Raw genomic sequence first — 72,089 nt, forward strand, 5'->3', positions numbered from 1 at the left:
GGAGGAGGGACCTCAGCACTAGCTCGACTGTTGCTATAACAGTAGGAACAGTGAGGTGTGCGTATATGCACATCTCTTGGGGTAGTACGTCTTGCTCGGAATTGCTCTCCCTTGTTGTCCTTTCTGTGTGAGGCAGTGAGAAAGACAAAGGCCTCTCTCTATATTTAACTTTCTTCCCTCTTCTCCTTTTCACTGCAGTGAGTAGGTACGTTGTGTACGCCTGCTGCTGGTAGCAATGGGGGCATGGCCACGTACTGAGTCCTCAATAGGTATCCATAACTAGCAAAGTGTAGGAGGGGGATCCTTTTGCACTGGCATGGCCGGAATAGATATATAGATGCTGTGCCTGAAAACGAAAGTACCTTTGGTCCAGTGTAAGCTCAAAAAGGAATGGGAGTTAATGGGGAAATAAATAATGGGCAGGAGATCGACTGGGATTGTCTATATATCACTATAAGCGTGTTTTCTTGTTCTTCCTCTTTTTTTGCTTGCTTGGTGTTTACTTTGGTTTTTATTTTGTCATTTGACGTACTGCACTCACTCGATACAGTTCCTTTGAGATTAACTGATTGATAGTTCATACTTTTAACTTACCTCGGGCTCAAGGTTAATGCATGTCTTCTGTGTCGTCCCTCTTACACTAAGCATAAGTATCTAGGCCAGTCTACAAATCAATAGTTGATGTCTCTTGTATATCCTGGTATCTTCTGGAGCAGCAGAAATATACGTATTAACTTTGGAGAAAAGTTTAGCTACTTTGGAGAAAAGCTTTAGCTAAGGAATACGAGTTACAAAAAAATATTGTTGCATCAAAGATCATTAGCACCTCCTTGTCATTGTCAATACCTGTTGATATTGTGTGCTGTATTATGGTTAACTACACCGCAAACATCTACAAATACTCCCTCCGTCCCATAATATATAAGATTACTACAACTGATATACTCACATCTTGGTTGTAATAAGATCTTATATTATGGGACAGAGGCGGTATTACTTTTGGTTTAATCACTGTATATTTCACTTCAATTAGTCATACATTCTTCCATTTATTTGTTTACACATTTAATCTGTCTTGTTTTTTAAGATTGCAATATTTTTATTATTACACTGCCATGGTTCCTTGGTAGTACCAAATACAAGAATTTTGACACCATTTTTTATTACGAATCTCATATGTATTCTCACTGCATAAACATGGATGATCTATTCTAGCAAAAACCATTAAAGGGATTCAAAAATCTTCAATTTCTTATAGAACAATTTCAATCATTGTCACATTATGCAACAAATTTTTCTCATAATTAAGTACTATGGTTTCTGGCTCTTTTTATAACCTACACATCATCTTGTTTTTAGCAGATAGTATGATGATTGTTCATCCAACAACCTTCCAGCCCAAATGTCATTGTGCATTTTTTTCTTTTCTTTTTTACATTTCTGTTCTTACAGTAAAACTGTAGAAGCATCTATGAAGTATATGCATGTATGGTTTGCTAAACCAACTAGTAGGATAGGAAAATTGTTAACTGAAATATACTTAGTATTTATCACACACAACAGAAAATGCTTATCAGGATCTTATGGAGTTGTAATGGCACAATCCAAAATAAGTCATATATGATCCAGTAGCTTTTTTTTGCAGAATAATTAGATCCAGTAGCTAGATATACTTCAGCTTCGAGTGGTATGGATATATTATTTTAGACATCAAGGTTATGTAGAAGACGGTTATTTATACTACCTTCGTCGGTGTTTGTGTTAGTCTTCTGTGTATCAATTAGTTACATATGTGAACCTTATTTAGTTGCTGCTTGACATGTAATTTTTGTAATTTTCTACCATGTCTCAAATATATAATATGATAACATACATATGCAGGCTGTGTTGTCTACTACGTACTACCTCCGTTCATAATACTTGTCGTGGTTTTAGTTCAAAATTTTGAACTAAAAACACAACAAGTATTTTGGAACAGAGGGAGTAACTTTTAAGAAAGCGACGTTAGCTTCTTTCTCTTTCTGCATGCACTTGTATATTTAGCAAATCTAGCAGAAGCTATAGGGAAAATATTTACACCCCACTAGCAAAATTTGAGCTGAATGCGATTTATTTAAATATCTACTCCCTCCGTCTGAAAATACTTGTCCGAGGAATGGATGTATCTAGATGTATTTTAGTTCGAGATACATCCATTTGTATCCATTTCTACGACAAGTATTTCCGGACGGAGGGAGTATGTGATTTTTTGTGTTGAAAGATAGTATATGCTAAGCAGGTTATTGAAGTCTTGACTAATTAGCCACAAAATATTGATATCAGCGTGCAGCTTTTTGTTTAAAAATATGCATCGATTTTAGCACACAAATTAAATCTAGACAAATGAAATTGTGTTGATCTTCAAACTTAATTAGAAACAGTTGACTACACCTAGCAATCCACAGTAATAGCTAGCTAGATATGGTTCGTCATGTTTGGTTATATTTGTGTCTTACTGTTATGCATATGCTCAAAGTAATTAGATTACAGTTAGCACTAAATAGAGCTAAAATGATGGTCATTCGATTATGCCCTTATAATGAATAAAGTGGACTTGTACTGGTGAGTACAAGTATGAGGCTATGTACGGAATTCACGAATCAACTTGTGTTTTGCTTTGAAGGAAAAATGTTACTGTTGGCAGAAGGTTCATATGCATGATAGATATACTAGGATTGGACATCACGTTTTTGTTTTATATGTGTTATCCTGCAGTTACTCTTGTAAATATTGAGGGGATGCATGGACTTATGCGTGCTGTGCGGAACGACTAGTCTTCATTTTCTGAAGCTGCATGTGCCATGTGGATATGTATATGCATCCACGCATCGGATCAATTTATGATATTGTTTCCGTGAAACATGAGTAAGACATTACTTAGAAAAGTTCTACAGTTAAGTCTCCTGCTCTTCTTTGGCGTTTGGCTGACATTTTAAGGCAGAAAACTGTGATGCGTGATGGCCGCAATCATATAGAGTACTGGCATACTACTCCCTGTGAAGTACACATATATAATATCGAGTTGCATTTGTCAGCATAAGTAGACATGAGAGAGAGAGAGAGATGTTTCCATGGTTTACGCATGTGTGGAGAAAAAAAGATAAGGAGACTGTATGTATTAATTTCTTCTGTAGAATCTGGTGCAGTGTAATATTACAGCGCAGTTATTTTCAACTATGCACAGGTTTTAATATCATTTAGTATCCCTGACCTGATTTCTGACCCCTTTTAACTATGCGTGCCAGGTCCTGCATGCATGGCTTTTGGTTGAAATTGTCTCTTGTGCCGTCAGTGGATTTTGTTCGTACAATGGTGGTCTCCACGCCCCTAGCAGCTAAGTTCATATTCTTATTTATGTTGTTTCACATAGCGAGCTCAGGCGCGTGTATGAATCTCTCCAGCTAGTGATGAATCTCATAGAGATAGAAATCCTGAAGAATTAGATACCAATATAACAAGAAATTTCAGAGGGCTTCTCGGGAGAGAACTGAACTTACGTTGTGAAACCCTAACGAGCATGTGTTAGAAACATCACGACCGGCCGGACTGGGCATAGATTGCTGCCGGTTTGCGATGTAGCACCGTTTGCCGAGAGGAAGGTCGAGACAGCGAGAGGTGGGGGAGATGATTTTGTGCGGTGAGTTTTTTGGATGACTCATAGGCTGATCTCTAGAGCCAATTAAGCCCCATGCCAGAGCAGCAGCATCCTTGTGGACGGCAGCACATATGCATCATGCACTGCGCTGCCTTCACCGAGAGCACTGGGTAAACCCAATGCTTATGATGCCATCATTAATTGAAACAGCCAGTGTACGTGATACTCTAGCCATCGTCTTGCCTGTTTGTTATAAGCGAGGACATCCATAGATACATCTCCTTTTATTCATTTTGATGACAAGTATTTACGGACGGAGGGAGTACATGGTACTCACTTTTGCTCGTGGCATCCTACAGTAAATTTTAACGTTAGAGGAGAGCATGCAATGAATTGACAAGAGGACCCTTTGTGTATACGTTTTTACTAGCAGCACAGTACTGTACGTGTCTGTACGACATAAATCCGTGGCACACCGTACGCCTAGATGTCGCAGCTGAGCCTGAGCTAGCTAGGAGGAACCAACATCTCTGCGACAAGTGCCCCAGCCTTTTGCGGCCGCATGCTCCAAGAAAACACACAAAAAGAGCTGCCACTGCCCTCCGTAACCTCACCGTGGCATGCATGAGCTGATTGACGCCAGCCAGAGGCTGAAACTGCAAAGGGAAGGCCGCAGTATGTACGTACAGTAGAGTAGCTACACCCAGCTAGCTAGCTAGCTAGTCCATGCTCAAGACAACTAGTCCAAGCGCAGGCGAGCCGCAGCTTCAATTTGCGTGCTCCAGCTCCTATATCCACAGCTTTTTCCTTCGCAGATGTATCATGTATGTATGTATAGGCTTCCAGCGGAGTGAAATGTCTGCGTAGGCTTGTAATTGTCGAGGGGTTTCGACCCCAGATGAAATATGCTAACCTAATCCCTGTATCCCCCTTACTCCCAGTTTCAGGCAAGTATATACTTAAATCTAATCGGCTAATCCCAGTATCTACGTGAGTGTCCTCTACTCATTTAGATCCGTTCAGGCATTATTTCTTGTGACTTTATCACATGTCGGCATGAACTCACTTAGTACTACTAATAATTCCCATCATATGATGTGACCCGAGCCAGTAAATTAGCGTCAGCTACTTACTAGCTTTGCCTCTGGAAAGCTAACTGGGCTCGTACGTGAAATAGTTTAACTCGATACGGCACGCACGATATCACATGGCAATCAAGATTCACTGGATGCAGAAGCTGGACCGGCCTATGTGTCGTAAACTTACTAGCTAAGGACGATATGATGGATGGGTTAAATTATCTCCCCTGAGGTTTCACCGCCTGGCAGTTTAATTGCAGCCATGGAGATGGAGGGGGCAGGAGGTGACCAGAGAGGCGGCAGCTGCTGAAGCGGCAAGAGACAAAGTCGCATGGCAGATGGAGAAAGCCCCATGCTGCTGCTGCCGCTGCTGCCATGGACACAAGTCTGAGATGAGATGTTTGTAGCGGCGAGACGACCGAGACGAGGAGATCAGATGCATGCATGGATAGATGGATGGGTAGAAGAAGCATCAGGCACAATGATATGATGGCGCTTCCTCGTCACGCCTTGTGGGGAGTAAAGATAGGGGGGTGGCTCAGAGCTTTGGCCGGAATGAATGGGCGGAAAACTAACCGGCGGGCGAGGCGAGATCTCCCAATTGTTTTTGACCCGCCGAAGCTAGTGAAAACGACGGCTCAGCGGAAAGAGCGAGTGGCCAACCAACTGTTCAAAGATGCCATCGATCCAGTCCAGGCGCATCCATCAATTAGTTTGGCCAACATAGCAGAGCGGGGCCACCTCCCAAAAGGCTAGCCTGGCGCTGACACGCGGGCCCGCTCTGCAACAGAAGGCAGTGTGGTCCTCTGTAAAAATTATTGTAGTAAGACGAAAGAAATATATCAAGGCCGACTGCAAGCACAGCAGTCTAAAACACCTTTTTGGTATTTGTTCGTGGATGAAAACGGAGTTCGAAAAAGACGGAACTATGGAGATGAATACAGAACCCCGAAAATGAATATGAAAACAGATACTACGAAACATGCATCGAGTCAATACGGAGCGGATACGACAACGGAAGCGGGTGTTAACCGACATTTAAAACCCTCTTGAACCATAGAGAAAAACACAAACTAACCAACAAATTTAATCAATTGCTAACATGACTACAAAATAATATGATTAGGTTAGGAATTTAGCAAAGAACTATAGTAGTATTGGACAATTCCATATATTGTACAGTTTGAATATGTGCCTGGTCCTCAAAGTTGGGCTTCACATGAGCCATTCTGCTCACTCTATCATTGTGTGTTGTTGATGTTTGAGCTACAAAGCAGTCGTAGGCCCATAGTAAAAACTAAAATTTGATATTCGCATAAACGGAAAGTTTCTTTCCATGTTCGTTTTGCTGGAAAATACTATTTCGTTTTGTTTCCATTTCCGCGTATAAAAAACCATTTTTGTTTACATTTTGTAAATCTTTGTTTTTGCTTCCTCTCTTCTTGTTTCTTCTTCGAAAAAGCGAAAAGTTTTCACTCAGTTTCATCCCGACGTGCAAATGCGCCAAATGTCGTCAAACCTTTTTAAAAAGTATTTTGCTTTTGTAAGATATTGCATCTTTGGTTACTAAATCCTACATGTCCTTTTAGGAAAAAAAATGGAAGGTTGTCCCGGGATGCTGCGTTCGCGTGCGGCGGGCATGCCCACGCGGTATGGTTCGTCGCTCCTGGTACCCACCCGGCTATCCCTCTTAGGGCCCGGTTGGTGATGGGCCCAGTTCGGGGCGGTGTCTTGCACGTAGGTCACACACGGTTGATTTCCAGGTGATCTTGGGGGCCCTCGGATTGCCCCTATCTTCAAGGATGGGACTACCATCTGGCTAACGTGGTTAATTTCCCGAAGAGCTCTCTTTTGCTGGTTTCATGAGGGGTGAGTCTCATAGATCATTAGGATCTCATCGTGGTCGGACAACTGCTCCACCCACCTTGGTGCTTTTCTGCGACTTTTCTGAGTTCCAGGTTATCTAGGAGGTTTATTGCTCCTTTTGCCACCTGTCTGACAACCCAACATGCTTTGTGTTCAATGAGATAGAATGGATTGCGCATGGTTCATCCAAGATCGCGTCCAATGCAGACTTGGGTCCCTTGCCTGGCTTCTTCTTATGTGCAGGCTGATCGGCTGGCTTGTCAACTCTAGAGCGCTTTTGGCATCGGCTAAGACGCGGGTACGTGTCATCGCCGCAATCTGATGGTTCCTGAATCAAATTCTTTTGTTGTTCCTCTATAGCCAAACCTCTTTCATGACGCAGTATCTTGTTACGATGTCCTATATCTCGAGGAACGTTCTAACGTGTCGTCGTGCCATGGTGTTTGCGATTCCTGCATCTTGGCAATTGAATCGGAATGCTGCTAAGGCCTCCGCATCGCCGCAATCTGGGATTTCGTTCTTTATGAACAAAATCTCATCTAGAACTGTCGTACTATTTTCTTGTTTTTTGTGTAATGTAACGTAAATCCCAGATGTTGGTCGGTCCTGAGTTATCGGGGCAATACACAATGTGGGGGTGGGTGGGATAGGAAATTTAATCCCGGACCAATCTAATGTCAGCCTTCAATAGAGATTGTCTCGAGGCGGGTTTTATGCTGGCCTTGGGACGGATTGCACGTCCACGTCGATCGGGTCACAATGATGAGTCTTTGGGTCTGAGCTCCAGGGTAGGCCTGACCAGGTGTGATTGTTATCTTGCGACCGGTGCAAAACGGTCTCCTGAGTGGAGACCACTTGAGGACCCTCAGCCAAATCCAAAGATACATATGGGGATTCGATCGCAAGATTTGATTCATTGGGATTCATGTCCTAATGATGAGTGGGAGTTTGGAAACGCTCCTGTGTCTGGGTTGTGCCGAGGTTTTGATGCTCCGACATAGAGATTACGCTGGTGTGGGTCTGATGTAAGCGATACCTTCATCGAGCCTCCATGACCACACAACGAGACCTATATGGGCCACTAATGTCGAAACTAATTCCGGCAAATCTCGAGTAGGAGGTCCCAAGCTAGTGATCTTGGCTTGATAGTAACAGGAAGGAGAGAGACATAGTATTTACCCAGGTTCAGGACCTATCGAGGAGGTAAACCCTACGTCATACTTGTATTATATTGATTGTCGATGGGGTGCAATTAAAGTACATGATGATATACCTCGAGATCGTATGAATGAATCAAACATGCCTCTACTGACCTAAAGCCCTCGACTTATGTAGGGGCCGAGCGATACCTAAGGTTACACATGGTCGGTTGCATCTAAAGATAAACATGCTGAATATTTGAATATGCTTTGAAATATACACCAAGTCTTTAGAAGATTCCATCTTAAATACGTCGAGGGCCAGAACTTACGTGGCCCATTCTACGGTTGTTGGTGGTCCTCCGCCCGATCCATAAAGACGTGGTGGGTACTCCTTAATTCAGGTCCTACGTGTGGTTCATTTTTCTAGTGGCATGGTGGTGTCCGACTTGTGTGTATCCCACTCGATTTGCCAGTATCCCGTTGAAGAAGCTACTCGCATCGCTGCATGGGGCATGCCACACGCTACATCTAAACCAAGGCATGTGGAGAATGCCCAAAGCCAAAAAACCAATCAAGGTAAATAAAAGCCATGTAAAAATTGTTGATAATCTTTTTCCAAAATTGTTCGTACCAATAAAAAAAATAGTCATGACATTTGAAAAAAAAAGCACGTTTAAAAAATTGTCCATGACATTGTTCACATAGTTTGTAAAAGTTTTTGTACTATTCATAAAATGTTTCATGCCATTTAAAAATTGTTCACGCATTTTAAAATATGTTCACGCAATCTTAAAAAAATCATACCAGTAAAAATAATCATGACATTTTCAAAATAATCATGAAAAAATCAAATTTTATTCATGATCCCTTTTACAAAAATCACTGTGTGTTTAAAATATTGTGTATTAATAAAAATTAATATACATTTTACATGTATTTAGAAAATATTCAACATGTATCTAATGACTCATATACCAAAAATGTCTAAAATGTATTTAAAAAATATTTCACATGTATCTACAACATGTTCAACATGTATTGGAAAAATGATCAATGTATATGCGGAAAATGTTCAACGTGTATTAAACATAGTCAACATGTATTTCAGAAAATGAAATAGGAAAGGAAAAACAGAAAAAAAAATCATACGGAAAACGAATAAAAAACACATAAAGAGTAAAAGAAGAAAAAAAGCGTGTGGAAACTTCCTAAAAACGGACAAAAAGTATTAAAAACATGTCCTCAGACCTTCCAAAACTTCTCGTATCAGTTTTATTAATCTTACTAGCAAATTGTCTATCCGTTGCAATGGAGGGCGTAAATATTCTAGTGTTTCAATATCAATCTGACATATACCTTACACAACATAGTCTGTTTTTGTGTAAATTTTAATTTGATTTGCGTATCGGTAGGGGAAAGCAGGAAGAGTTTTTACTCCTGCCACAGGGGAATGTATTCAGTGCACCCGCACTTGTGGTGGTACCTGTGCACCGGATGTCAAAGACTATTTTTTAAAATCTGAAAAAAAATCTAGCATGTTAACACAACATCAATGTATGATGTCACAAAATTTCGGATAAAAATTAGAAATGTTTTTAGAGATACAAAAATAACAAATTTGACCTCACTGTGATAATGGGCCTAATCTAAAGCCCAAGTTATGTTGTGTACTATTCAGGGTTGAATTTGTCATTTTTGTTCTTCAAGTTATGTTTAGAATTTTGACTTAAAATTTTGTGACAACCTACATTAATGTTGTATGAGTGTGCTAATTTTTTTTCAGATTTTTTTGAACATTTTAAAAGCACAATATGAGACCGGTGCACCGGTAGCATCACAAACTCCGGTGCAACAGATATTTCCCCCTTGCTACAGGCCAACAAGAGTAAGAACTCCACTCCTACTCCTACGGCAAAACTCAAATAACTCTTACACACTAAATCAAAAATCCTCTCCGTCCTGCCAAGGACTGAAGGACCATAACTTGAGCTCATAAAAATGCGTGGGGCGATGTCAGACAATCGATATATTTGCCAAATACTCGTTCTAACTTATAAGCGTGACCAAACCTTTGTGGCGAACATCCCATTGTTAGAGTCTGGAGATAAATGAAGCCTTCTCAGGCCATGTGCACTCTGGACCGTCCGATTGGGTGTCCAAACGCATCCGGACCGTCGGATCTTCAGGTGAGCCGATCCTGGCCATGACCGTCAGATCGCTATTAACACTGCTACAATGAATAGGTGCTCAAGCTCATGTCACCGCGTGTAATTTCCATGCCCCATCAAGGGCATTCTTGTCTTTTCGCACGCAGATGTATAAAACTCAGCACAAGAGCACTCAACCAGGCCCGCCGCTCCTTCCTCCTCCTCTCTCGATCCCCTCCAACCGTCGCCACCGCCGACCTCACCCTTCTCGGCCCCCACTCCACCGTCGGTGACCCCTCCCCTTCTCTCCCTGGCCGCAAATCCACTCGAGGAGCAGCTCACCCCGTGGTCAGATCTGCTCTCCCTCCCTCCTCGCATCGAAAACCCTAGCCACCCGCCATGGCGACTCATCGTAGCACTCCAAGACAACCACGACGGTGGTATGGTATGAATCCCTACTCCCCCTCCTCTTCTTCTCCATCAATCTCTCTATCTCTCTGTCACCCGGTCTCTTTCTCTATCTATGTAGGTAGGAGGAACGGCGACCAGCGGTAGGACCAATCCCCAGCCATGGCGACCCCCCAAGACCTCGACGAAGGTGCTATGGTACGAATCCCTCCTCCCCTTCCCTTATACTTCTCATCTCTCTCTCTCTCTCTCTCTCTCTCTCTCTCTCTCTCTCTCTCTCCGACCCCATCTCCTCTCGTCTCTTCTTTGTAGGGGATGTAGGATGAACAGCGGGAAGGAACGGAACGACGCCGATTCCAAAGAAGCTCCAGCGAGGTCTCCACCGGTAGAGGAGTGCAGCCTCCTTCTCCTGCCAGCGCCACACCATGGAAGGTCTCCTCCATATCTCTCTATCTGCTCCGGTCTAGTTCTAGGCTGATTCAAAGAAAAAAAAGATTTTTGCTTTCTCCCTTGCGTCCGTCGTTCGTCGTGCACCCATTGCTCGGTTGTCGCCATGAGAATGAAGTGTGGTTTCATTGAGTTGTGAATGAGCATGCAGTTTCATAAATATTGAGCATGCAATTTTAGTTTCAACTAAACACACATTTTATTTTTGGTTTACCTATAGAAGAGGGTAATCATATTGTGCGTTTAATATTTTGTATAGTTATTGAAAGGTCTATGTTTGACCTTAAATTCATCAAGACATTTTGGTGTAGTTTTTAGGTTTTGTTGTATAATTGGCAGCTTAGTAGTAGTAGTCAAGCAACTTTTTTGTGCTCTGGGCAATGTGAAATTAGTAAAGTTTATTCGTAAGTGGCTCTTTGGTGGTGTTAAGTCGGTTGACGCCGTTATGTTGTGGGTTTGAGGCATAGGCTGCCTCCGTATGCTCAAGAGCGAAAGGTGCGACAAGAACCAGTAACACTAGCATAAGAGAGTATCACCTACCCATGTGGGAGCTAGAGCCTCCTCTGTGTTTTCTATGGACTATTTCACAATGATGTGACACAAACCAGAATGCATTTTCTTTTATTACTACTACCTTCTAAATGTTGAACAAGCGTTCATATGAAACCCTTTGATAGTTGTAACCTGAGAGAGATATTGTTGTGCATATCCACACATTATAACTCATTATATTTAAAATGTTAGATTGCCATGAGAGATTTCAGAAATAGTTTGCTTTTCATAATAAGGATTGTATATCTTCCCTCCTATGGTTCTAACATGATCCCAGTATGGCAGTTGATATACTCCCATGTTGCCGTTGAGTACTTCTTTTGGAGGGTTGCACGTGTAAGTGGTTGAATTCTTGCTATAATCAGGTTGGTTTCCATGTTTGATTTCTGTGTTTCAACAACTTTTATTTCGATAGTTTGAGATTGTCATTTATATTTGGCTGCTTCATTCTTTTCTAAAACTGCAGGCATATTCCCACGTTTAACTAGATTATTGCTACGATTTTGTTGATTCAGACATATTGTATCTTGAATGGCTTTCACTACCGGGCAAATCAAGCAATGGAATGTATTTCTTTCAGCGATATTGAAGCACATCAATACTGGTATATGATGCCTCTTTTTTCTAATCTAGGTTTCTTTGTGTTTAGAAAAGTATATTTTTATTTTTATTTCTTGAGGCATATACCAGGAGAAAGCTCTGTTGAAAACCCGTTAGAGATAAAAGATAAGATTATTTGCAAGCAAATATGATATGCATACTAATGAATGCCACTATTTATGCTAGATCTTCGAATAGTTTAGCGTCCAATAGATGAACATGTGAAGTGACAACATGTAGTGATGGTAGGGTAGGTATGCATGCATTGTTTAATACTATAGTATAGGGCCAAAAATAAGGGCCTTTTGGTTTTGTACTATTTTTATGCCCAACAAGTGTTCTTTTAAGTGTTTTGAACTAACTATTTATGCCGCTTACAATCTGTTTGATAATGAATGTGCTCTATGTTTGTTCTCCCAATTATCTTGCTTTAGTATGCTATAGACTCCATATTTATTCAGGATGCCCGTGAGCTTTAATTTTAGGGAATAGTTGGTTTCCCGTCTTTTTGTTCATATCATAGAACTATAGAGGCTGGAGGTGTGTTGACATGCATGTTCATGCCGGAACCTTGCATTGCTAGACTAAAATTATCTCAGCCAAAGCTCACTGCTTGTGCTAAGATCTTTTTTGATGATTTCTTGATATTTTTCTGGTTTAGCAATGGATCGTACAATTTAAGTTGCATTGAATTGCGGACTTCTTTTAAAACCAGAACTCCCAGACATCTGTACCCTGAACTACGAATGTGTTTATGTTTCTACATTGATAAACATGCTTTTGGTCACACTGGACAAGAATAGTTCTAGTATTTGGTGCTTATAATTTGTCGTCAACTACTGTTACTGATGGCTCATATTACGGCAGGCCCCTCACTCGATTACTATGTTCTTGCTTGTAAATTGGACACATAGATGATCTGATTGGTCTGTAATATACACAACAACTTTTGGTACTTATATCTTTACTTTGTTAGTATCTGTTACTTTCGGACACATAGTTTGTAGTCAACTATTGTTAACTTTCAATTTTTTTAGCGCGTGGTTAGGAAAAACGACATTTGCTTTAGGATGTGGTTTGGTTATGCTCTTAATTAGGAGATAAATAGTTTTAGATTCAATTACTTCTGACTAATTACCATATGAAGGAGGTTTACTTATGGTGTGTTTTCTATTAGTTATTGTTTGGGCGAAACAATATATGATGGACTACTACGTTGTTTAATAACTGCTATAGCTTCAGAACTATTATACCTTTCTAATCTTCTCCTTTTCTTATGTCCGGTAACTGGTGAGGATATATAAAAAGGACACCGCCAATAGTATAGCACCCTACTGCTGCCATCACATGCTAACTTTAGGTTCTTCCCTTATGGCCTTTCCTTTAATCATAGGAGATACAAAGAGGTGAAGTTGATTTTAGTTATGTATAATTTGATGTATTTATCCAATGAAAGCACCCTACTTCTGCCATACTATGTAGGTATGAAATCTATGCTAACTCTAGGTTCTTCCCTTGTGGCCTTTCCTCTAATCATAAGAGGTACAAAGAGATGCAGTTGGTTTTAGTTCTATATAATTTGATGTATTTATCCAATAATGTTGTTGGTTTTTGTTCTATATAAATGTGATGTATGATATACTTACATATTGTTTAAATTAAGCACTAAGGTTTGTCTGAGATAGCAATTAGGTAGGGATGATTTACTTCTATACGGTCTGGATCATGTGTAAATATTTGTGAAGAAAACTACATCAATAGAAATGCCTTTCTTCTGCAAATGCACCCCCTTTTTCGGTTGCATATAGTTATTTTGGGTATTCACCATGGAGGCATAAATTTAAACTGCAAGTGGTCTTCTTCCAATTTTCTGTTAAATAAGTAGAACCATCTCTGGTAAATACCAATGGGGAAATTTCTTTAAGGCTATACAGGCAATGAGGGGAGGGTGGCTCTTAGTTTTGATTTTATGGATAACCACATCAATTCTTGCCTTTGGTTTGATTTTATCTTCCACATACTCATGTTATGTCACTTGCTTATGAATTTAAGCATATCACTACAAAAAAATACACTTCCGTAATGATACATGTTTGTCACAGTAGGTCACGTTTTCTATCATGCATGTACATCCATGACAATTTATGATAGAATCAAGATAGTCATACATGTGCTATCGTAGAAGTGTTCCATGGCATTAATAAAATTATCATCACGAAAGTGTCCACTCCCATGACGATAAATTGCGCATCATGGAAGTGCTTTCGTCAAGGGTGACCGACACATGGCATCCACCGTAACGGGCCGCCGTTAAGCTATCAGGTCCGGTTTTGGATCCGATAACCCGTTAACAGCCCGAACCAATGGGGATTTTCCACGTGTAAAATTCTCATTGGCCGGAGGAAACACGTGTTGGCTCATCGTTGGGACATATGTCATCCACTCACTGGACAGGAGGCGCCTATGATTCATCGACATGTGGCACGGCCCAACAGAGGCACATTTCGGTGAAAAGGCTGGCCTGTTTGACTTGGTCAAATAGGTAGTGGGCGGCCCACAGAAAGCCTGTTAACGGCCTGTTACCATATAGCCCATATACAACCCGCTAGGTCACGACCCGTTACAGCTTACCCGAATTAGGCCAGCGTCATCTGGGCCGTCTAGTATGATTCCAGCCCGTTGTAACTCCAGTCCCATGTCTGGCCGATGACGTCTTTCTGCCCATATGAGGCCCTTCGTAAATCTTGGCCCATTAACGGCCCATCATGAAACTGGCCCGTAATGAATAGTGTATCACTTTATACCCATTAATGGCCCATTAGCCCGTCGGCCGTTTCTAGCCCGTGTTAACTTTCGGCCTTCTAAGGGCCCATTTACTTTTAGGATCATTTCCATAATTCGATTACTTACAGTCCATTACTGGCTTGTTCAGCTTGTGGACCAAATTCAGCCCGTGGTTACAGTCGGCCTGCTTGTGGCCCGTTAACACGTGGGGCTGTTTTCGTAGTGTCATCAATTATGGCCTATTAACGGCCCATTATGGTCATGCCATAAAACAGACGATTTCCACTCTAGCCCATTTACGGCCGATTTTGCAGTCCGTCATTGGTCCATGAATAGTACGACCCATGTTTGGTGAAACGATTATACGGCCCGTAGAAGGCCCATAGATGAGACGACCCGTAGAAGGCCCATGGATCCTACGGCTCATGGAAGGCCCATGGATCATACAGCCAGTGGAGGGCCATGGTCACTACGTATGTAGCAGGACCATGGTCACAACGGTCCGTGTGTTGCCATGGTTATTGTGGCCTAATTTATTCTGGCCACTAGAATAAACGCGGAAAACTACGGTGACTGCAAGCAAACAACTAAACAAGACAATAAGGAAATAAATAAGAAAGGAACTAACGCTAAGCTATTATGGCTATCACACATATTACATCCACTGGGCATCAAAGTTTGCCACCAGTGCAAATATAGGGAACAAAGTAGCATATTACATACACAAGCCGTCTAAATTGGCCACCAGTGCAAATAAACTCGGCAGCAAAACAAGTCCATAACTGAAACAACTTCAGAAGAGCTCAAGAAACGTTATCCAGGGTATCCACCATGCTGGCAATAAGCTTAGCAATCTTATTAGCTTTGTCTTGTTTGGCGCTAAAATCCTCCTGTTGGGGAACGTAGTAATTTCAAAAGATTTCCTATCCACACTCAGGATCATGGTGATGCATAGCAACGAGAGGGGAGAGTGTGTCCACGTACCCTCGTAGATCGAAAGCGGAAGCGTTAGCACAACGCAGTTGATGTAGTCGTACGTCTTCACAATTCGACCGATCCAAGTACCGAACGTACGGCACCTCCGAGTTCAGCACACGTTCAGCTCGATGATGTCCGGTTAACTCCGATCCAGTAGAGCTTCACGGGAGAGTTTCTTCAGCACGACGGCGTGATGACAGTGATGATGTTGCTACCGACGCAGGGCTTTGCCTAAGCACCACTACAATATAACCGAGGTGGAATATGGTGGAGGGGGGCACCGCACACGGTTGGAATAGATCAACAGATCAACTTGTGTTTCCTAGGGTGTCCTCCTGCCCCCGTATATAAAGGAGCAAGGGGGCAGGCGGCCGACCAGGAGGAGGGCACGCCAGGCGGGAGTCCTACTCCCACCAGGAGTAGGACTCCTCCTTTTCCTTGTTGGAGTAGGAGAGGGAAGGAAGGGAGAGGGGAGGAGAAGGAAAAAGGGGGGCGCTGCCCCCCTCCTTGTCCAATTTGGACTAGAGGGCGAGGGGGCGCGCGGCTGCCCTGGACGCCCCTCCTCTTCTCCCACTAAGGCCTATGAGGCCCAATTAACTCCCCGGGGCGTTCCGGTAACCCCCCGGTACTCCGGTTTCTATCCGAAACCACTCGGAATACTTCCAGTGTCTGAATATAGTCGTCCAATATATCGATCTTTATGTCTCGACCATTTCGAGACTCCTCGTCATGTCCGTGATCATATCCAGGACTCCGGACTACCTTCGGTACATCAAAACACAAAAACTCATAATACCGATCGTCACCAAACTTTAAGCGTGCGGACCCTACGGGTCCGAGAACTATGTAGACATGACTGAGACACGTCTCTGTTCAATAACCAATAGCGGAACCTGGATGCTCATATTGGCTCCTACATATTCTACGAAGATCTTTATCGGTCAAACCGCATAACAACATACGTTCTTCCCTTTGTCATTGGTATGTTACTTGCCCGAGATTCGATCGTCGGTATCTCAATACCTAGTTCAATCTCGTTACCGGCAAGTCTCTTTACTTGTTCCGTAATGCATCACCCCGCAACTAACTCATTAGTCACATTGCTTGCAAGGCTTATAGTGATGTGCATTACCGAGAGGGCCCAGAGATACCTCTCCGACAATCGGAGTGACAAATCATAAACTCGAAATACGCCAACTCAACAAGTACCTTCGGAGACACCTGTAGAGCACCTTTATAATCACCCAGTTACATTGTGACGTTTGGTAGCACACAAAGTATCCCTCGGGTAAACGGGAGTTGCATAATCTCATAGTTGTAGGAACATGTATAAGTCATGAAGAAAGCAATAACAACATACTAAACGATCAAGTGCTAAGCTAACGGAATGGGTCAAGTCAATCACATCATTCTCCTAATGATGTGATCCTATTAATCAAATGATAACTCATGTCTATGGCTAGGAAACATAACCATCTTTGATCAATGAGCTAGTCAAATAGAGGCATACTAGTGACACTCTGTTTGTCTATGTATTCACACATGTATTATGTTTCCGGTTAATACAATTCTAGCATGAATAATAAACATTTATCATGATATAAGGAAATAAATAATAACTTTATTATTGCCTCTAGGGCATATTTCCTTCAGTCTCCAACTTGCACTAGAGTCAATAATCTAGATTACACAGTAATGATTCGAACACCCATGGAGCCTTGGTGCTGATCATGTTTTGCTCATGGAAGAGGCTTAGTCAATGGGTCTGCAACATTCAGATCCGTATGTATCTTGCAAATCTCTATGTCTCCCACCTGGACTTGATCCCGGATGGAGTTGAAGCGTCTCTTGATGTGCTTGGTTCTCTTGTGAAATCTGGATTCCTTTGCCAAGGCAATTGCACCAGTATTGTCACAAAAGATTTTCATTGGACCCGATGCACTAGGTATAACACCTAGATCGGATATGAACTCCTTCATCCAGACTCCTTCATTTGCTGCTTCCGAAGCAGCAATGTACTCCGCTTCACATGTTGATCCCGGCACGACGCTCTATTTAGAACTGCTCCAACTGACAGCTCCACCGTTTAATATAAACATGTATCCGGTTTGCGATTTAGAATTGTCCGGATCAGTGTCAAAGCTTGCATCAATGTAACCATTTACGATGAGCTCTTTGTCACCTCCATAAACAAGAAACATATCCTTAGTCCTTTTCAGGTACTTCACGATGTTCTTGACCGCTGTCCAGTGATCCACTCCTAGATTACTTTGGTACCTCCCTGCTAAACTAATAGCAAGGCACACATTAGGTCTGGTACACAACATTGCATACATGATAGAGCCTATGGCTGAAGCATAGGGAACATCTTTCATTTTCTCTCTATCTTCTGAAGTGGTCGGGCATTGAGTCTTACTCAATTTCACACCTTGTAATATAGGCAAGAACCCTTTCTTTGCCTGATCCATTTTGAATTTCTTCAAAACTTTGTCAAGGTATGTGCTTTGTGAAAGTCCAATTAAGCGTCTTGATCTAACTCTATAGATCTTGATGCCCAATATGTAAGCTGCTTCACCGAGGGCCTTCATTGAAAAACTCTTATTCAAGTATCCTTTTATGCTATCCAGAAATTCTATATCATTTGCAATCAACAATATGTCATCCACATGTAATATTAGAAATGCTACACAACTCCCACTCACTTTCTTGTAAATGCAGGCTTCTCCAAAAGTCTGTATAAAACCATATGCTTTGATTACACTATCAAAGCGTTTATTCCAACTCCGAGAAGCTTGCACCAGTCCATAAATGGATCGCTGGAGCTTGCACACTTTGTTAGTACCTTTTGGATCGATAAAACCTTCAGGTTGCATCATATACAACTCTTCTTCTAGAAATCCATTCAGGAATGCAGTCTTTACATCCATTTGCCGAATTTCATAATCATAAAATGCGGTAATAGCTAACATGATTCGGACGGACTTAAGCATCGCTACGGGTGAGAAGGTCTCATCATAGTCAACTCCTTGAACTTGTCAAAACCTTTCGCAAAAATTCGAGCTTTGTAGACAGTAACATTACCATCAGCGTTTGTCTTCTTCTTGAAGATACATTTATTCTCGATGGCTTGCTGATCATCGGGCAAGTCAACCAAAGTCCACACTTTGTTCTCATACATGGATCCCATCTCAGATTTCATGGCCTCAAGACATTTTGCAGAATCTGGGCTCATCATCGCTTCCTCATAGTTCATAGGTTCATCATGGTCTAGCAGCATGACCTCCAGAACATGATTACCGTACCACTCTGGTGCAGATCTTACTCTAGTTGACCTACGAGGTTCGGTAGTAACTTGATCTGAAGTTTCATGATCATCATCGTTAGCTTCCTCACTAATTGGTGTAGGTGTCACATGAATCAGTTTCTGTGATGAACTACTTTCCAATAAGGGAGCAGGTACAGTTACCTCATCAAGTTCTACTTTTCTCCCACTCACTTCTTTCGAGAGAAACTCCTTCTCTAGAAAGGATCCATTCTTAGCAATGAATGTCTTGCCTTCGGATCTATGATAGAAGGTGTACCCAACAGTTTCCTTTGGGTATCCTATGAAGACACATTTCTCCAATTTGGGTTCGAGCTTATCAGGTTGAAGCTTTTCACATAAGCATCGCAGCCCCAAACTTTAAGAGACGAAAACTTTGGTTTCTTGCCAAACCATATTTCATAAGGCGTTGTCTCAACAAATTTTGATGGTGCCCTATTTAATGTGAATGCAGCCGTCTCTAAAGCATAACCCCAAAACGATAGCAGTAAATCAGTAAGAGACATCATAGATCGCACCATATCTAGTAAAGTACGATTACGATGTTCGGACACACCATTACGTTGTGGTGTTCCAGGTGGCGTGAGTTGCGAAACTATTCCATATTGTTTCAAATGTAGACCAAACTCATAACTCAAATACTCTCCTCCACGATCGGATCGTAGAAACTTTATTTGCTTGTTACGATGATTTTCCACTTCACTCTAAAATTCTTTGAACTTTTCAAATGGTTCAGACTTATGTTTCATTAAGTAGATATACCCATATCTGCTCAAATCATATGTGAAGGTGAGAAAATAATGATACCCGCCGTGAGCCTCAATATTCATTGGACCACATACATCAGTATGTATGATCTCCAACAAATCTATTGTTCGCTCCATTGTTCCGGAGAACGGCGTCTTAGTCATCTTGCCCATAAGGCATGGTTCGCGAGCACCAAGTGATTCATAATCAAGTGATTCCAAAAGTCCATCAGTATGGAGTTTCTTCATGCGCCTTACACCAATATGACCCAAACGGCAGTGCCACAAATAAGTTGCACTATCATTATCAACTTTGCATCTTTTGGCTTCAATATTATGAATATGTGTATCACTACTATCGAGATTCAACAAAAATAGACCACTCTTCAAGGGTGCATGACCATAAAAGATATTACTCATATAAATAGAACAACCATTATTCTCAGATTTAAATGAATAACCGTCTCGCATCAAACAAGATCCAGATATAATGTTCATGCTTGACGCTGGCACCAAATAACAATTATTTAGGTCTAAAACTAATCCCAAAGGTAGATGTAGAGGTAGCGTGCCGACAACGATCACATCGACTTTGGAACCATTTCCCACACGCATCGTCACCTTGTCCTTAGCCAGTCTTCGCTTAATCCGTAGTCCCTGTTTCGAGTTGCAAATATTAGCAACAGAACCAGTATCAAATACCCAGGTGCTACTGCGAGCTCTGGTAAGGTACACATCAATAACATGTATATCACATATACCTTTGTTCACCTTACCATCCTTCTTATCTGCCAAATACTTGGGGCAGTTCCGCTTCCAGTGACCAGTCTGTTTGCAGTAGAAGCACTCAGTCTCAGGCTTAGGTCCAGACTTGGGTTTCTTCTCCTGAGCAGAAACTTGTTTGCTGTTCTTCTTGAAGTTCCCCTTCTTCCCTTTACCCTTTTTCTTGAAACTGGTGGTCTTGTTGACTATCAACACTTAATGCTCCTTCTTGATTTCTACCTCCGCTACCTTTAGCATTGCGAAGAGCTCGGGAATTGTCTTATTCATCCTTTGCATATTATAGTTCATCATGAAGCTCTTGTAGCTTGGTGGCAGTGATTGAAGAACTCTGTCAGTGACACTATCAACAGGAAGATTAACTCCCAGTTGAGTCAAGTGATTATGATACCCAGACATTTTGAGTATATGTTCACTGACAGAATTATTCTCCTCCATCTTGCAGCAATAGAACTTATTGGAGACTTCATATCTCTCAATCCGGGCATTTGCTTGAAATATTAACTTCAACTCCTGGAACATCACATATGCTCCATGACGTTCAAAACGTCGTTGAAGTCCCGGTTCTAAGCCATAAAGAATGGCACACTGAACTATCGAGTAGTCATCAGGTTTACTCTACCAGACGTTCTTAACATCATTAGCAGCATCTGCAGCAGGCCTGGCACCCAGCGGTGCTTCCAGGACGTAATTCTTTTGTGCAGCGATGAGGATAATCCTCAAGTTACGGATCCAGCCCGTGTAATTGCTACCATCATTTTTCAACTTTGCTTTCTCAAGGAACACATTAAAATTCAACGGAACAACATCACGGGCCATCTATCTACAATCAACAGAGATAAGCAAAATACTATCAGGTACTAAGTTCATGATAAATTTAAGTTCAATCAATCATATTACTTAAGAACTCCCACTTAGATAGACATCCCTCTAAACATCTAAGTGATCACGTGATCCAAATCAACTAAACCATGCCTGATCATCACATGAGATGGAGTAGTTTTCAATGGTGAACATCACTATGTTGATCATATCTACTATATGATTCACGCTCGACCTTTCGGTCTCCAGTGTTCCGAGGCCATATCTGCATATGCTAGGCTCATCAAGTTTAACCTGAGTATTCCGCGTGTGCAAAACTGGCTTGCACCCGTTGTAGATGAACGTAGAGCTTATCACACCCGATAATCACGTGGTGTCTCTGCACGATGAACTTTGGCAACGGTGCATACTCAGGGAGAACACTTTTATCTTGAAATTTAGTGAGAGATCATCCTATAATGCTACCGTCAATCAAAGCAAAATAAGATGCATAAAGGATAAACATCACATGCGATCAATATAAGTGATATGATATGGCCATCCTCATCTTGTGCTTGTGATCTCCATCTCTGTAGCACCGTCATGATCACCATTGTCACCGGCGCGACACCTTGATCTCCATCGTAGCATCGTTGTCGTCTCGCCAACTATTGCTTCTACGACTATCGCTACCGCTTAGTGATAAAGTAAAGCAATTACAGGGCGATTGCATTGCACACAATAAAGCGACAACCATATGGCTCCTGCCAGTTGCCGATAACTCGGTTAGAAGACATGATCATCTCATACAATATAGCATCATGCCTTGACCATATCACATCACAACATGCCCTGCAAATACAAGTTAGACGTCCTCTAATTTGTTGTTGCAAGTTTTACGTGGCTGCTACGGGCTTAGCAAGAACCGTTCTTACCTACGCATCAAAACCACAATGATAGTTCGTCAAGTTAGTGCTGTTTTAACCTTCTCAAGGACCGGGCATAGCCACACTCGGTTCTACTAAAGTTGGAGAATCTGACACCCGCCAGCCACCTATGTGCAAAGCACGTCGGTAGAACCAGTCTCGCGTAAGCGTACGCGTAATGTCGGTCCGGGCCGCTTCATCTAACAATACCGCCGAACCAAAGTAGTATGACTTGTATCGCCCACAACTCACTTGTGTTCTACTCGTGCATATAACATCTACACAATAACCTGGCTCGGATGCCACTGTTGGGGAACATAGTAATTTCAAAAAATTCCTACGCACACTCAGGATCATGGTGATGCATAGCAACAAGAGGGGAGAGTGTGTCCACGTACCCTCGTAGACCGAAAGCATAAGCGTTAGCACAATGCGGTTGATATAGTCGTACGTCTTCATGATCCGACCGATCCAAGTACCGAACATACGACACCTCCGAGTTCAGCACACATTCAGCTCGATGACGTCCCATTAACTCGGATCCAGTAGAGCTTCACGAGAGAGTTCCGCCAGCACGATGGCGTGATGATGGTGATGATGTGTCTACCGACGCAGGGCTTCGCCTAAGCACCTCTACGATATAACCGAGGTGGAATATGGTGGAGGGGGGCACCGCACACGGCTGGAATAGATAAACAGATCAACTTGTATGTCCTAGGGTGCCCCTGCCCCCGTATATAAAGGAGCAAGGGGGGGGGGGAGGCGGCCGGCCAGGAGGAGGGCGCGCCAGGGGGGAATCCTACTCCCACCGGGAGCAGGACTCCTCATTTCCTTGTTGGAGTAGGAGAGGGAAGGAAGGGAGATAGGAGGAGAAGGAAAAAGGGGGGTGCCGCCCCCTCCTTGTCCAATTCAGACTAGAGGGGGAGGGGGCGCACGGCTGCCCTGGCCGCCCCTCCTCTTCTCCCACTAAGGCCCATGAGGCCCAATTAACTCCCCGGGGGTTCCGGTAACCCCCCGGTACTCCAGTTGCTATCCGAAACCACTCGGAATACTTCCGGTGTCCGAATATAGTCGTCCAATATATCGATCTTTACGTCTCGACCATTTCGAGACTCCTCGTCTTGTCCGTGATCATATCCGGTACTCTGAACTACCTTCGGTACATCAAAACACAAAAACTCATAATACCGATCGTCACCAAACTTTAAGCGTGCGGACCCTACGGGTTTGAGAACTATGTAGACATGACCAAGACACGTCTCCAGTCAAGAACAAATAGCGGAACCTGGATGCTCATATTGGCTCCTACATATTCTACGAAGATCTTTATCGGTCAAACCGCATAACAACATACATTCTTCCCTTGGTCATCGGTATGTTACTTGCCCGAGATTCGATCGTCGGTATCTCAATACCTAGTTCAATCTCGTTACCAGCAAGTCTCTTTACTCGTTCCGTAATGTATCATCCCGCAACTAACTCATTAGTCACATTGCTTGCAAGGCTTATAGTGATGTGCATTACCGAGAGGGCCCAGAGATACCTCTCCGACAATTGGAGTGACAAATCCTAATCTCAAAATACGCCAACTCAACAAGTACCTTTGGAGACAACTGTAGAGCACCTTTATAATCACCTAGTTACATTGTGATGTTTGGTAGCACACAAAGTGTTCCTCCGGTAAACGGGAGTTGCATAATCTCATAGTCATAGGAACATGTATAAGTCATGAAAAAAGCAATAGCAACATACTAAACGATCAAGTGCTAAGCTAACGGAATGGGTCAAGTCAATCACATCATTCTCCTAATGATGTGATCCCGTTAATCAAATGACAACTCATGTCTATGTCTAGGAAACATAACTATCTTTGATCAACGAGCTAGTCAAGTAGAGGCATACTAGTGACAGTTTGTTTGTCTATGTATTAACACATGTATTATGTTTTTGGTTAATATAATTATAGCATGAATAATAAACATTTATCATGATATAAGGAAATAAATAATAACTTTATTATTGCCTCTAGGGCATATTTCCCTCACCTCCAATGCTTGTTGTTGCACGAGAAAGTATGCATCTGAATGCTCCAGGGACTTCCATAGTCCTTCCGTTTCTTGTGGAAGCACAACTGATTGATGTCTTTCAGCTTGTAGTTGAGACTCAAGAAACCGAACTGATTCAGATAGTGAGTTTGAATAGCTTGTGCAAGCGGTAGTGTCCAGTAACTCGAACACTAAACCAAGACAGGACTTTGGGGTTGTCTCACTGTCTTCAAGATAGTTTTCCTTCGCTGTTTTACCAGCTTTGTTGGAGACCAACAAGGATGTCTCACTATCCTGAACCTTATCTGCATTACTTCTTTTCTATTTCTTAATAAGGCACTCTTCCCCTATATTCTGTCAGCATTCTAAATGAAGAAACAAGCAGACACATAACATGTTTAACATGTACTAGTATATGAAATTCATTTCGGTGAACCAGTTCATTAGTAAGGTGGACAAGATTAAACTACCAAGTCTTCTATTGCCAAGTAGTACATAATAAAAGCATCAAGCAAACATATATCTATGTCCTATGGCCACTGCATTGTCTTGCCAAATCAAAATAGAGACACGGTTCAAATCATATCAGTTCAAGACAAAGCAGCACTGAAAGAATACAAAGCGTGGGAAACTACACAGCACAACAAGATTTCAGATGGGTACCACGGGTCTACATGTACAACAACACTATTGGCTCTGTTTTAATGCTAGTAATGTGCATGATATGAGAAGTCAACTGTATACACAATTGAAATTGAAATCAATAGAGCTATTGATAAGAGCAAACCTGTTAAAGAAACATGCATGAACATACTGTGCCATTGGAGTTTCGGTTGGATCCTTCAATTTAAAAATAAGTTTGTATGAGTAAATAGAGTGATACAAGAGCAAAGCAGTATGCACGATAGCAATGGAATCTTAAATTAGAACAGTTGTTCTTCAGGTTTAAGCACTTGTTTTACATGAACAGACTATAGTAAGACACAAGAATATAGTAGTTAAAATAGAAAATGAGCTCATAAACCTTACCGCATTCTTGGTTTGGGACCAGTACAGAACAAGGCATTCCCAGTCATCGCCAGTAAATGTGTCTCAGGAGAACGTAAGGGAATTTCATGAGTTTCTTTGCCAGTGAAGTATATTTTCTTCAGGTAATTCCGATGCTGCCACCAAGTATACTTGAAGATAGCAGAGGTATTAGCACAGGTTACCTCATCCTGAGTTTCAAAATCGGTCCTTCTCTATAGAGAAAAATGGGAAATTTTCTTGTATTATAACCATCATGGAGGTAGAATGTATGGGGCAAAGCGAAGTAATTGCCATGAATAACATTACTTACACATAACTCTTGGCCAAACAGCTGCAACTGGCATTTTCATTCATCTTTAGTATAATATTTCCAAGATGGGAAGATACGCACATAGGATTTAACAACATCAAATGTGATAGATGCTAAACTACGACTAGCTGGTTGTGCTTCCTCCACAGGACTATGCGTACTAACTGGTGGAGTTGGGGTTCGCCGTGGTAGTACTGGCCCTTTGGGCACTGGGCACTAGTAGAAAACATGGCTTTGGTTCAGGCATGGAAAGCCCATTAGTCCCGGTTCAGTCATGAACTAGGACCCATGGGGGCATTCATCCCGGTTCTTGAGCCCAGGGGGCCGGCCGGGGCCTCATGGGCATTGGTCCCGGTTTGTATGGACCGATTTGTCCCGGTTCTAGGCACGAACCAGGACCAATGGGCCTCGCTTATGGCCCACAACCGTTGGTCCCGGTTCTTGGCTTGAACCGGGACAGAAGGTTGGGCTTTAGTCCTGGTTCCAGCCATGAACCGGGAAAAATGAGTTGCCTATATATACCCCATCGCCGCAGCAGAGCACTCCACAGTGCTCTGTTTTTTCTGGCCGGTGAGGAGAGGGCATTTGGGTGCTCTAGCTCACCTCCTATGCACATGAGGTGTTCAATGAAATGCCCGAGCCACACTAGTTAAGCTTTCTCCTCTCAAAGCTCGACCTCCAAGCTCCAGTTTCCCCGAGATTTGCATAGGTTTAGCGGTCTGTCACGTCCCGTCCCCGTCTTCACCATCGTTGATGGCCCGCACCGATCTCGTCGCCGGCACCACCGTGGTGAGCCTCTTGTTCTTATCTTCTTTCTGAAAGAAAATAATTCTTACTTTAGATAGATACTTGTCTAATTTTCTAACTTTTATTATTTCTTGTTATTATATAGTGCGATGGTTTTGGCATCTGTTGGGGATATTACTACTGGAGGTAAACCGGCCTTATGTAGCCGGGTTGACTCTTTGAAGATTAGAAGCCCATGAAGATGCAAGGATGATGGCGCTTTACGGAAGGCCCAAGGCCCAAAGGCGGGTTACAACCTGTAAATGTAAACCAACCTAGTCATATAACTTGTATTGTAAGATAGGAAGAGTAGAGACCTAACCGGACACGTTTATGATCCGGCTTTAGGACTCTGTAGCCCGGCGGGCGTCAACCTATGAATATAAAGGGACGACCCGACCGCGGTTGAGGGACAGACAACAACTCGAGAGCCAGACAAAGCGGATTCGCTCCCTGGCCTTCGAAACCCTAGCAATACCAATCACAACTAGACGTAGGCTTTTACCTTCCTCAAAGGGGACGAACTAGTATAAAACTCCCCGTGTCCCCTTGTCCGGTTTAACCCCTTTAAGCTAACCCGTAGAGATGGCTCCACGACTAAGTCCCTTCACAAGGACATCTGCCGTGACAAACCCACGACAGTTGGCGCCCACCGTGGGGCTATCACATGATGGTTTTGAGTTCTTGAAGGGCAGCTTCAATGGAATTAAGGGATATGCTGTGGGCCGGATGACGAAGAGTCGTCGCGGCAAGCTCTACATCGACAATGCAGGATGGGGTCCCGAGGCCGATACAATCGAATACGGGTACCGGGTCCCCTTTGGTGGGATTCACGTCTTCATCGGCAAGATCGGTGAACTGGCCCCTGAGCCCGACATCTGCACCGACATCATCGAAACGGCTCGGCGTGCAAGTTCTTCGCCGGTTCAGCCCGAGGCAAGACATGTTTTCGTGGGTGTCATCCATGGATCGAGGTACGAGGACGGGCCAGTGTCCGATGGAGAGACCGTGGTCTGTTCTGATGCCGAGTCTTCTGGAGAGACCGAATCACTTTACCAGTTGCAGGACAGCCGGATTGATGGAGGATCCGAGGGCACCAGTATTCCGGATTCCCCTGATCTGCCAAACCGGGCCGCCATCTTCATGGCCGGCACACAATCAGCGCCTCATTCATCTACCGCCGCAGCAATGCTCTCAGTTTCAACAACGGCCACACTAGCAGGGGCAGGAAGCTCAGCGCCGCCTCCAGCCCAAGTCCTGTCTGATTTGTTCGACGCTTTGGCAACGTTGATGGCCGCAGAGGTAGATGCAGTAGCCAGGGATCAGCACAATGAGGAGATTGCAAAAGTGAAAGACCAGATAGCCCAGGCTAAAGCGGACCTGGCGGCAGAGAATGCTAGGATGGCTACAGAGCGAGCTGAATTGGAAGCACAGGCCTACCAGATTAGGCTGGATCAGAATGAAGGAAATATGCCCTAGAGGCAATAATAAAGTTATTATTTATTTCCTTATTTCATGATAAATGTTTATTATTCATGCTAGAATTGTATTAACCGGAAACATAATACATGTGTGAATACATAGACAAACAGAGTGTCACTAGTATGCCTCTACTTGACTAGCTCGTTAATAAAAGATGGTTATGTTTCCTAACCATAGACAAAGAGTTGTTATTTGATTAACGGGATCACATCATTAGGAGAAAGATGTGATTGACTTGACCCATTCCGTTAGCTTAGAACTCGATCATTTAGTATGTTGCTATTGCTTTCTTCATGACTTATACATGTTCCTATGACTATGAGATTATGCAACTCCCGTTTACCGGAGGAACACTTTGTGTGCTACCAAACGTCACAACATAACTGGGTGATTATAAAGGAGCTCTACAGGTGTCTCCAAAGGTGAATGTTGGGTTGGCGTATTTCGAGATTAGGATTTGTCACTCCGATTGTCGGAGAGGTATCTCTGGGCCCTCTCGGTAATGCACATCACATAAGCCTTGCAAGCATTACAACTAATGAGTTAGTTGCAAGATGATGTATTATGAAACGAGTAAAGAGACTTGCCGGTAATGAGATTGAACTAGGTATTGAGATACCGACGATCGAATCTCGGGCAAGTAACATACCGATGACAAAGGGAACAATGTATGTTGTTATGCGGTCTGACCGATAAAAATCTTCGTAGAATATGTAGGAGCCAATATGAGCATCCAGGTTCCGCTATTGGTTATTGACCGGAGACGTGTCTCGGTCATGTCTACATTGTTCTCAAACCCGTAGGGTCCACACACTTAAGGTTTCGATGACAGTTATATTATGAGTTTATGAGTTTTGATGTACCGAAGTTAGTTCGGAGTGCCGGATGTGATCACGGACATGACGAGGAGTCTCGAAATGGTCGAGACATAAAGATTGATATATTGGACGGCTATATTCGGACACCAGAAGTGTTCCGGGTGATTTCGGAGAAAACCGGAGAGCCGGAGGGTTACCGGAACCCCCCCGGGAGAAGTAATGGGCCATATGGGCCTTAGTGGAGAGAGAGAGGGGCAGCCAGGGTGGGCCGCGCGCCTCCTCCTCCTGGTCCGAATTGGACTAGGAGAGGGGGGGCGGCGCCCCCCTTTCCTTCTCCCTCCCCACTTCCTTCCCCCTCCTACTAGGAGGAGGACTCCTTCTTGGCGCGCCATAGGGGCCGGCCGGCCTCCTCCCCTTGATCCTTTATATACGGGGGCAGGGGGCACCCCTAGACACACAAGTTGATCCACGTGATCATATTCTTAGCCGTGTGCGGTGCCCCCTTCCACCATAATCCTCGATAATATTGTAGCGGTGCTTAGGCGAAGCCCTGCGACGGTAGTACATCAAGATCGTCACCACGCCATCGTGCTGACGGAACTCTTCCCCGACACTTTGCTGGATCGGAGTCCGGGGATCGTTATCGAGCTGAACATGTGCTAGAACTCGGAGGTGCCGTAGTTTCAGTGCTTGATCGGTTGGGCCGTGAAGACGTACGACTACATCAACCGCGTTGTGCTAATGCTTCCGCTGTCGGTCTACAAGGGTACGTAGATCACACTCTCCCCTCTCATTGCTATGCATCACCATGATCTTGCGTGTGCGTAGGAATTTTTTTGAAATTACTACGTACCCCAATAGTGGCATCAGAGCCAGGTTATATGTGTTGATGTTATATGCACGAGTAGAACACAAGTGAGTTGTGGGCGATATAAGTCATACTTCTTACCAGCATGTCATACTTTGGTTCGGCGGTATTGTTGGACGAAGCGGCCCAGACCGACATTACGCGTACGCTTACGCGAGACCGGTTCTCCCGACGTGCTTTGCACAAAGGTGGCTAGCGGGTGACAGTTTCTCCAACTTTAGTTGAACCGAGTGTGGCTACGCCCGGTCCTTGCGAAGGTTAAAACAGCACCAACTTGACAAACTATCGTTGTGGTTTTGATTGGTTCTTGCTTAAGCCCGTAGCAGCCACGTAAAACTTGCAACAACAAATTAGATGACATCTAACTTGTTTTTGCAGGGCATGTTGTGATGTGATATGGTCAAGACATGATGCTAAATTTTATTGTATGAGATGATCATGTTTTGTAACCAAGTTATCGGCAACTGGCAGGAGCCATATGGTTGTCGCTTTATTGTATGCAATGCAATTGCACTGTAATGCTTTACTTTATCACTAAGCGGTAGCGATAGTCGTGGAAGCATAAGATTGGCGAGACAACAACAATGCTACGATGGTGATCAAGGTGTCGCGCCGGTGACGATGGTGATCACGACGATGCTTCGAAGATGGAGATTACAAGCACAAGATGATGATGGCCATATCATATCACTTATATTGTTTGCATGTGATGTTTATCTTTTATGCATCTTATCTTGCTTTGATTGACGGTAGCATTTTAAGATGATCTCTCACTAATTATCAAGAAGTGTTCTCCCTGAGTATGCACTGTTGCGAAAGTTCTTCGTGCTGAGACACCACATGATGATCGGGTGTGATAGGCTCTACGTTCAAATACAATGGGTGCAAAACAGTTGCACACGCAGAATACTCAGGTTATACTTGACGAGCCAAGCATATACAGATATGGCCTCGGAACATAGAGACCGAAAGGTCGAGCATGAATCTTATAGTAGATATGATCAACATAGTGATGTTCACCATTGAAACTACTCCATCTCACGTGATGATCGGACATGGTTTAGTTGATTTGGATCACGTGATCACTTAGAGGATTAGAGGGATGTCTATCTAAGTGGGAGTTCTTAAGTAATATGATTAATTGAACTTTAATTTATCATGAACTTAGTCCTGGTAGTATTAGCATATCTATGTTGTAGATCAATAGCTCGCGTTGTTGCTTCCCTTTATTTTTGATATGTTCCTAGAGAAAATTGTGTTGAAAGATGTTAGTAGCAATGATGCGGATTGGATCCATGATCTGAGGTTTATCCCCATTGCTGCAGAGAAGAATTATGTCCTTGATGCACCGCTAGGTGACAGACCTATTGCAGGAGCAGATGCAGACATTATGAACGTTTGGCCAGCTAAATATGATGACTACTTGATAGTTTAGTGCACCATGCTTAAGGATTTAGAATCGGGACTTCAAAGACGTTTTGAACATCATGGACCATATGAGATGTTCCAGGAGTTGAAGTTAATATTTCAAGCAAATACCCGAGTTGAGAGATATGAAGTCTCCAACAAGTTCTATAGCTAAAAGATGGAGGAGAATCGCTCAACTAGTGAGCATGTGCTCAGATTGTCTGGGTACTACAATTGCTTGAATCAAGTGGGAGTTAATCTTCCAGATAAGATAGTGATTGACAGAATTCTCTAGTCACCATCACCAAGTTAGTAGAACTTCGTGATGAACTATAATATGCAAAGGATAACAGAAACGATTCCCAAGCTTTTCGTGATGCTGAAATTGATGAAGGTAGAAATCAAGAAAAACATCAAGTGTTGATGGTTGACGAAACCACCAGTTTCAAGAAAAAGGGCAAAGGGAAGAAGGGGAACTTCAAGAAGAACGGCAAGCAAGTTGCTGCTCAAGTGAAGAAGCCCAAGTTTGGTCCTGAGCCTGAGACTAAGTGCTTCTACTGCAAAGAACTGGTCACTGGAAGTGGAACTACCCCAAGTATTTGGCGGATAAGAAGGATGGCAAAGTGAACATAGGTATATTTGATATACATGTTATTGATGTGTACTTTACTAGTGTTTATAGCAACCCCTCAGTATTTGATACTAGTTCAGTTGCTAAGAGTAGTAACTCGAAACGGGAGTTGCAGAATGAACAAAGACTAGTTAAGGGTGAAGTGATGATGTGTGTTGGAAGTGGTTCCAAGATTGATATGATCATCATCGCACACTCCCTATACTTTCGGGATTAGTATTGAACCTAAATAAGTGTTATTTGGTGTTTGCGTTGAGCATGAATATGATTTGATCATGTTTATTGCAATACGGTTATTCATTTAAGTAAGAGAATAAATTGTTGTTCTGTTTACATATATGGTTACACACCCAATGAAAATGGTTCATTGGATCTCGATTGTAGTGATACACATATTCATAATATTGAAACCAAAAGATGCAAAGTTAATAATGATAGTGCAACTTATTTGTGGCACTGCCATTTAGGTCATATTGGTGTAAAGCGCATGAAGAAACTCCATGCTGATGGACTTTTGGAATAACTTGATTATGAATCAGTTGATGCTTACGAACCATGCCTCATGGGCACGATGACTAAAACTCCTTTCTCCGGAACAATGCAGCAAGCAACAGATTTGTTGGAAATCATGCATACTGATGTATGTGGACTGATGAATATTGAAGCTCGCAGCAGGTATCATTATTTTCTGATCTTCACAGATGATTTGAGCAGATATGAGTATATCCACTTGATGAAACACAAGTCTAAAATATTTGAAAAGTTCAAAGAATTTCGGAGTGAAGTGGAGAATCATCGTAACAAAAATAAAAGTTTCTACGATATGATCGCAGAAGTAAAATATTTGAGTTACGAGTTTGGCCTTCAGATAAAACAATGTGAAATAGTTTCACTACTCACGCCACCTGGAACACTACAGTGTAATGGTGTGTCCGAACGTCGTAATCGTACTTTACTTGATATGGTGCGATATATGATGTCTCTTACAGATTTACCGCTATCGTTTTGGGGTTATGCATTAGAGACAGCTACATTCACGTTAAATAGGGCACCATCTAAATCCGTTGAGATGACACCGTATGAACTATGGTTTGACAAGAAACTTAAGCTGTCGTTTCTTAAAGTTTGGGAGTGCGATGCTTATGTGAAAAAGTTTCAACATGATAAGCTCGAACCCAAATCGGAGAAGTAAATCTTCATAGGTTACCCAAAAGAAAATGTTGGGTACACCTTCTATCACAGATCCGAAGGCAAGTTATTCATTGCTGAGAATGTATCCTTTCTAGAGGAGTTTCTCTCGAAAGAAGTGAGTGGGAGGAAAGTAGAAAACTTGATAAGGTAATTGTACCTTCTCCCTTACTGGAAAATAGTTCATCACAGAAATCTGTTCTTGTGACTACTACACCAATTAGTGAGGAAGCTAATGATGATGATCATGTAACTTCAGATCAAGTTACTACCGAATCTCGTAGGTAAACCAGAGTGAGATCCGCACCAGAGTGCTACGGTAATCCTATTCTGGAAGTCATGTTACTAGACCATGACAAACTTGCGAACTATGAGGAAGCGATGATGAGCCCAAATTCCGCAAAATGGCTTGAGACCATGAAATTTGAGATAGGATCCATGTATGAGAACAAATTATGGACTTTGGTTGACCTGCTCGTTGTTCGGCAAGCCATTGAAATTAAATGGATCTTCAAGAGGAAGACAGACGCTGATAGTAGTGTTACTATCTACAAAGCTAGACTTGTCGAAAAAGGTTTTTGACAAAGTTCAAGGTGCTGACTACGATGAAATTTTTCTCACTCGTAGCGATGCTTAAGTCTATCCAAATCATGTTAGCAATTGCCGCATTTTTATGAAATCTGGCAAATGGATAAACAAAACTACATTCCTTAATGGATTTAAAGAAGAGTTGTATATGATGCAACTAGAAGGTTTTGTCAATCCTAAAGGTGCTAACAAAATATGCAAGGTCCAGCGATCCATCTATGGACTGGTGCAAGCATCTCGGAGTTGGAATATATGCTTTGATAAGTTGATCAAATCATATAGTTTTATACAGACTTGCGGTGAAGCCTGTATTTACAAGAAAGTGAGTGGGAGCACTACAACATTTCTGATAAGTATATGTGTATGACATATTGTTGATCGGAAATAATGTAGAATTATTCTGCAAAGCATAAAGGAGTGTTTGAAAGGATTTTTTCAAAGAAAACCTCGGTGAAGCTGCTTACATATTGAGCATCAAGATCTATAGAGATAGATCAAGACGCTTGATAAGTTTTTTTCAATGAGTACATACCTTGACAAGATTTTGAAGTAGTTCAAAATGGAACAGTCAAAGAAAGAATTCTTGCCTGTGTTACAAGGTGTGAAATTGAGTAAGACTCAAAGCCCGACCACGGCAGAAAATAGAATGAGAATGAAAGTCATTCCCTATGCCTTGGCCATAGGTTCTATAAAGTATGCCATGCTGTGTACCAGACCTATTGTATTCCCTACACTAATTTTGGCAAGGGAGTATAATAGTGATCTAGGAGTAGATCACTTGACAACGGTCAAAATTATCCTTAGTGGATACAAGTTTTGGCACTAAGGATATGTTTCTCAATTATGGAGGTGACAAAAGGTTCGTCGTAAAAGGGTTATGTCGATACAAGTTTTGGCACTGATCCAGATGACTCTTAGTCTTCATTTGGATACATATTGAAAGTGGGAGCAATTAGCTAAAGTAGCTCTGTGCAGAGCATTGTAGACATAGAAAATTGCAAAATACTTACGGATCTGAATATGGCAGACCCGTTGACTAAACTTCTCTCACAGGCAAAACATGATCACACCTTAGTACTCTTTGGGTGTTATTCACATAGCAATGTGAACTAGATTACTGACTCTAGTAAACCCTTTGGGTGTTGGTCACATATCGATGTGAACTATGGGTGTTAACCACATAAAGATGTGAACTATTGATGTTAGATCACATGGCGATGTGAACTAGATTATTGACTCTAGTGCAAGTGGGAGACTGAAGGAAATATGCCCTAGAGGCAATAATAAAGTTATTATTTATTTCCTTATTTCATGATAAATGTTTATTATTCATGATAGAATTCTATTAACCGGAAACATAATACATGTGAGAATACATAGACAAACAGAGTGTCACTAGTATGCCTCTACTTGACTAGTTCGTTAATCAAAGATGGTTATGTTTCCTAACCATAGACAAAGAGTTGTTATTTGATTAATGGGATCACATCATTAGGAGAAAGATGTGATTGACTTGACCCATTCCGTTAGCTTAGAACTCGATCGTTTAGTATGTTGCTATTGCTTTCTTCATGACTTATACATGTTCCTATGACTATGAGATTATGCAACTCCCGTTTACCGGAGGAACACTTTGTGTGCTACCAAACATCACAACGTAACTGGGTGATTATAAAGAAGCTCTACAGGTGTCTCCAAAGGTGAATGTTGGGTTGGCGTATTTCGAGATTATGATTTGTCACTCCGATTGTCGGAGAGGTATCTCTGGGCCCTCTCGGTAATGCACATCACATAAGCCTTGCAAGCATTACAACTAATGAGTTAGTTGCAAGATGATGTATTACGAAACGAGTAAAGAGACTTGCCGGTAACGAGATTGAACTAGGTATTGAGATATTAACGATCGAATCTCGGGCAAGTAACATACCGATGACAAAGGGAACACCGTATGTTGTTATGCGGTCTGACCGATAAAGATCTTCGTAGAATATGTAGGATCCAATATGAGCATCCAGGTTCCGCTATTGGTTATTGACCGGAGACATGTCTCGGTCATGTCTACATTGTTCTCGAACCCGTAGGGTCCGCACGCTTAAGGTTTCGATGACAGTTATATTATGAGTTTATGAGTTTTGATGTACCGAAGTTAGTTCGGAGTCCCGGATGTGATCACGGACATGACGAGGAGTCTCGAAATGGTCGAGACATAAAGATTGATATATTGGACGGCTATATTCGGACACCGGAAGTGTTCCGGGTGATTTCGGAGAAAATCGGAGAGCCGGAGGGTTACCGGAACCCCCCCGGGAGAAGTAATGGGCCATATGGGCCTTAGTGGAGAGAGAGAGGGGAAGCCAGGGTGGGCCGCGCGCCTCCTCCCTCCTGGTCCGAATTGGACTAGGAGAGGGGGGGCGGCGCCCCCCTTTCCTTCTCCCTCCCCACTTCCTTCCCCCTCCTAGTAGGAGTCCTACTCCTACTAGGAGGAGGACTCCTCCTTGGCGCGCCATAGGGCCGGCCGGCCTCCTCCCCTTGATCCTTTATATACGGGGGCAGGGGGCACCCCTAGACACACAAGTTGATCCACGTGATCATATTCTTAGCCGTGTGCGGTGCCCCCTTCCACCATAATCCTTGATAATATTGTAGCGGTGCTTAGGCGAAGCCCTGTGACGGTAGTACATCAAGATTGTCACCACACTGTCGTGATGATGGAACTCTTCCCCGACACTTTGCTGGATTAGAGTCCGGGGATCGTTATCGAGCTGAATGTGTGCTAGAACTCGGAGGTGCCGTAGTTTCAGTGCTTGATCGGTCGGGCCGTGAAGACGTACGACTACATCAACCGCGTTGTGCTAACGCTTCCGCTGTCGGTCTACAAGGGTACGTAGATCACACTCTCCCCTCTCGTTGCTATGCATCACCATGATCTTGCATGTGCGTAGGAATTCTTTTGAAATTACTACGTACCCCAACACAGAATGCTTCAGAGGAAGTCATGAGAAGAAGGTACCGATCACGTCTCCCGTCGGTTTATGAGCCGCAGAATCTCTTCAACACACCAGGAGCAGGAGCTGGTAACCAAACCATACTAAGCCGGGCAGAGGCGCCAGGAACAGGGGCGCCGGTTCAACCGCGCATGATGGACCCGCCTCGCCAGAACAACATTGTGCCACAGTACGTACCAACACCTCCTGGGCATTATTCCAACCCGTTGGACAACATTGTGGCCACCGCTTCATGCCTAGCGGCCCTCCCAACCTACGGCGAGTCACCAGTTGAAGTGGAAGCACGTCGGGCCAGGGATCTCCTTCAAACAGCACTAAATGAACAACAGGCGTACTCACACAGTCAGGAGAGGATTCATTCCACTCCCCGTCCAAGACGGAGCTATAGCAGACACGTGGAGGACGAACTGGCTGTGTCTAGTAGTGCACGTCGCCGAAATTCGCCACGAGGAAACAACCCGGCCGGGGGAGGCACTAATGCGCAAGATGTTGTGGACCATGGCCGCGCACGTCGGGAGGCCGAGTTGGCAGCTCGACACGGAGCACGACAACACACTCCGGTTCACCCTACGGCCTCAGTAGAGCCAGGTGTGGTGTTCAATTCCTTAGGGGTGCCGTGTCTCACCCCCGCTTTGCGTAATGTGAGACTGCCCAAGGACTTCAAGGGACCTCGTAAGGTACCAAATTACACCGCCGATTTGCAACCAGAGGCGTGGGTGGAGAGCTATGAGATGGCAATGGAGATGTTAGATGTGGATGAGGCAGTGTGTGCTAAATATTTCACCATGATGTTGGAAGGAACATCTCGTACTTGGTTGAAGAGCTTGCCAACTAACTCTGTCGTATCATGGGCCGAATTGAAGCACATGTTTATCCAGAATTTCAAAGATACTTGTAAGCAGCCAATGTCAATCGTGGATCTGGCCGCTTGCATCCAAGAGGAAGGGGAGTCCACGACCCATTGGGTTAAACAGGTCTCAACGATTTTGCACTCATCAGATCGTATCAATGCAGACACCGCAGTGTTAACATTAGAGGGCAATTGCCGTTTCAAGCCGCTCAAACAGAAATTAGGATGGCTCAAACGTCATTGCAACGATATGTCAATGCTCATGGCCACTTTGGTTAAATACGCCGATTCAGATAATACCAAAGACCCGGATTCGGAGGAGGACAAACCGGAGAAAGGGAAAAATAACGGCAACGCCAAGGGTCAGCGGCCTAATCCGGCAGGCCATGGGAACAACGGTAAGCGCAAAGCCGATAGCAGCTTGGACTTTGTTGCTAACACCAATGCTCAGGAGAATGGCCAACGCCGTAAGGGCAAGCAGCCCCATAGGGGAGGAGGTTCAGGCCCCAATTTGGAGTGCCTGTTAAATCAGCCCTGTCCAAAGCATGGATCAAAGGAAAAGCCAGCATCGCATCTTTGGAAGGACTGTTATATCATGCGGGATTTCAAGAATTCCAATATGTTCCAGTATGATAATGGCCCGCCCGGCGGTTCAAGAGGTGGTTTCCACGGGCCGGGTTATGGAGGTGGTGGTTTCGGTTTAGGGTTTCAAGGCAACCAAACCGGACACCTCAATCAAGGGCACCAAGGCAACCAGGGAGGTTACAACCATCAGGGGAATTAGCAGCAGCAGCAGCAGTCGGGTTATCAGAGCAATCCCAAACAGCTAAACAACGGGCAATATCATGTCTTCACTACTAGTTTGTGTAAACGTGACCAGAAGCTTCACAAAAGGGCAGTCAACTCTGTTGAACCGACAGTACCTTAGTATTTACGCTGGTCTGAGCAACCTATTCTATGGAGTAGAGAGGATCACCCACCCCAGGTTGATAATCCAGGCCACTTGGCCCTGGTGGTAGCCCCTCAAGTTGGGGGATACAAGTTTACCACAGTACTCATGGATGAGGGAAGTAGTATCAACATTTTATATTATGATACATTCTGCCATATGGGGTTGACAGATAAGAATCTTAAACCGTCGAATACGGTCTTTCATGGTGTGGTGCCTGATAAGTTTGCATATCCTGTTGGCAAGATAGCTTTGGAGGTAGCTTTTGGAGATGCCTATGATTCAAGGTCAGAAACACTAACATTTGAGGTGGTAAAGATCAAAAGTCCGTACCACGCCTTGTTTGGGCGGCCGGCCTATGTTAAATTCATGGCGAGGCCGTGTTATGTTTATCTACAGCTTAAAATGCCAGGTCATAAGGGAACCATCACAGTACATGGACGTAGAAAGATTGCTTTGGAGTGTGAGGAAGGTGATGCAGCTTATGCTGAGTCGGTTTGTGCCACGGAAGAGTTGAAATTCTATAAGGAGCAAGTTGATCCGGCAGACATGACCTCTTTGAAAAATCCAACTACAGAACATGATCCGGCATTGAAGTTCAAATCAGCTACAGATACTAAGATGGTTGACTTTGTTCCTGGCGATTCATCCAAACAGTTCAGCATCAACGCTAACCTGGATCCCAAATAGGAAAGCGCGCTCATCGAGTTCATCCGTGAGAATCGGGACATCTTTGCATGGAAACCTTCTGACATGCCAGGTGTACCGAGGGAACTCGCTGAGCACACACTCAATATTGATCCTAAGTTTAAACCGGTCCGACAGTTCCTCCGCCGCTTCAATGAAGAGAGACAGAAGGCTATTGGTGAAGAGGTAGCCCGTCTATTGGCCGCAAGGTTTATTGTCGAGGTTTTTCATACAGAGTGGTCAGCTAATCCGGTGCTGGTTCTTAAGTGTCACATCCCTAGTTCTGGTATGTCCTAGGCTTGCTTGTGCATCATGTTTAATCTTTCAAATAAATTTGAATTGGGGAAAGTTGCAAACCCTAGCACCAAACTTTTTTTTCCAATAGGTTCAACTTTAAAATGGATTTTCAATGAACCCAAAATGCTCTTCAAAAATGTTCATGCTCTTTGGATAATGTTGGGAACAACAACCAGAGGTGATGCACTAGCGACACTATCATATACATGAGCCAAAAGGCGCAAACGGTCGCGGGCCAGGTAAGGTGGCACCCGTGGGAATACCGTGCGTGAGGCCGCAAAGTGATATGAAGTGTTACATGCTAGATCGGTGTGACTTAGGATCGGTGTCCCGACAGCGTTGGTATCAGAGCCTGACTGACTGTAGGATTACCAAGCCAAACTGGTTGAAGTTGAGTCTAGAAATGCTTTAGTTATATAAGGGAATTGATTGTGGAAGGGAATGTAAGGCTCTTTTTACTCCTTTACCTCATGACATTCTTTCTGAGTCAGCCTCTTCTTTTCTACGAGGGTTAAGGCCTAGGCTTCTCCTCTATCTCTTAGGATGACGTGTTACCAAACCGTAAAGTCTTAGGATTGTTGGGTTGTGTCTCCGTACAGTTCTACTACTTTCGTGTGTCCTCAGTTTGACCCAGAACCTTGATATTATGATGCTGATTGATTATGCTATTCCTTTGATGAATGTCTCAAAAATCCGTTTGAGCATTTACAGCCGTTATGCTGCCGAAATTGTCTCAGGATTTCAATAGTTTCCAATGCTTTTGCATTACATTCCGCATCCTTATGTCAATGCTAATTCCATCCTTGTTTCCTTGGTTTCTGTGCCAGGTGTCGTCCGCTAACCGAGGTTCAGTTGCTCATAGCAAGAACCCCGGAGATGGTAGGGATGAGGATCCTCCCGACCAGCCTTTGATGGCAGAGTTTTTGTTAGCATCCGAGAGGAACAAGTGTGAGACTAACCGCTTGCTGGCACAGATTGAGCAGAACACCGCACATCAGTGTAAGAAGTTGGTTTCCATCACCGACTTCATTGGTCTGAAACCACCCACCTTCCATCACTCCATTGAGCCACTCGATGCAGATGACTGGCTCCGGAGCATCACTCACAAGTTGCTTTCTGCGAACGTGGCTGAAGGTGACAAGGTCACCTATGCTACCTATCACCTGGAAGGTCCTGCTAGTATTTGGTGGCAGAGCTATGAGGCTATGCTTCCAGCTGGCCAGATTCCTACGTGGAAGGATTTCATCGAGGCTTTTCGTGAGCACCACATTCCTCAGGCTCTCATTGACCGCAAGAGGGAAGAGTTCTGTAGTTTTACCCAGGGTAAGTTGCCTGTTGATGCTTACAGTAGAGAGTTTGGAAGCCTCGCCCGCTATGCTACAGAAGAAGTGTCCACGGACGCTAAGAAGCAGGTTAGGTTCCGGAAGGGTCTCAACCCTAAGTTGCATCGTGATCTCCATCTGCATCATTGTGATACTTTCTAGGCTCTTGTGAACGAGGCCATTAATGCAGAGACATCTCAGCTCACTTACGAGGAGTCTCGTAAGCACAACCGTGATCTGGGTTCTTCCTCCCGCTCTGGCTCTCGGAAGCGACGGATTTGGATTCCGAACTCAGCTCTTCCACCTGGATATGCACCGAGGGCATCCGATGTGGCGCCTCACCCAACTCAGCAACGTGCTCCACCCAGGCCTATTAGTGGACCACTTGCCAGTGTAGGTCCACGTCCTACCTCAGGAACTTGCTTCACTTGCGGAGAACCAAGACACTACGCACGCGACTGCCCTCAATCCAGTTATACTCCACCCCAGTCTGAGAGGTCTGTTGGCTGTGAAAAGCCATCAGTCAAGATGATCAGTACCAAGCCAGCCTCCATTGAACGAGCATGTGTGCACCATGTCTCAGCTACAGAAGCTCAAGATGATCCCGACGTCGTACTGGGTACGCTTCTTGTCAATTGTCACCCAGCTTCGGTTCTGTTCGATACTGGAGCATCCCACTCCTTCATATCCGAAGGTTATGCTTAGTTGCATGACATGTCATTTTGTGATATGCCAACTCCACTAATAATCCAGACTCCTGGTTCCAAATGGCAATCCTCTAAGGTAAGCCATGATAATGAAATCCTTATTGACAGACTGGTATTCCTTGCTTCTTTGATATCTCTCAAGTCTTCAGATATTAACATCATCTTGGGTATGGACTGGATGACAACTCATCATGCCAAGATCGATTGTGACACCAGATCGGTTCAACGTACACATCCATCTAGCAAAATAGTCACTATCTCTACTAGAGTTGCAAGGCGTCAACTCTATTCCCTTAATGCCAGCCCTCTTCCAGACCTTGAAGATATTCCGGTAGTCCGTGACTTCCCGGATGTTTTTCCAGAAGAACTGCCAGGTGTCCCACCTGACAGAGATGTAGAGTTTGTCATAGAACTTATCCCAGGAACTGTTCCAATCTCTAGGAGACCATACAAGATGGCACCTTTGCAGTTAGCCGAGCTTAAGAAACAACTTGATGAGTCCTTGCAAAAGGGTTTCATCCATCCCAGTTCTTCTCCTTGGGTTTGTCCTGTCCTCTTCATCAAGAAGAAGGATGGTACGGATCAGATGGTTGTAGATTATCGTCCCGTTAATTTGGTCACGATAAAGAACAAGTATCCGCTCCCCAGGATCAATGACCTGTATGATCAGCTCGCTGGATCCTCAGTCTTTTCCAAGATGGATTTGAGGTTAGGCTACCACCAAATCAAAATCAGAAACGGGGACATCCCCAAAATGGCCTTTGTCACTCGTTATGGTCAATACGAGTACACCGTGATGTCTTTTGGCCTAACCAATGCTCCAGCTACTTTCTCCCGCTTGATGAACTCGATCTTTATGGAGTACTTAGATAAGTTTGTCGTGGTTTATCTCGATGATATTATTATTTACTCGAAGAACGAGGAAGAGCATGCCGAACATCTTAGGCTTGTGTTAGAAAAACTCAGAGAGCACCGCCTTTATGCCAAGTTCTCTAAGTGTGAATTTTGGTTGCCATAAGTGACCTATCTAGGCCACGTGATCTCCGATAAGGGCATTGCTGTCAATCCCGAGAGAGTTAAAGCCGTTCTCGATTGGACTCCACCTGAAACGGTCAAACAAGTTAGGAGTTTCCTTGGTCTAGCCAGTTATTGTCGCTGCTTCGTTGAAAACTTCTCCAAAGTGGCCAAACCCCTCACGGAACTTCTCAAGAAATATAAAAGTTTGAGTGGTCCCCACAGTGTGAGCACAGTTTTCACGAACTGAAAATACGCCTGACTTCTGCGCCCATACTCGTGCCACCGGTTTTCACTAAAGACTTTGTTATCTATTGCAACGCTTCGCGCCAAGGACTAGGTTGCATTCTTATGCAGGATCGTCATGTGATTGCCTATGCATCTCGACAGTTGCATCCACATGAGGAAAATTATCCTACCCATGATCTAGAGCTTGCAGCCGTAGTCTATGCACTTAAGACTTGGCGACATTACCTTCTTGGTAACTGTTGCGAAATCTACACTGACCATCAGAGTCTCAGGTATATCTTCACCCAACCGGATCTGAATCTCAGACAAAGACGTTGGTTGGAGTTGATCTCGGATTATGACTTAGGAATCACCTACACCCCAGGCAAAGCCAATGTCATGGCTGATGCTTTAAGTCGTAAATCCTATTGCAACAACCTCATGTTGCAACAATGTCAACCACCCCTCCATGAGGAATTCTGTAAGCTTAACCTTCACATAGGTCCTCATGGTTCCCTTTCTACCTTGGTGGCGAAACCTACCCTTACGGATCAGATCATAGAGGCTCAGAAGCATGATACGGGAATCTCCCGGATCAAGAAGAATATTTCCAAGGGAGTTGCTGGCTGTTTCTCTATGGATGAACGAGGTGTTGTTTACTTTGGAAACCGTTTGGTGGTTCCCAAATGTCAACAGATGCAGCAACTGATCCTTAAGGAGGCCCATGAATCCCCTCTCACAATTCATCCCGGTAGTACAAAGATGTATCAGGACCTACGCCAGAGGTTCTGGTGGACTAGGATGAAGAGAGAAATCGCTCAGTATATTGCCAACTGTGACGTTTGTCATCGCGTTAAGGCAGAGCATCAAAGACCTGCTGGCACCCTTCAACCTTTAGCTATTCCCGAGTGGAAATGGGACAAAGTTGGTATGGACTTCATCACCGGCTTTCCCAGGACCAAGAAAGGAAATAATGCTATCTTCGTAGTCATTGATCGTCTCTCCAAAGTGGCTCACTTCCTACCTGTTCGAGAGAGTATCACTGCTAGTCAGCTCGCTGACTTATATATCTCCCGAATAGTGTCACTCCATGGTGTTCCACTAGAGATCAATTCAGACCGTGGCAGTCTTTTCACCTCTCATTTCTGGGAAAGTTTCCAGAATGCCATGGGCACCCATCTTTCTTTCAGTACCGCTTTCCACCCTCAGTCAAGTGGTCAGGTGGAAAGGGTCAACCAAATTCTCGAAGACATGCTTAGAGCTTGCGTTATCTCATTCGGTATGGATTGGGAGAAATGTCTTCCCTTTGCCGAGTTTGCTTATAACAATAGCTACCAATCCAGTCTTAAGAAAGCACCCTTCGAGATTCTGTATGGACGAAGATGTCGAACACCTTTGAACTGGTCAGAAACCGGTGAAAGACAATTCTTTGGACCGGATATGATCCAGGAGGCAGAAGAGCAAGTTCGCATCATTCGTGAGAATTTGAAAACAGACCAATCTCGTCAAAAGAGCCAGTATGACCGTCATCATAAGGAAGTGGCTTATGAAGTTGGCGACAAGGCTTACCTTCGGGTTACGCCTTTGAAGGGTACCCACCGTTTCGGTATCAAGGGCAAGTTGGATCCTCGCTACATTGGTCCTTTTCGAATTCTCGCTAAACGAGGAGAGGCTGCCTACCAGTTGGAACTACCCCCACATCTTTCTCGAGTTCATAATGTCTTCCACGTCTCTCAACTCAGGCGTTGCTTCTCGGATCCCATCCGCGGAGTGGACCACGAAATGCTTGATCTCCAAGATAACCTCACTTATCGAGAGTACCCCGTTCGCATTCTAGATTAAGCAGAGCGTGTCACTCGACGTCATAACATCAAGTTTCTCAAGGTTCAATGGTCTCATCATTCCGAGAGAGAAGCTACTTGGGAGAGAGAAGATCGTCTTCGACTTGAGTACCCCGCTTTCTTTCCGCCAACTCCTGAATCTCGGGACGAGATTTTTTTGAGTGGGGGCGAGTTGTCACATCCCTAGTTCTGGTATGTCCTAGGCTTGCTTGTGCATCGTGTTTAATCTTTCAAATAAATTTGAATTGGGGAAAGTTGCAAACCCTAGCACCAAAGTTTTTTTTCCAATAGGTTCAACTTTAAAATGGATTTTCAATGAACCCAAAATGCTCTTCAAAAATGTTCATGCTCTTTGGATAATGTTGGGAACAACAACCAGAGGTGATGCACATTTTTGCTACACATTTTGGATTTTGAATCAATGCATAAATATTTGATTTGGAGTTGTTTAAATTATATAAATATTTTAATGGCTCCAAAAATGTTGGGAATTGGTGAGGGCCTCTGGAATATTATATCTAGATGCCAAAAATATTTTCAGCATTTATGGAAATGTTTTAACATTTCTTTTAGAGTCAAAACAAATGTCAGAAATAGAAAAAGAAAACAAAAAAGGGAAAAGACTTACCTGGCTCACCTGGCAGCCCATCTGGCCGGCCCAGCCCACCAGGGGCAGGGAGGCTTCTTCCTCCCGCCAGTCGGATGCACGACGCGTGCCCGACGCGCACCGGTGCACGCCCGACCACCTCCTGCTTCCCGCCGCTCCCTCGACGCTCTGGAGATGCCACGCAACCCCCTGGAGCCGTATGGATCCCCCACACCTCCTCTCCCCTTCTCTTTTCGCTCTCTCTCCTGCAGCCGAACACCACGGTCGCCACCGATCGCTGCCACTGCGGCCACCGACCTGCCCTAGCCTCACGGACCTGCCCCAGAGCTCCGCCTCGCCGCCTTCTACGTCCTCAACGAGCCAGGCGACCCGGGAAGCTCTGCATCGCCATCTTCATATTCTTCATCGTCGGCCACTGAAGCTCGCCGACGTGGATTCGCGAGCTCCAGACCCTCCCCGGCCTCACCGTTGACTCTGTTGGATTCGCCATGAGCCCCTGTTTCTTTCCTCTCTCTCCCCGTGCTCGTCTGCGCCTTCTAGCCACCGTGACCATCGGAGCCGATTGCTCCTTGCCACCGGCCATGTCGCCACCGCGACTACGGCCGTGCAAGCACGCGTCCAAGCTTACCACTGAGCTCACTGCACCCCCACGAGTCCAACACACCAAACCGCAGCCCCCCTAGCGCCCTGCAGTGCCTAACCCACATCAACCGAGCTCTGGCCACCGCCGCGAGCCCTGCTCCGGCGAGCTCCGCCGTCCTCGCGACCTCCCCTATGCCCAGGTGGATGCGGTCGAGCGCGGGTTGCCGATTGGTAGTCCCCGCGCGCTCTTCTGCCGCCTGTAGCGCGTTCCGGCGAAGCACCGCCGCGCGGTTTGGTCGTCGCCGGCTGAACTCCGGCGAGGCTGACATGGCGGCTTAATTAGCGCTAATCCCACAGCCTAATCCCGCCCTGAGACTGATAGTGGGCCCCAGAGCCAAGTCAAACCCTGGTCAGTGCGGGTTTGACCCGGGCTTAACCACTCTGTCACTAACGTGTGGCCCCCACACATCAGGTTTGGCCTGGTCAGCCCTGCTGACGCCTCTGTGACATCACGCTGACGCAGTAATTGTTTTTCTAGATTTTAAATAATTCAGAGAATTCCAGAAAATAGTTAAAACTTCTAAAAATCATAGAAATTAAACCGTAGCTCAGAATGAAATAATTTATATATGAAAAATCATCAAAAAAATGCAAGGAATCCATTTATGCCAGTTTCATGCATGAAAAACCAACTTATACTTCCTGTATAAGTGAAAACGTAATAATGACATGTTATATACTTAATTTGGGGTTTGCATATGAACCCTTGGTTCATATGGACTTCAACCAAATTGATGCTAGATGCATTAGGGCAAATCATAGCATCTTTGAAATGTCATCTTCATGCATCATATTGTTGCATATGGTTGTTTATTGATTGCCGGCACCGTCCCTTCTCGATAGGTTCTACTCCGGAAGGTGTCCCGAGTACCTGTCTGAGGAGCAGTGCTTCTTCGTGGATCTATCAGGCAAGCAACCCCCCTTGAGCATTTCGATAAATCCCACTCTCTCGCTCCTGCTCCTTATACTGCATTAGGACAACAACGATTCAAACTGCTACTTTCTGCTGCGGTAGTTGAACCCATTCCTCTGCATGACCTGTCATTGCCACAGTAAATAGTTGAAACCCACTAGCATGAGTAGGATTGCTTGAGCCTTGATGTGCCTGCTCATCCATGCTTGTTTTCTTTATGCCAGCTATGCTTAGAGTTGTGTCAGGTCTGATTCATCGGGAATGAATCGGAGTGGTGAACATGTCCTACCGATAAAGGCTAAGTGTGTGAACACGTTTTGGTAAAGGTAGCGATGAGAGGCCATGTAGGAGTACATGGTGGGTTGTCTCATTGGAACCGTCCCTAAGCACTGAGTTCTGTGTATGTTATCCAAGTCCAGTTACTACCACACATTGGGTTCCGGTTATCCGGCCCCTCTCGGCTTATTAATCCACTTGATCTCTGTCCAGGAGTTGCAACTAGTTTCTGGCGTTTGTAGGTAGTGCTACTTGTCTACCAGGTGGTGTCCGACGGGACGGGCTTGGGACAGACTAGGCACCGTGGCACGGTGTACCAAGTGGCACCCGGATGGTGGGCTTGGGAACCCTGCACACATTGTTTGGGGCCGTGAGCGACACCCCGGCCGGATCTCCTTGCGGATGGAACCCGAATAGGCGATAAACCTGGATGAGAGACTCGTGTGGTTAGTCAGGTCGTGGCCAACACCCTCGCTCGGCTTCCGCTTGAAGGTTGCCGAGGTACATGACGTGTACAGGGCTATAAGTGGCGAGAGCGTGTGTGAATAAGTACACCCCTGCAGGGTCAATATTATCTATTCGAATAGCCATTTTCCTCGGATATGGAAACTTGGAGGACTTATGTAGTACATAGACAACTTGAAGTGGATACTCTAAAATCCGCAAGATAAGCGTGAGTGCTATGGATGGCCTTCTCGTAGGGAGATGGGAACGGATCCATAGTGGAGTATTGATATGGTGAATATGTGGACTCGTGTGCGTCTTCTCACCTCAAAGAAGTTTCTGATACTCGTAGTATAGGCTAGCCATTGAGTCAAAGCTGGCTTGCTGCTGTTAAAACTCCACCACCCCTTTTGTTGAAAATGTTGCATATGTAGATAGTTCTGATGTAAGACTTGCTGAGTACCTTTGTACTCACGTTTGCTTATTTAGATTTTGCAATTGGTTACCCTAGTGACTTCGATGAGTAGATTGTATCCCAGCTACGATCTTGTAACCTTGGGAGGGTCGTGTTTAGTCAGGCTTCTTAGTCTTTTCCTTTTGTAGTTGTCTGTACTCAGACATGTAATGCTTCCGTTGCTTGTATGCTCTGAATGATCGGTCATGAGACCCCTGTTTGTATTGAATGCTATGTGGCTCTTCTGGGCCTTTATCTATATGAATTTGAGTTATGTTGTGATGCCATGTTGTACAACACATACTTGCATGTTATGCGTACGTGTAACGTGTATTGCTATGTGTGGGATCCGTCAACCTAGTTGTTTACCTCTGGTAGCCTCTCTTATGGGGAAATGTAGTCTTGTGCTTCCATGTGCCATAGTAGTCCGCTACAGCCCGGTTCACCGGAGTCCTGCTAGCCCAGCACTACTGCTCTGGAACACTTGACTGGCCGGCATGTGATTCACTTTGTTCCTGTGTCTGTCCCTTCGGGGAAATGTCACGCGGTGACATCCGGAGTCCTGCCTAGCCTGCTATAGCCCGGGTTCCCGGAGTCTTGTTAGCCCAGTGCTACAACCCGGATTCATACGCTGTTGACCGACATGCTCGTGGTTGATTCATGTATGCATGTCCCTGTAAGTTAGTGCCACTTTGGGTTCACGACTAGTCATGTCGGCCCGGTTTCTCTGTCATATGGATGCTAGCGACACTATCATATACGTGAGCCAAAAGGCGCAAAAGGTCCCGGGCTAGGTAAGCTGGCACCTGTGGGAATACCATGCGTGAGGCCGCAAAGTGATATGAAGTGTTACATGCTAGGTCGGTGTGACTTAGGATCGGGGTCCCGACATTAAGAAAAACGACACTTGGCGCATGTGTGTGGATTACACAGATTTAAACAAGGCTTGCCCTGCAGACCCCTTTGCTCTCCCTCGCATTGATCAGATAATTGATGCTACGACAGGTTGTGACCGTTTGTGTTTTCTGGATGCTTACTCTGGTTATCATCAGATCAAAATGGCGGTTAAGGACCAGGAGAAAACAACTTTCATAACTTCCTTTGGAGCCTTCTGCTACGTCTCCATGCCTTTTGGACTCAAGAGTGCCTAGGCAACTTACCAGCGGTGTGTTCAGAATTGCCTTCATAAACAAATTGGGCGCAATGTTCATGCATATATGGATGATATTGTGGTAAAATCCAGAAAGGAGGAGACATTGATAGGTGATTTAAGAGAAACCTTTGACAATCTCTGGATTTATAAGATGATGATCAATCCGGAGAAGTGTGTCTTTGGTGTCCCGGCAGGCAAGCTCTTAGGTTTTCTGGTGTCAAATAGAGGCATTGAGGCTAATCCGGAAAAAATTGCAGCTATTACGTCCTTGGCTAAACCGGCGTGTATCAACAATGTTCAACGTCTGGCCGGCCAGATTACAGCCTTGAGCCGGTTTATCAGTTGCCTTGGAGAGAAGGCCATCCCCTTATATCAGATGCTCAAGAAAATAGGTAACTTTGTCTGGAGTGAGGCAGCTAATAAAGCGTTTGAGGATCTGAAGAGGCAGCTAGCTGAACCGCCCGTGCTTGCAACACCAATCGATAAAGAGCCGTTATTATTATATGTGGCTGCTAATGCCCAGGCTGTTAGCGTAGTCATTGTAGTAGAGCGCAAGGAGCTTGGCAAGGAATATCCGGTTCAATAGCCGGTTTATTATATCAGCGAGGTGCTCATTGAGTCAAAGTAGAGGTATCCGCATTGGCAGAAGCTGGTGTATGGAGTGTTTATGGCAAGCCAGAGGCATTATTTTCAGGGCCATCCCATCACAGTAGTCAGTTCAGCTCCTCTGGGCGACATCATTCAAAACAGAGAAGCAACTGGCTGGGTTGCCAAGTGGGCTATTGAACTTGGACCTCATGGGCTCAAATATATATCCCGCACAGCGATCAAATCCCAGGCACTCGTGGACTTCATCAATGATTGGACGTAGTTACAGGCACCTGAAGACAAACCAGATAATACATATTGGACTATTAATTTTGATGGGTCCATACAGTTGGAGGGCTCGGGGGCTGGAGTCATACTAACTTCCCCGCGAGGTGACAAGTTTTGTTATGTCCTCCGTTTAATGTTCCCTTGTACTAACAATGCAGCTGAATATGAGGCTTTGCTCCACGGTCTTCGGATGGCTAAGGAGATGAATTTGAGCCGGGTTAAGTGCTTTGGCGATTCAGATCTAGTGGCTCAGCAGGTGTCTGGCACTTGGGACTCTAAGGACCCACTCATGGCGGCATATCGATGAGAGGTGGACGCAATGGCTGGTCATTTTAAGGGTTATTAGGTGGACCATATAGACCGGCGGAAGAATGAAGCGGCAGACGCTTTAAGTCGTCTTGGTTCCCAGCGTAAACCGATCCCTCCTAATGTCTTTCTTGATGTGTTGCATAATCCGTCAGTCAAGATGCCAACCGAAGAAGATTTGGCTATTCCTGATCCAAAGGCTCAGTTGGTGGCAGCTCTGCATGCCATACCGGATTGGACAATCCCATATCTGGCTTACATGAACGGTGCGAGTTACTAGACGATGAAACATTGGCTCGACAGACAATCCGGCGTTCAAAGTCCATGACCATACTCAATGGGGAGTTACATCGTTACAGTGTTTCAGGAGCAATTCAGCGCTGTGTTTCTCCTCAAGAAGGTTGTGAGATTTTGCGAGAAATCCATGAAGGGGATTGCGGTCACCACACCAGTTCAAAGTCTTTGGTTGCCAAGGCTTTTCACCATGGTTTTTACTGGTTGACAGCGCATGCTGATGCGGAGGATTTAGTCAAGAGATGTGATGGATGTCAAAAATTTGCCCGCCGTGCGCACATTCCGGCTCAATAGTTGCGGATGATTCCAATTACGTGGCCGTTTTCAACTTGGGGGCTTGATATGGTTGGACCCTTCAAGCGCTCTAAGGACAAAAAGACCCACATGTTAGTAGCAGTTGATAAATTCACTAAATGGGTGGAGGTAGAGCCAGTCAGCAAGTGTGATGCAGCCACGGCGGTTCAATTCATCAAGAAGGTGATATTTCGGTTTGGCTTTCCACACAACATTATAACAGATAATGGTACTAACTTGTCAAAAGGGGAGATGGAAGAATTTTGTCAACGTGAGCACATCCGGCTCGATCTAGCATCGGTGGCTCACCCCCAATCTAATGGTCAAGTAGAGAGGGCAAATCAAGAGATTCTATGGGGTATCAAACCCAGGCTTATGGTTCCCTTAAAGCGGACACCGGGTTGTTGGGTTGAGGAGCTACCTTTTGTGTTATGGAGCATCAACACCACACCCAATAGGTCTACGGGTTACACACCATTCTTCATGGTCTATGGAGCGGAGGCCATTCTTCCTAGTGACATCCGTCATGATTCGCCCCGTGTAACAACTTATGTTGAAGCTGATAATGAGAAGGCACGTCAGGATTCTCTGGACCTGTTGGATGAAGAGCGTGATCTTGCAGCAGCACGATCGGCGATTTATCAACAAGATCTCCGACGTTATCACAGCCGCCGGGTTAAAACCAGAACCTTTCAAGAAGGCGATTTGGTGCTCCAACTCATCCAGGATCAGTCTGGTATGCAAAAGTTATCCCCACCTTGGGAAGGACCCTTTGTGGTCAGCAAAAATCTGCACAATGGGTCTTACTACCTCATTGATGTTCGAGAGCATAAAGACTCACGTCAATTAGAGGAGGAGACCAAGCGGCCATGGAACATAGCTCTTCTTCGGCCTTACTATACTTGAGCCATAGGCTCTTCATATGTACATATTTATGATAATGTATATATTATATAATAAACCGGAGCCTCCATTAAAGCGGGGTCTCTGTTCTTTTTTACATCATGTGTGTGCTCACAAGAGTTTCTACTTACAAAGCAGAGTTTTTTGTTAAACCGGTATCTATAGCCGCACGGATATAAAGAATATCACTAGGGGCTTGGTCATATCTGAACCATAGCTACACCTCTTGGTCGGTTTGAAACGACAAAGGGATATCACTAGGGGGCTTGGTTGTTATCACACCACAACTACACCTCTTGATAGGCGTTTAGCCAGAATGGAAATTATGTGGGGCCAAAGAGAGTGTTGCGCAAAGCACAAACTCAAACATGGGCACCCACAGAGCACAGCTCACAAAGTTACTTGGGGGCTCTTTGTGCAAGCAACAAAGAGTTTGAAAGGACCCTCGTAATTGGCTATCAAGCCACGGCTTGGAAGCCTAGTGTATTCACCTAAAAACCTGGGTTAACCTGCCTTCATCAAGTAAGCCACTCCTGTCCAGGTAATCCTGTTATGACCCATCGAACATTTGACATGTCACTCTTTTATAGACCCTGAACTTGTCAAAGTTAAAACGATGATTGGTTAATTGGAGGCCCATCTTAAAAGGCTTTGTTAAATGGTTTAACTCAGAGGCCTGGCAGCCCATGAAAAGCCTCAATTTGGAGCCTGGCAGCTTGTAAAAAGCCTTGCGTATTTTCCTTTTTGAGTTTTATTTGTTGAAGTTTATAAGTATTTTTGATAAACTAGCGTCCTTGACCTGGCTTGCTTCTCAACTACAAGTTGTTGACACATGATCAGTTATAAACCGGTGTTTATTGACCCGGTCTGGTTTGACTAAATCACCAGTGTTATAAAGGAAACCTGGTAGTTATTCCGGTCCGGTTTAATATATAAGCCAGCAGTATAGAGATGAGGTTATCAACGCTCCGGATTGGTATTAACACCTTTGCCGTATACACCATTGGTCAACCAATAAGGTATGTTATGTATACTGCTTTTTGTACAAACACTTTGATTATTTCATCTATGTCCTGTACACTTCCTGGATATATTGACCAGTCTAGCGGTAAACCACTTGACACTTTTAAGTTGTTAAACCCAGGAACACAATTCATCATGGGTTATGCATAAACATATCCCAAAGGGTGGCACAAGTTGTCATGAGGCATTACAAAACATGCTCGATGGCATGGCAAATAAAGGAGTTTTTAGCTATCCTATTACAAGAAGCCTTCAAAACGGCTCCAACGGCATAATTGTTTTTCACAAAATCAGCACATGGTGGACAGTAAACCGGAAACCGGTTTAGGATGCTTCGTCTGGATGGTTTGATGGTTGAGGGTCAGTTGGTGTGGGTACTTCTTCATCCCTCCCCAGACGCTGGAAATCAACCGTTGACCAATCGATTCCAGTTAAAGCTTGAAACAATGCTTCTTCATGAATAAGATTGGAGGGATTAATATCAGGTGCATAAGTGTGCTTACGAATCAGAGGCACAAGTTCTTCAACTTCATGGATGTCGGCCGGCTGCCTCTTCCCCTCCGCATTGTAAAACGATTGAAAATGGGACAAATCTGTATCATCGGCCAACTTGCTGGCTGCTGGCCGCATCTGTTTGGTCAGCCACCGGAGATCATCATTGTCAAAGTTGGAACCATCTTCTTTAACTCCTGGGTATCCTTTAATGATGTCCTCCGCTTCAAGATCTGGAATCCAGGCTTTTGCTCGAATAAGTGCAGTTAAAGCTCCAGCTCAGGCAGCTACTTTCTTCAACTCGGCGATGCGGGCTGGTAACATGGCCAATTTCTCAAGCGTTTCTTTAATCAAAGTTGGGGCCGGTTTGTTATAAGCTGTCATGCTAATAGCCCGCTGAGACCCAGCGTATAGCTACTCAACCAATGTGTATGCCGCTTTGAGCTTCATCCGCATATCTGTACCAAGATGAGCGATCCGAGTGCCTGCCAAAGATTTTATCAACATTTTGGTCAATTGTAAGGTTCATCGACTTGCGCAACACACATAAGCAGGCACTTACCAAAGATAGCAGAGGTCATAGCATTGATTTGGTGTTTAAAACCGGCTAGTTCATCAACCACTGGCTTCAGGGCTGCCTCGACGTCTATAGCTCTTTTGGTTAAACCAGATTTCTCGGTTTCCCAGTCAGCATGATCTTTATTGAAAGATTCTTTCAATTTTCCATCACGTCCAGGGCCTGGGCCAGCTCCTCTTTGGCTTTTTCAGCCTCGGCTTGTTGTGACTTCACATTCTCTTGCAAGTCAGAATTTCGGGCATCTTTGCTTCTCAGTTCAGCCTGCCATATTGAAGGTATATTAAACAAACAACATATATGTGCTAAAGTACAAAGTGTATAACAAGTTATGCACTTCATACTTGGGGGCTAATGCCTGTTTGCTCTAAAAGTACTACACTTTATACAAGTCTCCAAAATAATGCAAGCATTATACTTGACACTTGGGGGCTAATGTACGTCTGTTCTAAAACGGATGTGTTGATTAAAAACCGGATTAACTTGCCAAGTTAAACCGGCCTTTGGGGGCTATGCTGCAGAAAGTTGTCTAATTATTTCAAGATGAGTCTTATCTATTATTAGAGACCTGCCATTGCAAGGATCAATGATGAGAAGCGTAAAGTGTTACAAAGACTCGATTTATGATTAATAATCATACAACGGCCCTTGGGGGCTACTTGGGATAGTAGCTCAGCTATAAATCAATAAACAAAGGGAGAGGAATTTACCTCATATCGCTCTTTCATCCAATTCACCAAACCGGCTTCATAATCCCGGTTTGAGTGCAGACGGTTCAAGAAGCCAGAATGGAGCTCATCAGCGTTAAGATGAGCATAGTTGGATAAATCACTGCTCCATTTACCTTTCTCCTTGGCAGCTTGCTCTTCTTTGGCACTGTGTTGAGCCAAAATGACGGGATGACCAAGAGAGCTATGGCCCATTCCAGTAATAATAACGTCATCACCTTGGCCTTCAGGGTTTTTGGTTGATGATATTGGAATTTCAGCATCTTTCATCGGACTAGCCCGGTTTGGTTCTGCCAGTTCAGCATCAGGCGCGGCAGGATCAGCGTCTGCTGGTTCATCATTATTTTGGCCTTCAAGGGGCGGGTTATCAGAAGTAGCTTTAGGATGAGGGCTTTCCGGTTCACGAGTTTGTTCCGGTTCACCTCTTGGTTCTTCTTCTTCAGCGACCGGATCTTCAAGCGGATTGGTGGTCCGAGCTTTCTTACTGGGTCTGGCTTTGGCCCTGCAAACAGAATAGAAGAGGATTAACATCCTATTCAAAGGATTTATGACGCATTGAAAGGAAAGGTTTTTACAACTCACCCGGCCACAGTTTTCAAAGGGGGAGTTGAGTTGCTGTCAATTCACCAGAAGTTGAAGGAGGTGTCACCTGATAATTTGATTCGGACGGATTAAGAGGCTGTCTGACATAACCTGCCTTGGGGTAAGAATGGTCAGAAGTAGGAGAGACCTCAGACCGGCGCTTCCGAACCGAAGTATCAGGTAAACCAGCTGAAGTGACCTGTTGGCCACTTTGCCGGGTTGTCCGGCGAGCTTCATGTTGCTGAGTCTTCAAAATAAATGTTGGATCCAAGTGAGCAAGAGGATGAGAAAAGCTTACTTTCCGGACTGCTTGGCGAGTTTTTTGTGTTGGCATAGAGTCTGAACCGGAGGAAAGGGTAATTACCTCTACATCATCAGCTTGACTAGCTTCTGCGTCCTCTTGAGGAAGATCATTGTTAACGAGATGCATGAAAAGAGAGCCAAGTGAGTCAAGTTCTACCTCAACTTCTGGATCATCAGTATCATCATCAAGCTCCATATTAATCCGGTCAGCCGTTTTCCATGTTGACGTCCGCTTTACGGCTTTGGTCTTTGGGCGGGATGGCTTGACCGCTTTTTCTCTAGTCGGCTTTGCCGCTTTCTCTATGGTTTTCCGTTTCCAGAAGGGGTCATCTCCCTATATACAAAGAAGAAGGATTACAGGTTGCATAAGCTAAAAATATTAGAGATGAGGGGGAAATATAATGCTTACAGCAGGCGGTTTGTTTTGGGCATAGAAGGGACTCAGACCGATTTGACTACAGATCGGTTCTGATTCATTCAGAATCTTCTTTACACCTTCAGTGACTTCTTCCTCAGATAATTTGATGTTGCAATGGCGTTGAGGGTCGTCAACCTCACCGGTATATTCACACATTAAACCGGGACGCCGGCTTAGCGGCAAGATCCAAGATATCCAACAGCGCACAAAGTCCATGCCTGTTAAACCGTTCGCCATAAAGGCCCGGAGTTTGGCGAGTTGAGGAGCGTATTTTGCCCTTTCTGAAGAGCTCAGGCGTTGTGGCATTGGGTGAGTGTTGGATAGTCTGTGATCACGAAAGCTGGGGAGGGGATTTTCATCTTCAGGTGAAGTGTCTCTGCAATAAAACCAAGTTCATTTGAAATGCTTTTCAATTTTAGGGTCTTATAGCTCAAAATAATCAGTAAATGCATGAAAAATAACAAATGAAGTCAGAAAGGGTTGAAAATTGATGATGTGTCTTTGAATGGTGCATTTTGAACATAGAAAAACTATTGAGTTCAAATAAGTTAAAAAAATGAAATCCCTTTGTAACAGACGAGTTTCCATATGAAACCCTGATACTTCGAAAGAGATTGTCCGTTTTGTAAACGAAGTGCATCCAGTTTTTGCCATAACCCTCTCTACTTTCTTGCACATGCTATGTGGATGAAATGATGATACCATGCCAACTTTCAACCTTTTCAGAGTTCATTTGAAATGCTTTTCAATTTTAGGCTCTTATAGCTCAAAATAATCAGTAAATACATGAAAAATAACAAATGAAGTCAGAATGGGTTGAAAATTGATGATATGGCTTTGAATGGTGCATTTTGAACATAGAAAAACTATGGAGTTCAAATAAATTAAAAAATAAAATCCCTTTGTAACCGACGAGTCTCCGTATGAAACCCTGATACTTCGAAAGAGATTGTCCGTTTTGTACACGAAGTGCATCTAGTTTTTGCCGCAACCCTCTCTACTTTCTTGCACATGCTATGTGGATGAAATGATGATAACAAAAAGAAAATTAACTAAAAAACTTTTACAAAACTCTAATAGTAAGAGGAATGAACTAAAAAGCTTTTTTAAACCTCTAGTATTTTCTAAACTAAAATTATATAAAATTCATGCCACTGAAATTATCAAAGTATTTTCTGTTCAAAAATTGAAAAGCAGAAAGAAACAATTTTTTTAATAAATAAGTAGAAACAAAATAAAATAAAATAAACTTTAATAAAATAAATAAGTAGAAACAAAATAAACTTTAATAAAGTAAATTAAATAAACTTTAATATATAAGTAGAAACAAAATAAAATAAATTAAAATTTAATACAATAAATAATAGAAACAAAACAAAATAAATTAAAATTTAATACAATAAATAAGTAGAAACAAAATAAAATAAAATGAACTTTAATAAAATAAGGAAGTAGAAACAAAATAAACTTTATAAAAGTAAAATAAATAAACTTTAATAAAATAGATAAAAATAGCAACAGTAAGTTTTTTGTTGTAAGTAGAAACAAAATAAAATAAATAAAGCAACAAAAAAAGTGCCACCTATTGGGCCACCACGTCTTGAGTACGACTAGAAACCCAACCATGGGCCAGGATTCAGGCCCGCAGGAGGCCCAGTAGGCCCACAAGCACATCGTGACAAATTAGACCCGAAAGCCTGCAGTTGAGAGGAGCTCGAGAGGGTTGGCACAGTAGTTCTTATAAACCACTCTCGAGCTCTCTCAACTAGTGAGGTGGGACTCAACTTTCAGGTGCGACGCGGGCAACACATGGCCTTTGGTCCCGGTTGTTGCCACCAACCGGGACTAAAGTGGTGCATTGGTACCGGTTCGTGGCACCAACCGGGACCAATGTTGCCCCTTTAGTCCCGGTTGGTGCCACCAACCGGGACCAAAGGCCGCCGCTTCCCGCCCTTTGGATTGCTGAAAAGAGACCTTTAGTCCTGGTTGGTGGCCGGGACCAATGACCCCCTTTGGTCCTGGTTGGTGGCACCAACCAGGACCAAAGGGGGTCATTGGTCCCGGTTGGTGTCACGAACCAGGACCAAAGCTCCTGTTATATAAGTAGCACTTAGCAATTTTGCAGAGTTCATCACCACAATTACCCTCGACGACGCCGAGCACATCAACGCCTCCAGGCTGCCCCGACGCCGCCCGCCGCCTCCGTCGTCGCCGTCGCCCGCACCCTCGCCGTCGCCCGCGCCGCACGCCGACCCTGCCCCGCCACGCGCCGCCCCTGTCCCGTCGCCGTCGCCGCGCCACTCCCCGCGTCCCTGCTCGCCCCGACGCCGCCCGCTGCACGCTCCTCCCTCTGTGAGCACCGCGCCTCTGCCGGCCCCGCCGCCGTGCTATTTTTTTAGTTATACATACTATTTTTTTACATGTTTTTAGATTTTCATGTATGTATGTATGTATTTTTTACATGTTTTTTGTATGTATGTATGTATTTTTTACATGTTTTTGTATGTATGTATGTATTTTTTCAATTGTAATGATGTTTTAAAGTATACATATATGTAAAAGTTAGCTTTTTAGAAAAGTTTTATCTATATATGTTCTCTGATTTAGTACATTAATTTCACGTTAGTTTCATTTTTAGAAAAGTTTTATATATTTAGGAAGAATGAAGAGAAGGAAGAAGGAAGAAGAAGAAAACGTTTTATATGCAAAAGTTACATTTTTAGAAAAGTTTTATATATCTAGCTAGGAAAGGAAGAAGAAGAAAAAGAATGAGAGGAAAAAGGAAAATAAGAAGAGGAAGAAAGGAGAGGAAGAAGAGGAGAAATAAATAAGAAGAGGAAAAAGGAAGAAAAAGAAGAGAAGAAGAGAAAATAGAATATTTTCTCTTCTTCTCCTCTATTCCTTTCTTCTTCTCCTCTTTTTTGTCTTCTTTTTTTCTTTGATCTTCTCCTCTATTCCTTTCTTCTTCTCCTATTTTTATTTCTTCTTCGTCTTCTTATTTTTTATCGGGTATGTCGTTGTCGATATACCCCATCCCAATAACTTCATTTAGTTTTAGGATTATTTTAGTTTATGTTTAGCTTAGGAAGACGGAAAATAAAAAGAAGAAGAAGAGCAGAGGAAAAAGAGGAGAAATAAATAAGAAGAGGAAAAAAAAGGAAAAAATAGTTTCTATTTTTTCTTCTTCTCCTCTATTCCTTTCTTCTTCTCCTCTTTTTTTTTCTTTTTTTCTTCTTCTTTTTTTCTTCAATCTTCTCCTCTTTTTATTTCTTACCCCCTCGGCCCTCTCGCTCAACCAAAACTCTCGAGGACACCCAAACCCTAGAAAAAAATGATGTCGGTCTCCTAGCCCCTCCCACCGCGCCCCTACCCGACAAACTCTCTCGAGGCCACCCAAATTTACCAAGTTAAAAGAGTGTTGTCATAGAGGCCACCCCAAACCCTTGAAGCGTTGCCGAGGCCACCCCAAATCTTAGAGAAGCATCGAGGCCACTAATATGATTCCTTATTGTGATTAGCTAGCTAGTTCTACGTTTGCCACTAATATATCCATGTGTCATGTTTGAATAATAATTGCCATGTTGTAAATATTTGCAGAAACTATGGAGCACCCCCGAGACGAAGCAACAGAAGATGTGTCGGGGGACATAATCATAGCTGGAAGTGATGCGGTCATGTCGTTTCTCAACGAAAACCGATGGTCTGGAAGGACAGGGTGAAGAAGCAGGCTACGGTGCTCGAACAATGGAGGAGGAAGGACATGATTATGATGGCTCCGGTGACCGAATGCCGATGGAAGAAGGACACCTTGATGACAGCTCCAGTGACCGAATGTCGGTGGAAGAAGGACACCGTGATGACGGCTCCGGTGACCGAATGGAGTTCGACCAGGTATATATATTAATTAAGCATGTGCTGACTATAGCTAATTGATGCATTAATTGTTTTTGGTATGTACACATATTAATTAATAACTCTCATCTTTCTTCTTTTTTATAGCCCTCCGGATCAAGCACAACTTCGGTAAAGAGACGAGGCCCGAAGAAAAAGTGGCGCTCGGATGAAAGGTCTGAGATCACAGCAATCACGCGCGATGGCCGACCGATTGAACCCATCCAGACAAAGGAAGCATTTGCTGCTCAGTACGGGGTTCTTGTTAGGGACAAGATCCCGATCAGCATCCAGCAATGGTATAAGCCGGCTAAAGATGACCCTGAGGTGTCTTATGTCAACGATATGAAGAAAGATGATCTTTGGACCACGCTGAAGGCAAATTTCACCCTACCGCCAGTAGCGTCGGATAGATATATGAAAACTTGTTGTTCGAACAATCTCTCAGAGAAGGAGAGGTCGATATCACTTCTCTCTGTATGCATATGTTCATGACGATCTTCTGTTTCCTTCATTTTTGCTTACTAGCAAGCGTGTCGAGTCCTCTCTATACATATAGTACATAGCGTCGACCAAGCACGGAGATAAGAGTAGGCCACTTCTCTCTATTAATTAGCTAACTAACAAAATATATGAAACACCTAAATTAACCCCCCAAAACCCACTAAACCCACCCCTTAAAAAACAAAAACCTCAGCTCCTGCGAGTTGCTAACGCGTGGATGCCTATTGGTCCTGGTTGGTGCCACCAACCGGGACCAGAGGGCCTCCTGCCTGGGCTCGCCGCACCGGACACGTGGAGGCCCATCTGTCCGGGTTCATTAAGAACCGGGACTAAAGGCCTAGTGCTTTAGTAACGACCCTTTAGTCCCGGTTCAGCAACCGGGACAAATGGCCCTTACGAACCGGGTCAAATGGCCCTTTTTCTACTAGTGGGGGCTGCCTTACTAACTGCTCTTGTTGAAGGAAATATGCCGTAGAGGCAATAATAAAGTTGTTATTTATATTTCCTTATATCATGATAAATATTTATTATTCCCGCTAGAATTGTATTAACCGGAAACTTAGTACATGTGTGAATACATAGACAAACAGAGTGTCACTAGTATGCCTCTACTTGACTAGCTCATTAATCAAAGATGGTTAAGTTTCCTAGCCATGGACAAAGAGTTGTCATTTGATGAACGGGATCACATCATTAGAGAATAATGTGATTGACTTGACCCATCCGTTAGCTTAGCACTTTGATCGTTTAGTTTACTGCTATTGCTTTCTCCATAACTTATACATGTTCCTACGACTATGAGATTATGCAACTCCCGAATACCGGAGGAACACTTAGTGTGCTATCAAATGTCACAACGTAACTGGGTGACTATAAAGGTGCTCTACGTGTGTCTCCGATGGTGTTTGTTGAGTTGGCATAGATCGAGATTAGGATTTGTCACTTCGTGTATCGGAGAGGTATCTTTGGGCCCTCTCGGTAATGCACATCACTATAAGCCTTGCAAGCAATGTGACTAATGAGTTAGTTATGGGATGTTGCATTATGGAACGAGTAAAGAGACTTCTCGGTAATGATATTGAACTAGGTATTGGGATACCGACGATCAAATCTCGGGCAAGTAACATACCGATGACAAAGGACATATGTTGTTATGCGGTTTGACCGATAAAGATCTTCATAGAATATGTCGGAACCAATATGAGCATCCAGGTTCCGCTATTGTTTATTGACTGGAGATGAGTCTCGGTCATTTCTACATAGTTCTCGAACCCGTAGGGTCCACACGCTTAACGTTCGGTGACGATCGGTATTATGAGTTTATGTGTTTTGATGTACCGAAGGTAGTTCAGAGTCTCGGATATGATCATGGACATGACGAGGAGTCTCGGAATGGTCGAGACATAAAGATCGATATATTGGAAGGCTATGTTTGGACATCGGAATGGTTCCGGGTGAGTTCAGGCATTTACCGGAGTACCGGGGGGTTACCGGAACCCCCCCGGGGAGTATATGTGCCTTATTGGGCCTTAGTGGAAAACGGGAGAGGAAGTCCAAGGTGGAGGGCGCGCCCCCTTAGCCCAATCGGAATTGGGTGGGGGGCCACCCCCGTCCTTCCCCTCTGTCTCCCCTTTCTTTCTCTCATACTCCAACAAGGGAAAGGGGGAATCCTACTCCCACCGGGAGTAGGACTCCCCCCCTTGGGCGCACCATAGAGGGCCGGCCCTCCCCCTCCTCCACTCCTTTATATACGGGGAGGGGGGCACCCCATAGACACACAAGTTGATCTCTTAGCCATGTGCGGTACCCCCTCCACAAATTTCCACTTCGGTCATATCGTTGTAGTGCTTAGGCGAAGCCCTGCATCGATAACTTCATAATCACCGTCATCACGCCATCGTGCTGAAGAAGCTCTCCCTCGACACTCAGCTAGATCTAGAGTTCGTGGGGACGTCACCGAGCTGAACTTGTGTAGATCGTGGAGGTGCCGTACCTTCGGTGCTAGGATCGGTCAGATCGTGAAGACGTACGACTACATCAACCGCGTTGTCATAACGCTTCCGCTTACGGTCTACGAGGGTACGTGGACAACACTCGCCCCACTCATTGTTATGCATCATCTAGATGGATCTTGCGTGTGCGTAGGATTTTTTTTGAAAGTACTGCGTTCCCCAACACTTGTTTGGGAGCTCTGTGGTGGAGATGGTGTTGTGTCAACATGAACTGGGTTACTATCTGCTGGGGTTGGGGTTAGATTGGGTGAAGCTGGTTCTCCGTCCATCACAGTAGGGGTACAATAATCTGCGACAGTCTGGGTTATGTGTGGTAGGGCTGTTTCTCGCGCATGTACAACCGGGGTGCTATCTCCACCAAGAGGTATCACTGTTTTATTTGAAGACTGTGTTTTTACTCCGCTAGATACTGGCATCACCCGCTCCAATTCAAATGGCTGATAAACATGAAACATAGTTGAGTGTACATACGTTGTATGAGAGATAGATGCAATAGATAGTGTGACAAAAAGAGGGAATGAAATAGTTGACATGTATATTTTTTAACTAAAACGGATAGCAGGACATAATTTCACATATATGATGTCTATCTATACTGGATATCATAGCATAACATAATTCAAAGATATTGTGAATAACTAAATAGGATCACATGACATAATTCACATACATGTTATCTAAGTAATCAGGATTGCATGATTTAATTCACATATGTGATTCATATGCTAAGTAGAGGGCATTCACATATATGATGTTTGAACTAAGAACATGGTGTTGAATATTGTGTATATGATGTCTAAACTATGCAATGCAAGACACCATATGCATGATATGAGCAGTATAACCATGCCAAGTTAGAGCATACACCTCGGTGGGGGAATAGGATTGATCATCTGTCTCCGGATCCATCTTTGAGGAGCTATCGGGCCCAACAAGAGATCTGCTTCGACAGGTAGCACTGTCTGCTCTGAAGGCCTTGTTTTGACTCTAGATTTTTCCATCTCCCACCCAAATGGCTGATCCACAGGAAGAGTAATTTAATGTACAAACATTGTCGACAAATGGAAATGTAATGAATAAAAGGATGGGCAAGATATCATTCGAATATATGATGCGTGGTTAAACATGATGGCGTTGTACACTTCACATATATTATGGCTGGCTAAAATACATGAGACTGCATAATTCTCATATGTGATATAGAAACTAAATAGGTGGCATTAAAGAACATGTCTAAACTAAGCAGATGCCATATATGATGCCAAAAGTAGGCACTGCAAGGCAACATATGCATGATATGACTAACATCATCATGCCAAGGTAGAGCAAACACCTTGCGGGTAAATAGGAGTGGTCAACTATGTCTGAATCCGCCTCAGAACAGATATCTTCCTCTTTATTACAATCTGGAGAGGGGGGGGGGGAGGGTTTGCCATTGAACCCACCATGGAGCGATGTCTGCATGACATTATAACTCTTCTCTTTTTCTCTACATGTTCAGCATGACTGTGTACAATATCTGACATGCATACGAAAAAAATATGGTGAGATTATGTAAGGAGAGCATGCAGAAATCTAGAGTGATGGTAACAACCAGTGGATGGATCCAAAAATTAATAATAGAAGGTTGTAGGGGTGGGCATAAAAACCGACCAACCAAATGCCGAACCGAAACCGAAATCGAAAAAACCAAATTTTTGGTTTTTGCAGTTGGTACATTAAAATTCGGTTTTTACTTATGGAAACTGAAATGAAATCACTCGGTTCAGTGTAAAACTGTATTACCGAAGGAAAACCGAAGTTGCACATCACGCAAAGCTCACCCTCACATCGAAGCCGCTAGCCGCCACTCAGCTGCGTACGAGCGCTTCACATGCGAGCTAGCAAGCCAACTTGATGGGCCTAGAGGATAGAGCCTTTTGCGTCAGGCATAGGCCTTTTACCGAGCTTCCAAGCCCAAACCCAATAACCAATGTTTCTGAGGGCTAGTGGAGCATGCAACAACTTTATTTTACTCCCACATAGCCTAGCTAAGCTCAAGGAGACGAGGTGCCCAGTTATATAAGAGGCTGGGAGTGAGTAGGTACTACTCGTGCAAAGCTTTGTAAGCAACAAAGCAAATGTTCGGTAAAAACTGAAAACCGAACCGAACTAACGGTTAACCGAATTTCCGGTTAGCTGTTTTGGGTTGTTGTTTTTGGTTTCTAACCTTGTAAACCGAATTTGACAATAAACCGAACGGTATAAACCGAATTTTCGGTTTCTACCGAATGCCCACCCCTAGCAGGTTGATGATTGCTTTAATTTAATAAAAAGACAGATGGTGATTGCTTTACTATTTGTTTCCCACCCAAGATGAACAACGTAGGCATACCCTAGGTGAACCAGATATTAGACAAAGATACTATTCATTACTGCCTCAATATGTGCCCCACAACTAATTTATAACTCAAGTTTGAACATTAATTTGGACCTGACTTGGAGTCTACGAGGTGAACATGACGATAAAGTAGCAAGTAATTTTAAGCAATGCATAACATAAGCAGAAACAAAAGAGTGTGACCTCTCTTGTGGACCCGTGTACTCACTACAGGAATCAGCTAATTTGCCGTCTATGGCTGTCTTTGCCGTCATTCTTTCACCGGACATGAAGGAAAAGACCAATTTTGCCGTCAACTGCAGACAACGAAGAAATACTAAAGGCAAAATGGACTTTGCTGTCTGCCAAACAAAATACACACGGCAAACAACTAATTTTGCCGTTTGCTAAAAATATACTGACGGCAAAATAGGCTTTGCCATCTGCAGAAAAAAGACAGCCGACAAAATAGGCTATTTGCCGTCTGTATTTTATTCGGTAGATGGCAAAGAGAAAACACACCACGTGGATCGCCGATGTGGCAAAATCTAAAACGCGCATCCCACCCACCGCAGCCGTCAGACAGACACATGCGGACATGCCCCCACCCACCCACAAAGACACCCCCACCCACGCACACGCCCCCACGACCCACCCCCACCCCACGCGCCTGTCTCCTCTCCATCTCTCCCCTGAACTCCTTCGATCCTCTCTCTCCTTCTCCCGAGCAGGAGGTCGCCGGCAGGAAGCACCCTCCTCTCTCCTCCCCGAGCAGCCGACCGTCGCCGGCCAGTGCCCGACCGCCCGTCCGGTGACCTCGAGCTGCCGTGCGCTGCTGGCCAGCGCCCGCCCGCCCGTTGCCCTTGAGCAGCTGCATGCGGCCCGCCCGCCCGTCCGATGAGCCCGAGCTACCGCGCGCCGCTGACCAGCGCCCTTGAGCAGCCGCGCGTCGCAGGCCTGCGCCCGCCCGCTCGCTCGTCTGGTGCCCCCGAGCCGCCGCGCACTCGTCCAGCGCCCCCGAGCGGCCGGACTCCGCGCCCTGCACCCGCCCGTCCCAGATCTGCCGGACTCCACACCCCTTGTCCATCCGGCAGGCGCCGTGGCCCTCACCCGCGTGCAGCTCTACCATTGTCGCCGCGCGAAGATCCGCAAACTCATTAAGCCGGCGTCATGGCCCTCGCATGCGTGCAGCTCTGCAACCGTCGATGATGACTAGCGTGATGCACCCCTCTTGGCGCGGGTGGCGAGCAGCTCTGCTCCGGTCGGCGAGCTTGGCCTTGGTCCGATTTGGATCGACATCTTCTGGGCAAGATGCTCTGGTCCGACATCAGGATGCAATTAGTTTTTTGTTAGTTGATGCGTGCACAGTGTACCATTGACAGATGTTGCAATCCGTGTTGTGTGTGAAGCTATTTTTTTAAATAAAAAAATTATTTGCCAACTGTACTTTAGTCCCCTTAACAGCAAAGAACACATTTTGACTGTCAGCAAAGACACTGTCTTTGCCGTCTGTTACTATTTTGGCTGATGGCGATGTCATAGTTTGGCTGGCGGCAAAGGCTTTGTCGTCTGCCCGATAAAAAGCTGACAACGAAGTACTCTTTGCCGACTTTGGCTTTGCCGTCACACTTTGCCGTTAGCAGCTAAAGGAAAAATCTTTGCCGTCTGTATTTCAGCCTTTGCCGTATGTACTTGCCAGACGGCAAACTGTCTGATTCGTGTAGTGACTCCTTAGGTTCATCTGCTGAGTCAATGATGGTGATGCCGTTGCGGTGGGTGCTGGCGGCAGGGAAGGAGATCTAAGGCGTCGAAAGACGGTCAGGAGTCGTGATGTCTGGTTGCTGGATGCTTTTGTCGATGGAGCAGCTCAGGTGAGGTGGACGACGTCGCGGCAGGAGCAGGACAAACCACACAAAGTTTCCTTCGACACCTACCTGTAACTGAAGTAATTCTCTAAGGGCTCATTTGGCTTGCATGATTCTAAAAATGCAGGGATAGGAAAAACACCTGAATAGGATAGGAAAGCACATGGTAAACAACACATGATTTCTATCAACTTGGGTGTTTGGTTCACAAGAACTGGAAGAGCATAGGAATGCAAAGAAACACGGCCAAAATAAAGTGAACCATATGAAAGCGTGTACAGTTAGAATGTTATTCTACCACTAATGCACTTGGTCTTATTTTAATGCATAGGATTTTGAAAAGTAGGTCCAGGTGGATGTTTTGCTCCATTCCTTTCAACAAAATGAATGAATGTAGAGTAATAAGTGATGCAACAAGTGTATGTTTTGCTCCATTCCATTCTACCACTATTGCTATGTTTTCCGTTGAACCAAAATAGCCCTAATGGATCCACATGAATGTAGAGTAATAAGTGATGCAACAAGTGTACAACCTCTTTCCATAGCCATGTCGACCTCAGCATCATTGGGTTGGTCGCTGAAGAAGTTGAGGCACAACTGGCTGTCGGAGGTGCGGAGGAAGATCTAAGGAATGTGTAGACGGCATCCAGGGCACTGCTCTGTTGTGATGGATCGTTCCGTCGTTGGAGCAGCTCCGGTGAGCCGTAAGACGTTGAGGCAGAAGCAGCACAAGACGTACATCGTTAATATCAAGTGGGATTCTAATAGCATCTCCTATAGATGATTCAAAATACATTACCACCAAAAACCACCTGACTACAACAGATGAGGTAAAAACTGTTGACTCTGAACTTATCTGTTGAAAATGAAATTTACTATGAAATCTGAATGTTACTGTCGAAACTGAACGCAATGGTAGCAGAGAGGCACTTCACATGTAGTTTAGGGAGGGCCTACAATTCATCTTCAACCTGCACCCCACTGAGCCGCCAGCCACCACCAGCCGAACTGCTGGCCCCCGCGCCGCCTCGCCGCCCCGAAACAACTCCCCACTGCCGGTCCGCCACTGCCGCCTCGCCGCCTCAAAACAACTCCCCACTGCCGGTCCGCCGCCGCCCCGGCCAGCCCTCTAGCACCCCCCCGCGCTGGGCTTTTTCTCCGGCGATACCCACGCTCCCGCCACACCACCGCCGGCGACCACCGCCCCACCCTGAACCCTAAGATAGATAGTGGTGTACCTATCTGGTGAGCCCCCTCCCCGCTGCAGGTGGTTCTTCCTTAACTCCGGTGAGCCCCCCACCCCCTGAAAATCGACTGACCCAAAAGTCGATTCAGTCGACTGAAGTGTAGCTAAATCGGAGCAGAGCAGCGCGAGTAAGAGCCGGAGCAGCATCAGCGTGAGCGAGCGAGAGCCGGAGCAGTAGCAGCAGATCCGGCTGGTATGGACGCCGTCGCCGAAGGGGCCTCGCACTTGGGGAGCTAAAGGAAATATGTCCTAGAGGCAATAATAAAGTTATTATTTATTTCCTTATATCATGATAAATGTTTATTATTCATGCTAGAATTGTATTAACCGGAAACATAATACATGTGTGAATACATAGACAAACAGAGTGTCACTAGTATGCCTCTACTTGACTAGCTCGTTGATCAAAGATGGTTATGTTTCCTAACCATAGACATGAGTTGTCATTTGATTAATGGGATCACATCATTAGGAGAATGATGTGATTGACTTGACCCATTCCGTTAGCATAGCACTTGATCGTTTAGTTTGCTGCTATTGCTTTCTTCATGACTTATACATGTTCCTATGACTATGAGATTATGCAACTCCCATTTACCGGAGGAACACTTTGTGTGCCACCAAACGTCACAACATAACTGGGTGATTATAAAGGTGCTCTACAGGTATCTCCGAAGGTACTTGTTGGGTTGGCGTATTTCGAGATTAGGATTTGTCACTCCAATTGTCGGAGAGGTATCTCTGGGCCCTCTCGGTAATGCACATCACTTAAGCCTTGCAAGCATTGCAACTAATGAGTTAGTTGCAGGATGATGTATTACGGAACGAGTAAAGAGACTTGCCGGTAACGAGATTGAACTAGGTATTGAGATACCGACGATCGAATCTCAGACAAGTAACATACCGATGACAAAGGGAACAACGTATGTTGTTATGCGGTCTGACCGATAAAGATCTTCGTAGAATATGTGGGAGCCAATATGAGCATCCAGGTTCCGCTATTGGTTATTGACCGGAGACGTGTCTCGATCATGTCTACATTGTTCTTGAACCCGTAGGGTCCGCACGCTTAAGGTTTCGATGACAGTTATATTATGAGTTTATGAGTTTTGATGTACTGAAGGTGTTTGGAGTCCCGTATGAGATTGGGGACATGACAAGGAGTCTCGAAATGGTCGAGACGTAAAGATCGATATATTGGACGACTATATTCAGACATCGGAAAGGTTTCGAGTGATTCGGGTATTTTTCAGAGTACCAGAGAGTTATGGGAATACGTATTGGGCCTTATTGGGCCATACGGGAAAGAAGGAAAAGGGCCTCAAGGGTGACCGCACCCCTCCCCTTGGTCTGGTCCGAATTGGACTAGGGAAGGGGGGCGCCCCCTTCCTTCCTTCTCCTTTTCCCTTCCTCTTTTCCTATTCCATATGGGAGGTGGAATCCTACTAGGACTAGGGAGTCCTAGTAGGACTCCACACTTGGCGCGCCCCCTCCTAGGGCCGGCCTCCTCCTCCCTTGCTCCTTTATATAGGGATGCAGGGGGCACCCCACAGACACACAAGTTGATCTTCGTGATCGTTCTCTTAGCCGTGTGCGGTGCCCCCCTCCACCATAATCCTCGATAATATTGTAGCGGTGCTTAGGCGAAGCCCTGCAACGGTAGAACATCAAGATCGTCACCACACCGTCGTGCTGACGGAACTCTTCCCCGACACTTTGCTGGATCGGAGTCCGGGGATCGTCATCGAGCTGAACGTATGCTAGAACTCGGAGGTGCCGTAGTTTCGGTGCTTGATCGGTCGGGCCATGAAGACGTACGACTACATCAACCGCGTTGTGCTAATGCTTCCGCTTCCGGTCTACGAGGGTACGTAGACAACACTCTCTCCTCTCGTTGCTATGCATCACCATGATCTTGCGTGTGCGTAGGAAAATTTTGAAATTACTACGTTCTCCAACAATGGCATCCGAGCCTAGGTTTTATGCGTTGATGTTGTGCACAAGTAGAACACAAGTGAGTTGTGGGCGATATAAGTCATACTGCTTACCAGCATGTCATACTTTGGTTCGGCGGTATTGTTGGATGAAGCGGCCCGGACCGACATTACGCGTACGCTTACGCGAGACTGGTTCTACCGACGTGCTTTGCACACAGGTGGCTGGCGGGTGTCAGTTTCTCCAACTTTAGTTGAAGCAAGTGTGGCTACGCCCGGTCCTTGCGAAGGTTAAAACAGCACCAACTTGACAAACTATCGTTGTGGTTTTGATGCGTAGGTAATAACGGTTCTTGCTAAGCCCGTAGCAGCCACGTAAAACTTGCAACAACAAAGTAGAGGATGTCTAACTTGTTTTTGCAGGGCATGTTGTGATGTGATATGGTCAAGACATGATGCTAAATTTTATTGTATGAGATGATCATGTTTTGTAACCGAGTTATCGGCAACTGGCAGGAGCCATATGGTTGTCTCTTTATTGTATGCAATGCAATTGCGCTGTAATGCTTTACTTTATCACTAAGCGGTAGCGATAGTCGTGGAAGCATAAGATTGACGAGACGACAACGATGCTACGATGGTGATCAAGGTGTCGCGCCGGTGACGATGGTGATCATGACGGTACTTCAGAGATGGAGATCACAAGTACAAGATGATGATGGCAATATCATATCACTTACATTGATTGCATGTGCTGTTTATCTTTTATACATCTTATCTTGCTATGATTGACGGTAGCATTATAAGATGATCCCTCACTAAATTATCAAAGTATAAGTGTTCTCCCTGAGTATGCACCGTTGCGAAAGTTCTTCGTGCTGAAACACCACATGATGATCGGGTGTGATAGGCTCTACGTTCAAATACAACGGGTGCAAAACAGTTGCACACGCGGAATACTCAGGTTAAACTTGACGAGCCTAGCATATAACAGATATGGCCTCGGAACACGGAGACCAAAAGGTCGAGCATGAATCATATAGTAGATATGTCAACATAGTGATGTTCACCATTGAAACTACTCCATCTCACATGATGATCGGACATGGTTTAGTTGATTTGGATCACATGATCACCTAGAGGATTAGAGGGATGTCTATCTAAGTGGGAGTTCTTAAGTAATATGATTAATTGAACTTTAATTTATCATGAACTTAGTCCTGGTAGTATTAGCATATCTATGTTGTAGATCAATAGCTCGCGTTTAGCTCCCCTGTTTTATTTTTGATATGGTCCTAGAGAAAACTAAGTTGAAAGATGTTAGTAGCAATGATGCGGATTGGATCCGTGATCTGAGGTTTATCCTCATTGCTGCACAGAAGAATTATGTCTTTGATGCACCGCTAGGTGACAAACCTATTGCAGGAGCAGATGCAGATGTTATGAACATTTGGCTAGCTCAATATGATGACTACTTGATAGTTTAGTGCACCATGCTTAAACGGCTTAGAATCGGGACTTCAAAGACGTTTTGAACGTCATGGACCATATGAGATGTTCCAGGAGTTGAAGTTAATATTTCAAGCAAATACCCGAGTTGAGAGATATGAAGTCTCCAACAAGTTCTATAGCTAAAAGATGGAGGAGAATAGCTCAAGCAGTGAGCATGTGCTCAGATTGTCTGGGTACTACAATCGCTTGAATCAAGTGGGAGTTAATCTTCCAGATAAAATAGTGATTGACAGAATTCTCTAGTCACCATCACCAAGTTAGTAGAACTTCGTGATGAACTATGATATGCAAGGGATAACGGAAACGATTCCCAAGCTCTTCGTAATGCTGAAATCGACGAAGGTAGAAATCAAGAAAAATATCAAGTGTTGATGGTAGACAAGACCACTAGTTTCAAGAAAAGGGCAAAGGGAAGAAGGGGAACTTCAAGAAGAACGGCAAGCAAGTTGCTGCTCAAGTGAAGAAGCCCAAGTCTGGTCCTAAGCCTAAGACTAAGTGCTTCTACTGCAAAGGGACTGATCACTGGAAGCGGAACTGCCCCAAGTATTTGGCGGATAAGAAGGATGGGAAAGTGAACAAAGGTATATTTGATATACAGATTATTGATGTGTATTTTACAAGTGTTCATAGTAACCCCTTGGTATTTGATACTGGTTCAGTTGCTAAGAGTTGTAACTCGAAACGAGAGTTGCAGAATGAACATAGACTAGTTAAGGGTGAAGTGACGATGTGTGTTGGAAGTGGTTCCAAGATTGATATGATCATCATCGCACACTCCATAAACTTTTGGAATTAGTGTTGAACCTAAATAAGTGTTATTTGGTGTTTGCGTTGAGCATGAATATGATTTGATCATGTTTATTGCAATACGGTTATTCATTTAAGTAAGATAATAAATTGTTGTTTTGTTTACATGAATAAAACTTTATATGGTTACACACCCAATGAAAATGGTTCGTTGGATCTCGATCGTAGTGATACACATATTCATAATATTGAAACCAAAAGATGCAAAGTTAATAATGATGGTGCAATTTATTTGTGGCACTACCGTTTAGGTCATATTGGTGTAAAGCGCATGAAGAAAATCCATGCTGATGGGCTTTTGGAATCACTTGATTATGAATTAGTTGATGCTTGCGAACCATGCCTCATGGGCAAGATGACTAAGACTCTGTTCTCCAGAACAATGGAGCGAGCAATAGATTTGTTGGAAATCA

Source organism: Triticum aestivum, chromosome 2A, assembly GCF_018294505.1.
Source record: "Triticum aestivum cultivar Chinese Spring chromosome 2A, IWGSC CS RefSeq v2.1, whole genome shotgun sequence".
NCBI classification, from domain to species: Eukaryota; Viridiplantae; Streptophyta; class Magnoliopsida; order Poales; family Poaceae; genus Triticum; species Triticum aestivum.